The 72,089-nt window shown below is 33.8% G+C and overlaps 2 protein-coding genes across 2 annotated transcripts; both read right to left on the bottom strand.

The window, feature by feature from the left end:
- Positions 1-5,926: 5,926 nt before the first annotated feature.
- On the bottom strand, positions 5,927-30,578 carry LOC131150307 (E3 ubiquitin-protein ligase RFI2-like). Its single transcript, XM_058100944.1, has 6 exons — positions 30,150-30,578; positions 28,906-29,051; positions 18,133-18,194; positions 7,610-7,635; positions 7,257-7,527; positions 5,927-6,828 (listed from the first exon to the last, which is right to left on the bottom strand). Exons 1-6 carry the CDS (start codon positions 30,271-30,273, stop codon positions 6,432-6,434), a joined length of 1,026 nt encoding a protein of 341 aa, XP_057956927.1. The 5' UTR covers positions 30,274-30,578; the 3' UTR covers positions 5,927-6,431.
- A 20,087-nt stretch (positions 30,579-50,665) lies between these two features.
- Positions 50,666-67,570, bottom strand: LOC131151212 (uncharacterized). The gene is made up of 2 exons (XM_058102465.1): positions 67,477-67,570; positions 50,666-51,138 (listed from the first exon to the last, which is right to left on the bottom strand). Exons 1-2 carry the CDS (start codon positions 67,568-67,570, stop codon positions 50,666-50,668), a joined length of 567 nt encoding a protein of 188 aa, XP_057958448.1.
- Positions 67,571-72,089: the final 4,519 nt, after the last annotated feature.

Raw genomic sequence — 72,089 nt, 5'->3', positions numbered from 1 at the left:
CTCCAAAGAACCAACCAAAACACCACAACAAAAGAAATTCCAATATGTTGTAAATAACATACACAGCCGAAGTAGAGAAGAACAGTAGTCTGCAGCGGTGAAGAAGACCCACACTGGCTGCAGACGTGGGCATGAGGAGCTATGAGGCGTTTCCGTCAGTGAAAAAAGGAGAGTGGAGAGGGCTGCTTGTTGTGAAGACTTGAGTTGCTACAAGGGAAAATGGTAAAAAGGAGATGAAGGGGCAGCCGGCTAGCTGCGCGTGAGGCCTTAGTGCTGAATGTTGCTTCCTTGAGAAGCCAACAACCATTAAAAAAAACACTTTCCAACTGTTGGGCCCCACAAGGAGGGAAAACCCAACAAATCTCCCTCTCCCGACTTATGGGGACAACTCCACCAATCCGACCAAAACTCGACACTTCACATGCTTGTCTCTAGTCAATGTTTTTGTCATCATATTCGAACCATTATCATCAGTGTGAATTTTGTCAAGTTCCAACAATTTTTTATCCAATACATCCTGAATCCCATGATATCTAACATCAATATGTTTTGACTTTGAATGGAAGATAAAATTCTTACTCAAATGAATTGCACTTTAGATATCACAATAAATAACATACATTTCTTGTTCCATGCCCAACTCTTTCAAGAATCTCTTCAACCAAAGTAATTCTTTGCAAGCTTCCGTAATGAGTATAAACTTGGCTTCCGTAGTAGATAGAAGAATACATTTCTGTAATTTGGATTGTCAAGTCATAGCTCCCCCTGCAAAAGTCATCAAATAACCCGAAGTGGATTTTCTAGAATCAACATCACCGACCATGTCAGCATCCGTGAATCCATGGAGCGTAGATTTACCATTTCCAAAGCACAAACACACCTTGAAGTGCCTCTAAGGTATCGGAGAATCCATTTTGCCGCTAACCAATGATCATTTCCTAGATTAGAGGAAAACCGACTAACAACTCCAATAGCATAAGTTAAATCCAGTCTTGTGCAAACCATTGCATACATTAAGGAACCAATGGCCGAAGCATAAGTAATTTTCTTCACCTCTTCCTTGTCTTTCTCACTTGTAGGACTTTGTTTTGTACTAAGCTTGAAGTGACTAGCAAGCAACCAACCAACATTTTGCTTTATCCATATTGAACCTCTCAAACACTTTTTCAATGTAACTTTCTTGAGACAACAAAATTTGCCCTTTTTCATGATCACGGACAATCCTCATGCCAAGAATTTGCTTTGTCGGTCCCATGTCTTTCATAGCAAAAGACTTGCTCAATTCCAACTTCAACTTGTCAATCTTGGAGAAGTCTTGTCCTACAATGAGCATATCATCAACATAGAGTAAGAGAATAATATAAGTACCATCCGAAAAATTTTTTACAAACACACAATCATCTGAGGAGGTTTTTGAGTAACCATGATCAATCATGAAAAATTCAAATTTCTTATACCATCACCGTGATGCTTGCTTCAACCCATACAAACTTTTCTTTAATTTGCACACTAAATTCTCTTTCCCTTTTTGTTTGAAGCCTTCTGGTTGTTCCATGTAAATTTCATTTTCCAAGTCACCATGTAAGATTCACATCTAGTTGCTCAACTTCTAAATTCAAGTATGCTGTCATGCCAAGAACAACCCGAATAGATGACATCTTCACAACCGGGGAGAATATTTCATCAAAGTCAATTCCCTTTTTCTAACCAAAGCCTTTTACCACAAGCCTAACCTTGTACCGAAGATTCTTTCCATCATTTTTCAGCCTAAACACCCATTTATTTTTCAAAGTTTCTTTCTAGGAGAAAGTTTAACCAAATCATAAGTGTGATTGTCAACTATGGAATTCATTTCCTCTTGCATAGTCTCCATCCATTCAACTTTATTTTCATGGTTCATGGCTTCTTAATAGCTTTCGGGCTCCCCTTGATCTATTAGAGTAATATAGTCACTTGATGGATATTTAGTTGAAGGTCTTGGCTCTCTTGAAGATCTTCTCAATGGAGCTTGCTCTTGAACTTGTTGCTCCCCCTCATTTTCATCTTCAACATCACTAGGGATTTCATCATTTCCAACATCTTCAAGAGGTGGAAGAACATCTTCTATATTTTCATCACGTGCCAAAGGTGGAGAAGGTGACTCTAAGTCAACAAAATCATTCCCATTAGATTGTGGTTTCTCAACCATGCCAAAATCTTCAATTGTTTGATTTTCAAAAAATACAATATCTCGGCTTCTAACAATTTTCTTGTCAACTGGATCCCACAATCTGTATCCACATTTGTTTGGAATGTGAACAAATGCACAACAACCAAACACTTTTAAGTAATCATAAGTGACATCCTTACCTTTCCAATTTTTTTTGAAAACTTCACCATATAGACGAGTTGAAGGAGACAAATTAATCAATTCCAATGTCGTCCTTATTGCTTCACCCCAAAATGGTTTTGGAAACTTTGCATGAGAGAGCATACATCTCATTCTCTCCAGTATAGTGCAGTTCATCCTTTCTACAATACCATTTTTTTTAGGGGTTTCTTGACGGTATTTTGATGTCTAATTCCTTGGCTATAACAATATATATCAAATGGGCCAATATACTCTCCACCATTATCCGAGTGCACAGATTTCACCTTCTTTCTAGTCTCCTTTTCAACTTTAACCTGAAAATGCTTAAATACATCTAAAACTTGATCTTTAGTCTTCAGAGTATAAGCCCAAACTTTTTTTTGAACAATCATCAATAAAGGTAACAAAATAAAGTGCACCACCATGAGATTTAACTTTCAAAGGACCACATACATCTGAATATATCAAATCTAAAACATTCGATTTTTTTAGTAACAAACTTTGTACGAAAAAGAGCTCTATGTTGCTTACCGGCCAAACAATGAACACAAGCTTTAAGAGAGGTACCTTTCATCCTGGGTAGGAGCTTCTTTTTGAACAAAAAATTGCATTCTTTTTTCACTCATGTGCCCAAGCCGCTTATGCAACAAATCGGTGGAAAAGTGACTCTCAATTGCATTCACAACACCATTACCAATTTTACCTTGGATCATATAAAGTGTACCAGTCTTCTTGCCTTTAGCCACCACCAAATTACCCTTTGTGAGCTTCCATTTTCCATCACCAAAATGGTTGTCAAACCCTTCATCATCAAGTTTTCCAGTAGATATCAAATTTAGTCAAATATCAGGTACATGTCTCACATCTTTGAGCACCAACTTGCATCCCAAATTTGTTTCCAAACAAACATTTCCCATGCCAACAATTTTCGACATACCTTCATTTCCCATCCAGACAATTCCATAATTTCCTTTGGAATAAGAAGTGAAGAAATCTCCCAAAGAAGTGACATGAAATGACGCATTGAAATCAATAACCCAATCAGTCTCTTGACTTATCAAATTAATGCAACTTTCATCACAAACAACCATGAGATCACCATCAGATGCAACTGAAGTTGTGTCTTCATGTTTTTTCTCAAAAATTTTCTCTTTATTTTGCTCCTTGAATTTCAATTTTTAACACTCCCGTTTCATATGCCCCTTTTTATGACAATAGTGGCACTCAATATCTTTTTTCGAAACTGAGTTGGACCAGCCTCTTGATTTATCATTGCAGTGAGAATATCTGCTTTTGCTTCTGTCTTTCCCCCGATTTTCTATCACAAGTGCCTCTGAATGAGAAGAGTCAACTGATTTTCTTCTAATTTCTTCATTCAACAAACTGCTAGTTACTTGGTTCATAGTAACAAATCAATCGGGATCCGAATTACTAATTGTCATAACCAAAGTCTCCCAACTTTCTGGCAAAGAGTTAAGAAGCATTAAGGCTTGCAATTCATCATCAAAAACTATTTTCATAGTAGCAAACTGATTTATAATATTTTTCATCTCATTCAAATGTTCGGTAATAAGACCATCATCTTAATATTTCAAATTTACCAATTTTTGAAAAAAAAAAAAAGCTTTATTTGTAGCCGACTTTCTATCATAAAGACCCTCTAATTTTTTCCACAATTCATGTGCCGAAGTTTTGGTAGAAACATGATGAAAAACACTATCATCAATCCATATCTCACCACTATATTTTTTAATTTATTTCTGAAACTCCTTTCTCTTTCTCTTCTCGCTCCCTGCATATCGCCCACTAAATTTTTTATTATTTTTAAACTCTTTTCTTCCTTTTATGAGAAAATATTCAAAAATCTCATCATAAATTAAATCCACTAAAATATTTTTTTTTTCAAAAAAAATGGTTCTCAATTCAATCACTTTCCACCACTTTCTTCTCAATACTTTCATATTATAAAATTAATCTAAATTATTAGTCTCTACTTTCTTTATCTTTTGTTTATATTTACATACACCAACATTATAGAATCAATTTAAATTTATATTATTAAAAAATATAGGAATATATAAACATTGTTATGTTTTTATTTATACACATTCAAATTATAAAAGTGATTGGAATTACTTTTAAAATATTCAATAACATATATACAATACAATATGATTTTTTTTCACCTACCTTTCACTAAAAGTTTCCAATAACAAAATATTATTTATATATTAATATATATAAAGACATAAATGCATCTAAATTTAATAAGTGTTCCAACTTCTCATATCTTATAAAGTAAAGTATTTAAACTTTACTCAAATTTTACATTTTAAATTCTCATTCAATATTAGTATGGTTTTTATCTATATATATTTTAAAATAATTTACACTGGAATTGACTCGTCACAAGTAAGTTTTTATATCATATATACACATTTATAATATTTTAAAAAATTTATGTACTACATAATTATGCTTTTATCAATGCTTGAGAATTCTATTAAACAAATAATGTAAAATAATGTGCTAAATTCCTATATTATTTTTAATTTTATCAAACTATATATGTAAGTCGAATGCAAAGCTTGAGTCAATTTTACTAGTATAATTTTTTTTTTATTGATAAAAACTGATAAAACAATATGAATTTTTCAAAAAATATTACACTAACACCATGTTTGAAGAGGTCTTAGATTTAAATAAAACGTAATACAAAATTGTATTAAAATTTGCCTAAATTCACTCAAATCCAAAATCTAAAATTTATGTTCTCAAATGCAACATTAAATTGGTTGACATTTTCAATGAATACATTATAATTTTCTAAAGAATTAAAAATAAAAATAAAATGAAATTCAAAATCATATTTATATATTGTTATTAAAATATCAATTTATTTATTTTTTATAGAAAATGTATTATATATATACTATTGTGTGGCGTTAATTAACATGCTTTTGTATTATCACATCTTATATCATTACATAGTTTTAAAAGAAAATATAAATTTTTATCTAAAAACTCAAAACATTCCCAATCACTCGTTGATTTTGGGGAAAAACAAAAAACCAGCAAATTATAAGAAAGAACAAGATACACTAATCGAACCCCCGAAGTCCAATAATTATTGTCCTACCTAAGAATTTACGTAGAACAAATTAAATAAGATTGTGAATCCAACCATTTAGAAGCATTGCACATTAGAAGATTCTCAATTTTTAAATAATTATAAAATTGTCACCTGATTTTAAGTAATTCAAAGTTTATTTAAGAATGTTGTAAAATATCCTTTTATTGGTTTCTTAGTTCTCAATTCAGATCTTTAAAAACAAGAAAGTAGAGTAATAGTTTTGTATTTATCTAAACATTTAAAATGGACAAAAATTTATTCAAATAAAAAAAAATACGTTCCCGAATCACAAGACTCAACTTTCGAAAAAAATTTTGTGACAATATTGAACTCTTAGAAACCCAAATATTTGCTACAAAATATTAAAACGACAAATCAAATGTTTTTATGCGAAATTCCCTAGTTCACGTCCCCAGAAGACATTGCAGCGTGAGAAAACAAAATTTGGAAAGGAGAAATTGCATTCATCAATTGATGTAAACTTTCAAACTATTATTTGGGAATTTGCTGTTAAGCAGCATATATTTTGGCAATCATGAGAACACATCATTTGGAGGCAAACTGATAAACTCAATGAAACTCAAGAATAGTAAACAAAATTAGTTTCCGAGACAGTGCAGACAAAAACAGGCCTCCAGCCCGGACATTATCAAGAACGTCCGGCCTACTGTTTTGGCCTTCGGAATCATTCGGATCATATGCTTCAAAAGGAAGAGGATATGCTGCCTGCATTAATATTGATCACTATAGATAGGTTGTGTTTGGGGTCCTGGATTTGGTTGGGTGTGCAAGGATTTGGACAAAATTCAATAGCAGATTTTGAATTGCATTTTGTTCAAATCCATGCAAGTCCACGACCCAAATTACAAGCAGCTACCAAGCACGAAGTACGGCAAATCCATGGGTATCTCTGTACACTATGCTGCCAAGATCCAACCCTACCACAGCTCATGGGAAAGATGGCCAACCTGACTGTCTAGCTCTGCTGCCCATGGAGAGTTCAGAAGCTGCAATTTCGTTGCTCTGCCACAGATGGCGCTGAATTTCACTGCTATCCCAAGTGCGGTGGGGCGCATTTACTGGAAGTGCTGCTGCTTGTTGGACATTCTGCTCAGACAAGCTTGAAGAAGGAAAAGAATAGAAGCTCTCAACCTGATCGGGAAATACCCTTGGACCATTGGATCCTCTGGTGCGGGACAGCATTGAAGCACGCACTACCGGTGATGGTGAATTGCTCGATGGCTGTTGCCACATAGCTGGTATCCTGTCATGAACAGGAATATTGCTGCCCGGAAAAGGTGAATTGATTGAAGATATAGGAGTGCTTCTGGGTCCAGCACCATACCTATACAACAAGAGGGGCATGGGCAAGGATAATATATTACCAAACTGTTGCAGGAGTAACATTACAGTGGAGGGGAAAAAGCCAGGTATCATAATCTTCTTTGCCTCGAGAGGGAGCATTGAGTAGATTATGCGTCAACATCTTAAATTTTTGGGATACAAAATGGGGGTATGAAGTTTGGTAGTATATTGCTAGTTGCTCCTATCAGTGTTTAGGCAATAGAAAACAATATTAATTATTTATTTTTTTTGGACAGTGAACTACATTAATTAAATTACAATATTCTGTGAGAATATTTCAACCTGGTAATATTAAATGTTTAATTATATGGACGACAGTAAAAATGCTAAAAATGCTGCCATTAGAGAACCTAAGGAAAGATTGTAAATATTCAACTGAACAGATATATAGAATGCGTTCAACCTTACCCCTGGTCAAGGATAACTGGATGAGCAAATGATTCCATGCTTGGAATATGATCAGAACCATCTGTACCAAATCCATGCGTTGCAGTTGGAACTGAAGCATGACTGGGATCTCTAAGGTGGTTACTTATGGCCTGAAAGTGGTGTTCAATGCTGTAATGGTGATGCTCAATGAGATGTAAAATATGAGAAGTGGGATGCCCACTGGGCACAGACCGCCCAGCCCAGTAATGATCATTTGGACCACCGTATGAGATGGCAGGGTCTTCATAATCTGCAAAAGCAGGAAAAAGGGAATCAAAACATATTGCTGCAAGTTTCCAGTTAAATCATCAAAGAAAACAACAATAACTTACAGTCAAGCAATGAAAATCCCCTTTCCCTGCAAGATTAAACACCAAAAGTGAAGACGAGGAAAAGCAGTGGTGAAGCAGCAAACTGATTTACAAAATTGATTGATTGATTAACAACGAATTTTATTAAGATACCACATGGAGGACAAGGCACCCTCAACCACTCAAGGAAACAACACAACAATTTACCAATTTGATTAATCACAGTATATACAGAATTTCAAGATCAGGATAGTGACTTTAATTTCTTGCCCTATTAAATTGTTCCAGAAAGGGGGGGAAAACTACATTGGAGAAAGAGAGAATTCAAAAAGAAAACAAAAGTTCCACATAGACCATATAATCTCTACGCAACCATTGGTAAAAAGATTACAGATCACAAACTTTCCACAAGGACAACAAGAAGTACACAACATCCCAGCAAGTCAGCAAGTCCTCCATTTGTAACTCATAAGAGATCTCCACACCACAACTCAAAAGAAGTATAAACAATTAACTTTAGTAAGAAAAGTTCTGAAGCCATAATTTTTTTTTGCAAAAGCCTCTACCTCCACATTTGTATCCAAGAAGATTATCAGTATTCCAGAGTAAAGATTCCACTCAGCATTTTTCATCTAATGAGATTCTAACTTCAATTAATAAAAAATGTATCCAATCACTGATTCACTCAGCTCACAGAATGTAACAGCACAATAGTACACTATCTGCTATCTCAGTTCCCAGGCACAAATTAGCAATATAAATTGACTCACCGTCCAATTTATCTAGTCAATTATATGGTAATAAGTAGAAGAGATTCATATTTCAACCCGTTCTACGTAATTAGTAATTACGCTGTTGGAAGGTAGGGTAATGATGAATGATTTTATAAAATGGATGCTATTAGCTGTATTGATTAAAAATATCAGCAGTAATTTCAGAACTTGTACTCAATGATTTAATAAAAGGATTGAAGAAGCTTCAACTAGTTTATCTCTAAAAACACAAACTCAGTAAACAAAAAAAAATAGCAACCAGACCAACTAGTTGCAAACTAACGAGAAGCTGATGAATTAACCTTACTGATTTTCATAAAACACTGAAGATGGGAATACTATGCTTGACAAGAGGATGCATGTATAGCAGGAATTTTTTTTGGCTTGTGCTACACGATCCCCAAGAATCTAAGGAGATGCCCATGTCTATGTTTGGTTCAACATGGGAATTTTGCCAAGTATTTCAACGAGACTACTACTAGGATACCCCTCAACCTCTGCACATAACAACATATGACAAATATTCATATTTTTGCCTTACTGTTGAGAAGTGAGAACTCTTGGCTTTTTGAGTCCGATCTCTATTTTGATGCTGACAAACACACGTGTTACTTATGTGTGTAATCTAGGGACTAAACAGGTTATAATTCAACACACACATAAGGGGAAGTGAAATATAGGAGGAACTTCAAGTTTATCATCATTCTGGCGCGTTCTATGAAGTCTTGAAAAGTAAAAAGAAGACGAAGACATTTGTTTATTTCATTTGTAATGCATTTGTTTTTTATTTTGGTCTGTAATAACGCATGTATCTACATGATATGGATTATATGCTCAGATGGCCGTAGATTGACCATAGGGAACTAAATGACCGTAGGGCACCCTTCGATCGATCGACGCCAGATTTTTGGGATTATTTCTCAAAGGCCTTCAACTGACCTTAGGACCCATAATTCTACATGAAAATATCCCCTATTGTCTTAAAATTAATCATCATATGAATAAGGACAATCTTATAAGAAGAAAAAGACCGAAATGCCCAAATTAGCATATTCGGTCGACCGACCAAAAATGTAAAGCAACGCTCTAGTTGACCGAATGGACACACATGGGAAGTCCCAACGCCCTGATCAACCGAACCACCAAGTTCAAAAAGACTTGGTCGACCGAAGTTAATAAACTTCGGTCAACCGAACTCAATCTGGTTGATCGAACCGTGGAGGTTCTAAAATCACCTTAAGAATGGTTGACCGAACACTCAATTCAAATTCATCTTGGTCGACCGAACTTGGCACCACGATCAACCGAGCCACAAAAGTGGTTAACCGAACCTCTCAGGTTGGGGTATTTTTAAATGCTAAAACGGGTTTAAAATTTAATTAAACTTTTCTAATAATACCCAGCGTGTCCCCAATGGTCAAAAATTTCCCTGAGTCTATATATACCCCTTTCATAACTCAAATTAACAACTTTGATTAGCCCATTTTTTCTCTAATTTTTATCCTAATCAAAGTTCCCCTAAAACATGTTTTTATTGCAAAATCTTTTATGGGGTAAATTTTATACTCTCCCAACACTCTTTATTACCTTTTGAAAATCATTTGAAAGAGTGCATTTATTTTGATTGGGCTTTTATTTTATCAAAGTGCATTTGCTCTCACCTAAACTCATATTTTTTGAAAATCATTTTGAGGGTAAATCTTTGAGTTTCTCCCATTTTTTTGGTTGATAAATGCTTTTGGAGAAATGTTTTATAGAATTTAAATCTTTATGTACTTTTCATATACATCTTGTTCATAAATTGAAAATATTATTTTGAGTAGAACACCCTTATTCCCTGAGCATTATTTCATATCATTAAAGTGTGTATTTTTTATGAGCTTAAATGTACACATTTCTGCTTGTATTTAGAAGTACTGTATTATGTACAAAAATAATTTTTATTGTACAGTTGGGTTCAGCCCGTAAATTGAACTAGAGAATCTCAACCCCGTAAATGAGATCGGTTCAGTTCAGCCCGGAAATTGAACTAGGGAGTCTCAACCTCGTAAGTGAGACTAGTTCGACTCAGCATAGTAATTGAGCTGGGGTTTTCCTCGCCCCATAAAGAGAGAATGTAAACGGCTTCTACTCCGCCCAGTTAAGTGAGCAAGTTTAGTGGAATCATTGGGGGGTATGCCCAAGGCGAGAACGTAGGCTGGTTTGGCATAACCTCGATAACAAATCTTGTGTCTCTATCTCCCTATCTCATTAAAATTACTGCACTTTAAATTCAGTATGTGTATACCTATTCATTTACTGTTATATTTAGTTACATGCACACATTTACTTTGAATGAGATACGCATGTATGCATGAACCGATTAACTTAATCCTTTTATATACATGCGTTTAATATTGAATGGGATATGATATGTGGTGAATCGGCGTAAATGTTTAATTTAACCAAAATGTTTTAAAACCCAATTCACCCCCCTCTTGGGATAACACAAATTCTAAAAATTGGTATCAGAGTCCGGTTACAATAAGTTTAACCGCTATTTGCACAAAAATTGCAATGACTCATATTTCGGTGTATCCCTGTCTTGAAGGTCAACCCTTTGTAAATCCTTTACTGCTTTTATTGAAAAGATTTTACCATTTGAAATTTGAAAATGCTTTTGTAAAATCAAATGATTGGAGGATTTGGAAAGTGTTGGCAAAGGTTTTCATATCCCATAGAAAAATGATTTCAAAATGCATTGTTCCCAAATCTGAACATGAATTGAATGTGCATGACATATTTCTTAATGCATATCATCTTGTGTGTCATGCATACTTTTATTGTACCTTAGTCACTAATGCTCATACAAGTTTATATTTCTTCTAAGTACAAAGGTTTTTGGGAACCATGAAGTATATAGAATAACCTAGAGAGAGGTGAACACGACATTCCGAGCTTTATCGACTAAGAGGGAGTAAAACATATTGGTATATCTTTCCTCCTTCTAGTTTATTAAATATTTTATGTTATGATTTGTATGATATATCTTGTGATCAATCTTTTATGAATCATGATGTGTTTTTTTTTAATGCTAGCATGTCATCTTATGAAAAATACTTCAAAGAAATATTATTAATACTCATAAGATTTTTTTTAATTTGTTGAAAATGGGGTTATAGTGCCTTAAATGCTTGCATAGTGTTCTGCACTTAAAATTCAGAACTTTAATATACACTATTGAGAACCCTAAGAAGATCAAGCCAATATGAGAATCTAAATTGATTATATCCAATCTATTTGCTTAATATATACATATAATTATGATTGGTTAATATATGATAATATTGGCTAGTGCATGCTTATATCAAATTATCAGTTCTTAAATTAAATCTCATAAGCATGTTTAAATAAATTCCCTTCAAATGGACAATGACTTTTAATTTGTGAAATGATGCTATATATAAGCTTTAGTATAAATATTTTAAATATAGCATATTGTTTTGTCCATCATTTTGTGTTGGGCTATAGGAAATTAAACTTATACTGTATATCATATTTTCCTCAGCTCAGCATTAAAATGTCAAAGTTCGTCTATTGGAAATCTAATACTTTTAGTTAAGAATTTAATGCTTAAGTTGCATAATTGAGGGGGAGCAGCATTTTTTGAATTCATCCAATATGCATCTTGTTGTATTGTGCTTATCATTTCATATATATTGGATGCTTGATATGAGCTGAACGCAAATATCCATTTGTGCTAAATAATTATATTCTCTGATGAATGGATAATTTTCTTTGAATTGAATGCCACTATCCATTGCTGGTAAAAGTGAATATATTATTAAATGGATATTGTTTGAACTACTAAATACATGCTTATATTGAATGTGTCCTGCATGGCGGATACAGTGATGTGAATTGCATGCTGATAGTGGATATAGGTTCTCGCATGCCTTTAACTGAATGGTATCTGCATGATGCAAATTATCTTACGTCGCTTGCTTGAATCTATCAGGTTTCAGGTAGATGAAAATTTGGAAAAATGTTCGATTTATAGACGAAATGCTGCCGAAATTTCGGTAGAATTTTTCCCATAAATGAAACCATGGATTAGGATAGATAATTTAATGCATGCCCAAACGTTTTTGAAAGGATGAGTGAATCATAATGAAATTATTATTCTCACTCTTTGTTGAAAATGCATGCAAATTCACTATATAGGTAAAGTACATGTCAAATCCAAACCACTATGTAAATAAAAAACATGTACACTTTCTGTCATCCTAGGAGGGACTAATTCACGGACACCGTTTCGTCCAATTCTTTGGCTATGCACTTTCACTTAGGACTCAAATGGTAAATCATCATCATCTTAATTAAACATACCATATTTTGATGATGGTCCATAAACTTGGAAAATTGCATGACTTGGGGGGAGTTTTTTATTTTACGCACACTCATCGTGTTTTGAGGTGTGTCATCCTCTTTGATCCCCTATTGCATTACCCTTGAGTATAGCCTTGATTGGCTATTGTGTATTTAAATTAAAATGCAATATGTCATGTTGTGTGTTAAATGCTTATTATTTGCCGCTTACTGAAATTCTTAGAAAGGATGAAATATGAGGATTGTTCTTAAAAGACTATCATCCTTGAACTTAATACAAGTATGTATGCATGCAAATATATAGGGGGAGCTTAAACCCCACTTTTAAGAAAAATGAACTTAATGCCTATAATCTCTTGCATGCTGAGGAATATTTAGAAGGATGAACATGTGATGAATGTGCTTGAATGAAATTCATCCTTAAGCGTAAATGCACTTACGTGTGCGTGAGACTATACCGGGGAGTTTAAGCCCCATCCTTGAAAAAGGATTTGAATCACTTGACTCATGAACTCATATTTTTCATTGTTTTTCCTTTTTGAGTTCGAAATTTTTTTTTTTTTTTTTGTACCATGAACATCATATCCTATTTCTACTGAATCATTCTTTCATATGGATTGTTCACGGTATGGATGAACACCATGCAAGACCTATTGCTTGATATTTAACGCATGTGTGTTTAAGGACATTTTACTGGTGAGATTCATTTATCCAGTAAAATCTGAACAAGAGTACTTATACTGTTTAAACTCTTAAACTTTCAAAATTTGTTTCAGTATAAGTTGCTAACAGATTCTAAGCATGTATTCAAAATTGATAGGGGGAGCATCTTTTCTTTAAATCTCTATCTTGTTATGCTCACCAAATTTTTCGCTTAGATCTGTGTTAGTTTTTGTGGCATGTGCTTTACTGTAATATTTTATTGAATATCATAAATGAAAATATTATGTTTGCCACTGTTTTTTGCTTTGCCATATGATCCCTTTTTTAAAATTTATTTAATATCTATGGATCGGTGGTTTTTTCTGGTACTTTGTGATTTGTACTTAAATGATAAATCAGAAAAATAACGCTTGTTTGAGTTTAAATTAAAGTTTCTTTTTCAGCAAGCATGAGCCCCCAGTATTTATCAAAAACTTTAAAGGGATATATTTTTATACATATATATATATATATATATATATATATATATATATATTTGCAAGAAATGAACTTACATAGAACATATCATGTTTTCTTGCTTTTGTGCTTGAATGTTTTCATGACTATGTTTGTATTGTATTGAAATTTTATGTCATGAAATTATGTTGTCTATAAATTTTTTTTGGGAGTTGTATAGCTGGTTCATGGATCATATATGAAATGCATATGAACTAATTAGACCGCTTTTATGCTCAAACCTACATTTGCTATCATATGTCGGGTGTGTTGAACTCAAATCTTTTACGGGTCTTATAATATATTTAAATTGCCATGGTTTGTGGACTATCCTGGTCTGATCTTGATTGTCATGTGTCTTTCAATCTCTTATTGACCAGTTATACTATTGTGTGCTTTATTGTCATATTTTTTTTTCAAGAAAATATAAGAATGATTTTCTATGCCCAAATCTTATGCCAAAAAGATGGAGAGTTTCAATAAGAAAAATAAAAATTATTTTAAAAGGAGGGAGTTCTCTTTGCTAAGTTTGTTTTAAATGATCAAATTTTTCTACTTAACTTGGCCCTTTTTGCTAATGCCAAAAGTGAGAGAATATTTTTGAACAAAATGATAATGACCAAAAGGGAAATTGTTAGGGACAGATCATAGGAAAAATTATCTGAGCGTGTGCTTTAATACAAAAATTTAAATGCATGATCTTTGTTGTGTCTTCTTTCATAAATATGCTTGAGCTATTATGTTTATTTTTACATTATGTATATTCTTAGGGGGAGCCTTTTAGGCTGTACCCATTTTGCTCTAATGTGTTTGTCATCATCAAAAAGGGAGAGATTGTTGGCTTTTTGAATACGATCTTTGTTTTGATGCTAACAAACACACGTGTTACATATGTGTGTAATCTAGTGACTGAACAGGTTATAATTTAACACACACATAAGGGAAAGTGGAATATAGGAGGAACTTCAAGTTTATCATCATTCTGGCGCGTTCCATGGAGTCTTGAAGAGCAAAATGAAGACGAAGACATTTGTTTATTTCATTTATAATGCATTTATTTTTTATTCTGATCTGTAATAATACATGCATCTGCATGATATGGATTATATGCTCAGATGACTGTAGATTGACCATAAGGAACCAAAATTATTGTAGGGCACCCTTCGGTAGAGCGAAGACACTTGATTTTTGGGGTTATTTCTCAAAGGCCTTAGACTGACCTTACGACACATAATTCTGCATGAAAATGTCTCATATTGTCTTAAAATTAATCATCATATGAATAAGAACAATCTTATAAGAATAAAAGGACTGAAATGCCCAAATTGGCATGTTCGATCGACTGAACCCTAATACTCAAGGTCCTTCGGTCGACCGAACCTCCCTGGGGTCAACAGTTTGACCCTTCGATCGACTGACCAAAAATGTAAAGCAATGCCCTAGTCGACCAAATGGACACGTGGGAAGTCCCAACGCCTTGGTCGACCGAACCACCAAATGAAAAAGGACTTGGTTGACCGAAGTTCATAAAGTTCAGTCAACTGAACTCAATCTGGCCGACCGAACCGCAGAGGTTCTAAAATTGCCTTTAGAATGGTCGACCGAACACTTAGTTCAAATTCATCCTGGTCGACCGAACTTGGCACCACGATTGACCGAGCCACAAAAGTGGTCGACCGAACCTCTCGATTTGGGGTATTTTTAAAAGCTAAAACGGGTTTAAAACTTAATTGAACTTTTCTAATAATACCCAGCGTGTCCCCAATGGTCAAAAATTTCCCTAAATCTATAGATACCCCTTTCATAACTCAAATTAGCAACTTTGATTAGTCCATTTTTTTCTCTAATTTTTATCCTAATCAAAATTCCCCCAAAAAATGTTTTTATTGCAAAATCTTTTATGAGGTAAATTTAATACTCTCCCAATACTCTTTGTTACCTTTTGAAAATCATTTGAAAGAGTGCATTCATTTTGATTGAGCTTTTATTTTATCAAAGTGCATTTGCTCTCACCTAAACTCATATTTTTTGAAAATCATTTTGAGGGTAAATCTTTGAATTTCTCCTGTTTTTTTGGTTGATAAATACTTTTGGAGAAATGTTTTATAGAATTTAAATTTTTATGTGCTTTTCATATACATCTTGTTCATAGATTGAAAATATTATTTTAAGTAAAACACTCTTACTCCCTGAACATTATTTCATATCATTGGAGTGTGTATTTTTTATGAGTTTAAATGTGTACATTTCTGTTTGTATTTAGAACCACTGTATTATGTACAAAAATTATTTTTATTGTACGGTTGAGTTCAGCTCGTAAATAGAACTGGAGAGTATCAGCCCTGTAAATGAGACCGGTTCGGTTCAGCCCGGAAATTGAACTGGAGAGTCTCAACCCCGTAAGTGAGACTAGTTTGGCTCAGCCTAATAATTAAGCTGGGGTTTTCCTCGCCTCGTAAGGAAAGGATGTAAACGACTTCTACTCTATCCAGTTAACTGAAAAAGTTTACTGGAATCCTTGGAAGGTATGCCCAAGGCGGGGACATAGGCTGGTTTGGCCGAATCTCGATAACAAATCTTGTGTCTCTCTCTCTCTATCTCATTTAAATTACTGCACTTTAAATTCAGTATATGTATGCCTATTTATTTACTATTATATTTAATTGCATGCACACATTTACTTTAAATGAGATACGCATGTATGCATGAACCGATTAGCTTAATCCTTTTACATACATGTGTTTCATATTAAATGAAATATGATATGTGGTGAATCGGCGTAAATGTTTAATTTAGCCAAAATGTTTTAAAACTCTATTCACCCCCACCCCCCTCTTAGGATCACACCAATTCCAACAAGAACATATAAAATATCAAATCTATGCCCTTACAAATTCCACTAGTTGTAAATATTAATTCTCTAAGGCATAATATAATAAATTATCAAAATATTTATTTTAATTCTATAATATTATGTTATTTGTACTATAATATTATACTATCACAATATTATGCGATATTGTAATCGATAATGCTAACATATTTAATATAATAATATTACACTATTATAACATAATAAATATACGATTGCTTTATAATTCAATATTATAAAGATTTATTGCTATAAATATCAAAATAGCAAGAGATAATAACAAATTATAAGGTAAAACTATGCTATTATATTATTTTATAAAATATCTCAAACATAAAATAAAATGATATGAAATATTATAGTATTTTTAGTCTCATATAGCTAAGTATTGAAGGCAAGTTGGTCTCAAAAAATTGGGTGGGCATGGGAATCAAAGATTGCTTAAGATGCGGGCGGGTGCTAGACTTCCATGTTCTGTGGTAATATCATGTTTGAGAGACAAGCTAGATTCCTGCCACAGATTCCCTCGACAAACGAAACTCATAGATGGCAGCACGTGTGGAAACCTCCCTGAATACAACAAACCAAATGGTCCCTTAAGCTCCAGGCAAACTACAAGTGTTTGCTGAGCTACATAGAGTGGTTTTTAATGAATCACTCACTTCAAAAAAAAAAACAAGAACATAAGAAAGTTTCTAGGAGGATTTTTTGTGCTAATTCAGAGCAATTAGAGGACAATAAAAATTCTATTTTTTGTCAAGATCATTATTTCTTTTTGTTAAAATGACATTTATAAAGCAGACGAGGAGAAACAAAACAGTACAAGTTTTAACAAGCTCATTATCGCTTTTGCTAATAGCATCATGAAACCTAAAACCTGAAAGGTGAACAAAAAATCATATCATTTTCCCTTGGGAAAACAGAGTAATTTATGTAAAAGGAAACATAATTATGAGCACTTTCATGCTATCTATTAAAAAGAAAAATTTTTTAAACCCATTAAACAATTCTTATTATAATAATTGTTAAAGTTTGCATTGTTGGCTGACAACCTAATAGCTTAAGGTTTTAGGTGAAGTGGTCGTCTAACATAGTATTAAAGCAAGTTACCAGGAGGTCCTGAGTTGTAGTCTTGTTGTCCGTGTTTATTGTGTGCTGTGTAAAAAATTGTGTTCCCTATCATTAGTGTTACCACGTGCTGTTGGACTGCACGTGTGGGGGAGTTAAAGCTTGATATACATTGTTGAGCCACAACCAAATAGCTTAGACTTTTAGGCAAATTGGTTGTCGAACAATAATATTTTGACAATCATTAATCAGCTTCACAAAATATATTAACCAAAACAGAAAATGGCTCAATAGATCAAACTTACACAAATGACCCAAGAACTTGGAGCAGTACCAAATGAGGGCACCAATGAGGACCAGACAGTTGCTGAAACATCCAGAAACACAAAATAAAGAAATTAGAAAGATAAAGACGGCAGTTATATAGAATAAACATCTTATATTCATCCAAAGAAGTTTAAACTCTAATGTAATGTAACATTTTTTTAAAAAAAGCTACAAAGTGAAGAATTTATGACAAAAAGCCACTATAGTTTTTTGCAAAAACAATTTGCACATACATATGTATATTTGTATATTAATTAATATTATAAATATATATTTATAAATAATGCATTACCTATTACATTAAGTGTTTTTTCACAATTCAATAGGAAAGAAAATAAACTTCATGGCCAAACACTTTTAAGTACTTGGGCTATTAAAGTACTAGAACTTATTTTTTCTCTTACGTTTCTCTTTTCACCTGTAGTTAGCACTGTATTTTTGTTCAAGGATTCTAGCAGTAATTCAATTCAAACATAGCAAAAACAACACTAAATATTAGCTCTTTGGTAATAATGTTAGCCTTGCAGTGATGGTTCAATAGATTTTCAACTCCCAAATGCAAATAGAAAATGCAAACTTAATGATTTTTAGAAGATTTTTTATGATTTTTTTTTCAACTGACTATTTTTAAGAGGAATGATGCACAAAGCTCACCCCCACCCCCCCCCCTCCAAAAAAAAAAGAAAAAGAAAAAAGGAAGACAAACATTTCAAAACATGGCACATTTTCGTTCTAGCACGCTAAATCGATCCTAAGTTTTAATTCAATATTTTTTGCATAAGATATTTCCTTATTACTAAAAACTGGAGAATTATCACATTATAATTCCTTCCTAATTCATTATTTATCTATTTCACATAAGAAAAACTCTTCTAGATTTTGAAACAATAACACATCCTCCCCAAAATATACAAGTGCCATTACATACTTATCACCAATAAGTATACCCTGATGCCGCATTTTAGAGCATGTTCTATTCCACAATCCCACTCCTGTTCCATGAACCGTTCTAGGTAACATTGAGCCAAACACATTACAAACTAAAAAGCAATAAAGTAATTCAAGACAAGCCTAGCCTAACCAAGTTGCTCTGAATCTATGAACAGAAATGAAAATTTATTAATATCTTTTTCGGATGACTTCAAGTTACACATGATAGAAACTATAGTAACAAAATAGAATAATCAAAACTGAAATATTCTAGTTTACTAACCTAAATAATCAGAATCATTTGAATATAATCATATAAATTTTAATTTTAACCAAATAAAATATAAATCACAATCTAAAATATTGCGACAGGCTAAAAAAAAGTTTCAACATGAGGTATTCTCTTCACTATAATGCCCCCGTGTCTATCCATATACATTTTGTGTTATAAAAGAACCAAATGCATTTATCATAAAAAAGAGAAATTTTTAGATTAAACAGATCAAAATTAACAGTCTACCACCAAATTTCAAACTCCAGGATGTATCCAGAGTCATAAAACAATTTGCAATGAAAAATAAAAAAAACTGCATATGGCACAATGAGTCGGCTGATTGTTAAATAAAGCTTCTTATTTTGTTTATTACATATGAAGAGAAGCTTAGGCACAATGGTAAGGTTGTCGCCGTGTGACCTAGAGGTCACGAGTTCGAGGCATGGAAACAGCCTCTTGCAAAAATATAAGGTAAGTTTGCGTACTATAGACCCATTGTGGTCCACCCCTTTCCCGGACCCCGCATACACAAGAGCTTTGTGAACCAGGCTGCTCTTTTTTTATTTTGTTAATTACATATCCTGTTCATCTGTGAATCCTTGCCAATCATGTACTGAAGACAAAGTTATTGCAGTGAAATTATTACTCTTCTAAACAAATCCCAACAAAGTAATGCCAACTATATATACTCTGCAAGTAGATTCATCTATTAATATTAACATGATGTGTTACTACAGTAGCAATTTATATTACCTTTTCAGTACCATAGGATGGAGGTATACAAGTGTACTAATTCATAATATGAGCAAAGGTCATGCATGAGCCAAATTGAACCAGTTGGAGCAACTTGACCAAATTTTATGATATTGAAGTAGGCGTGACCCTAAGCTCAAGTTCATTAGCAATTTAACTAAGCTTTGATTTGCTAAAAGCTTTCCCCAGCTCAACCCCCTCAAAGATAAAATTTCTTATATTGTTGCCTATATATGCATCATTTTAATTTTTTATCTGTAAGATAAAATGACTGAAGTTGATGGATGTCTGCACATGGAAGGGACACAGCAGAGCATTAGTTCATTATCAAGAATGCATTTTCACTCCTCCCTTAACAATAAACAACATTGGAATGCCCTCAAAATTAAATAAAAATTTCAACTGAAATGATCTTGAAGTGAACAAGTGCTTTCAAACAAAAAAGTTCTTACAAATTAAATAAGGAAAATTTACCACATAAGGAAGATCCCACAACTAATATTCCATAAATTTCCAAATAAGCAGTTCCCACCATGTTTTCAGACAACCTTTGATCATTTTAAAAAGCAAGTGTTAACCAGATTGTACCAAGTAGAATGAAATCCAACATATGAACTATGAACATGCTATGTTGTTTAACAGAGGTTATACAGGGCTATCTGGTATCATTTCTATTTTTTGTTGTTTTCATTACAATGTAGTAAGAGAAATAAGTGGCACAACTTTTACTATCTGTTTGTTGGTTTTTAGCTGTTGCAACTTGTTATGGTACTTGAATGTCTGAAATTTGCGTTCGTGTACAAAATCAATGTGTGCATTTATTAAAAAAAAAAAAAGAAGATAAAACTGCCATTTAAAATAAAAATCTCCCTTAATTTTCTAGAACTTTGAGAACAAATTAAAAGGGCAGTCTGGTGTACAAAGCTCCAACATACGCGGGGTCTGGGAAAGGGGCGGACCACGATGGGTCTATAATATGTAACCTTACCTTGAATTTTTGCAAGAGGTTGTTTCCACATGTCAAACCAGTGACCTCCAAGTCACATGGGGAATACTCTACCGTTGCACCAAGCCTCCTCTTCTATTTTGGAAACAAAATCATCTAAAAAATATATATTTCTCCATTTTTCAACGTTCATATTCAACAGGATTGCTCTTGGAGTACTAAAAAATGAGGTTTAGTAAAGTCTCACTATCCTGTTTTGGTCATTCTTTATTTTATTTACTTTTGTGAGGGTTTTTATCCTCATCTAGGTTGGAACTTTTTTCTTAATATATCCTATTTTTCATAAAAAAAAAAAGATAATAATTAAGTAAAATAGTTACAATTAATTTCTATTTTTATTATAATATCATTTCATTTTTATTCTTTTACATTTTTATTATTCTGATCAAACATACTAATTTTTGTTTGATCAAACAACAAAAAAGAACATGCATTTAATTAGGTTTTTTGTTCCAATTTGGGGAATATTACGTTGAAAGTTTTCATTTTATATTTTTACTTTCTATTTTTATTTTTTTTTTTATTTTTTTTTTTGGGTTCTTGTTTTCATAATGTTTGAGAGTGATACTTAACAAATTTGCTGTTTTAGGTTTTCTGTGTTTATGCGATTGGTTGATTGTACCCATGAAGGATGCTCCAAAGTACATACTACAAACTATGGAAGTATGAATCATGAATATATTATTAATTTTTCATTTTTATTTTTTATAGTAAAATAAATTCATTAATAGGAAGAGAATTTACAAGGGAGGAGAAAAGACATCTCCCAAAAGAATATGAAACAAACCAGAAAAACTAAAACACCAAAAAACAGAAATCAATCCAACCAATTCTTCCAATCCCTATTTAAATCCTGAAAGCTAGCTTCACTGAGAATTCCAAACCAGATACACCATAAATAAATCAAGAACTGAACCTTTTCCCACACCAAATACGAATTCAACTTCTTCCCGGAAAAAAAATCCTGAATATTTTATGTCGTTTACAGTTCATTATATCATTTCTTAGTTTAAATTGCATATAAATAAAAAAACAATTAAAAAAAAAAAAAAGCAATGACAAGTAACCACTATAGGGCTTCTATTCCAAAATAACAAGTACAAAACCAAAGTAGCATCCAATAGATATTGTATATGTGTATGTGTATGTATGTCTATTAAAATTTACTAAAAATCATTTAAAACATTTGTATCTAAGCTCTTAGGGTCAAACAAATTATTTTTTGTACTTTTAAACAGTTCTCTTGTGCGAAAAAGGAAAATTTACGAATGTGGTATTTGCTACGAGTTACATAACATACGCTATGAATGATACCCATGTGGCTATGTGCAGGTCACTATTCTTCTAAACCAATGTTTTAAAAGGCGAAGGCGTAAGGCAGAGCGTCAGCCTTAAGGCATCAGGGCATAAGCCTTTTGAGTTTTTATTTTTAGATAAAAATTTGTAATAAATTACATATTTTAAAAAAAAATTAAGAAAATCACAAATATAATGTAAAAAAAATCAAATATAATTTTCAAACTACTTGTTGGCCATCCAAAAAATAGCTAACTTGGATTCATTATGTAAATCATGATAAGAGATAGCTACAACATTACAAAGTTCAAATTATTTTTCAAGATCTAAAATACAACTCAAATGTTTTGGAAAAGTCAAGGTTCAAGAGTTTTTGAAATCAACTCATATTATGACATTCTCTTTATGTAAACATGGAGTTAATATTTTCTAGCCAAATCTTACTTGGAATCACACACCCAAAATGTGTAAGTCTCAAGTAAAAAGGCGCAAAAGGCGTGCCTTTGTACAAATGTGAAGCCTCAGTGTGTTATCCGTTACCCTTTTTAGGATTGGGTATTTTAGATTGAGCCTCAAGGCGTTTTAGGCATGCCTTGCCTTGAGACGTGCCTTGGATAAGCCTTTTAAAACATTGTTGATCTAAACCATGGTAGGTAGGGTTAGAAATTCTCAAATTTTTTACTATCAGTTGTCGATTTATTTTCTATATGTGGAAAGCCACATTACCTAAAAGCTTACACTGCCAACAGCAGATGCTAAGCCTTCACTAGGGATGTAAATAGTTGTGGACTTGAGGAGTAGGTTTGGGGATTCATAAACAGATTTAGGGGATTTGTTGGAAAAATTTTATGACCCAAGGCAGTTCATGGCAGTAGATGGGAGTTGATTTCCCCATCCTGCTGATTACCACCCCACTTTTAATCTAATCCGCCCTGAGTACAATTATGAACAAAATACACATACTCATACGCATATTTAGAAAGACATGCAATGGCTTTGATGTTCAAAACCCACGCAAAAGTTTAACTTGAGGGAAAAGGTATGAATAAAAATGGAAATTCTAACTAAAATGTAGAAAGTAAAATTTGTTCTATATTCAGGATGTATTTGAAGTATCGGGTCAAAATTTAGCGCGATATTCAGAGCCCACTAGGGATTTTACTGATTTTGGGAATTACTTTTGTAGTTGGGACTCCAAATGTTTATTCAGGGCAGGTGGTGGTGAAATAATTATTCAGGGCCGTGATGGTAATGGCCATCCACCCCAGATCCGCCCCATTTACATCTCTAGCCTTAACCTCTCCTGCACATGTAGCTTGGTTGCATACAGTGAGAGACGAGCAACAAGTGACACCCACTATAGGAAATAATGAAATATGATATTTTTAACAATACAATTAATGTGGGCAACAAGAACAGGATCTAGGATATTGTGGTAACTGTGGCTCTAATACCATGTTCAGTCATCACTTGACCTAGATTAACTTTTTTTTGATAGACTGAAAAATCAAGGGAAAGTGAATGTGAGAACAGAAAAGAGACGAGATTGCTAATGCAAACCATCCCTATAAAGGATTTGCTAACAAGCCAGCAGCACTCCTATTCATCAATGGAAGAAATGATGGAGATAAATGATTATATGAAACCCTAATCAACTAATATTACTCATGTTTTCCATGCTAGCATATAGCATCTGTTAAAGCATGAGATACATTGTTGGGTGTTGGCCCACAACACAACAGCTTAAGCTTTTAGGTGAAGTGATAATCTAACATGGTGTCACAGCGGGTTACCAAGACGTTTTAGGTTCTAGTCTCGCTGCCTACATTTATTATGTGGTGTTTAAAAATTATTGTATTCCTTATAATGGGTGTTTATCATTTGTTTATATTCCCACTTGCTATGGGACTGCATGTGCAGGGGGACTGCTAATGCTTGAGATACATTGTTGGGCCACAATCTAACAGCTTAAGGTTTTTGGTAAAGTGGTAATCTAGGTAATCTAACAGCATCAAAAAGTGGTACCAACAACCTCTAATTTGCATTCTTCTCATTTCGAAAAAAGCCAGTGGCATGCAAAGAGAGAGTTAATGGGCATAAGTGATTCCCAGTTCAATAGAAACTTCATCTCACAAAGACAAAGAAACTTAATGGGCAAACATCACTTTGTGTAAGAATTTTGACTCTGAGAATGACGGAGCTTGTAAAAAGCATGGCTTTTCAGCTGAATCCTTGAGGACAAAAACCAAATTTCTTATGTCACGAGTCACAATAAGATAATAAAAATTATTTTAAAAACTAATGAAATTAAAAAAAAAAAAAAAAGTTAGAAACAAGGAAAAAACCAAGGAGAAAGGGTCTAAAACAGGAAATATGCCAACATAGCAAAGGTCTCACATGGAAGGATCTTTTGTCATTTCTGTAGTAACTTTGAGAAGAAAAAAAAAAAGACAAACAAATGCTATTAAAGAGAATTTATTGCCTATAATGGACACTTTAACTGGGAACTTCATAGACAATGATGAATATCTTCTTTACAATGATCAGCATCTAGTTAACTAGCCTAATGCACAAAAGAAAAATGATGAGATATGTCCCCACGTTATAGTGTATTTATAGCTCCCATTCACATAAAATAAGCCCTCGAGATGTCATATCTTCCATTACTCCAGTGATATCCTAATTGCGGAGTTGTGGCTCATATTCAAAAGGGTTGTCCACTTAAAGCCTGTAATAAGTATGGTGCAGTGTTTTCAGCCATGACATAGTGTCATTATTATTATTTGATAAAAAAAGAAAAGAGACATTGTATTATGGGAGAAAGAGAATACGAATGAAAGAGGGCAAGGAGTCCTCAAAAACAGAGAAAGAAAGAAACCCCAAAAAGAAATGCCCACAAACCAAAAACCTAACTCATACTACTGAAGAGAACCTCTTTTCAGTATTTTCCCATCATAGTTAATAAAGCACTGCAAATTTGCAAATTTCCATTGACCCTTCTTAGCTTTACTTTTACCACCATCCCAGTGGACTTGCTTCATTATATTGTTGTATGACGGTCCATGAGTCACATGGGATACACACACACACACACACACACACACACACATTCTTGTAGTCTAAAGAGTATTCATAGAATACATAGAGATTCCATGAAGGCTTGGTGGACATGGGCACACTAGTGAACCATGCAAATCATTATGTTCTTATTTTCTTATTGTTTTTTTCTTTATATTTGCTACATGTGTGTGCATAAACCTAGGACGTGTTTCATAACATTAGTTGCACTCCTTTCCTCGTGATCACAGTTTTAATTCTTTCGGAACATAAAGTCCCTTCCTTGTGTACATATTAAAATCCTACTTTTAAGTACATGTTCAAGAGCTTTTTACTGAAATACATAGTTAATTCCTTCACTTTCTCCAATAAGTAAATGCACTAAAATTGGCTATTTCTATGAGACCTTCAATTAAAAAGAGAAATCAAGGTTGGTTGTTCTCAGGTAGCATGAAAGTCAAACAGATTCGTTTTACGAAATTATCAAATTTAGTTCAAACAGATTCTTCCTTTCCAAATATTGACTTATTTTGATTCAAGCAAAAAATAAATATATAAATAAATTAAATACGTAAAAGAAGGTGCACATATCCTCATTCCACGCATCACAATGATGCAAATTTCCATTTATGTGCTAGGTCCTTTCATAAAGGAGAAGCTACTGCTAGGCCCCAAACCACCAAAAAAGTTAGAAAATCCTTACAATGTATTACTTATTTTAAGAGGTTTATTTAAATACATATCCATTATGAGTATTTGCAGTTCTAGTATACCACTTTTTAAAGAAAATTTGGTATTAGATGAATTTTTTATAAACCCAGCCAACAAAATTATGCTAATGAAGAGTGAAACAACAACAACAAAACCAAGCCTTAGCCCCACTAAGTGGGGTCAGCTATATGAATCTTTTTCCGCCAATTTATGCGATCATGGACCATTTCTTTTGATAGATTCAAGGATATTAAATCCTTACTCACTATCTCCTACCAAGTTATTTTAGGTCTACCCCTACCCCTTCTACTGCCCCCCCACAATAACTAAGTCACTCTTCCTCACAGGTGCACTATGTGGCCTAGGTTGGAAGTCTCCATACTCCATATCATCTGAGTCGTTCCTCCCCTATCTTATCTTCTACAGGAGTTACACCTAACTTACCACGAATATGTTCATTCCTTAATTTATCTTTCAATGTTATACTACTCATCCATCTAAGCATTCTTATCTCGGCAACTTTTACTTTTTGGATATTATGTTTTTTCGTCGCCCAACATTTCGATCCATATAACATAGCTGGTCTTATATCTGTCTTATAAAACTTCCCTTTCAATTTTAAGAGTATTCTACGATCACATAGTACACTTGAAGCACTTCTCCATTTTACCCAACCTACTTTAACTTTATGCATTACATCATCTTCAATTTCTCCTTCAGCTTGCATAATAGATCCAAGGTATCAAAATCTGCAAGTGCTAAGGAAAAGTGAAAGATGTTCCAAAATTCTAAAGTTTGATAGCATCCTAGCAGCCTCCAAGGGTAACTCAACACCCCCTCCCACAAAAAAATAAAAAATAAAAAATAAAATAAAAGTAAGACATTGAAAGATTAAAAAGGGATTGATTGACAGTGAAATGATAGAGAAATTTTTTTTTGTGCAACTGTTCCTAATTGCACTGTTGAAACAAAATATTTTTATTCTTTGTTAAGCCATATCAATAATTATCTTGCTTTGGATGTAAAAATGATATTTAATCAGATGTTATTTATTATGTTATAGGTACAATCAAGTGGAGTCACATTTATCAACACAAATTGCGTGAGATGAGTTGGACTTTTTTGGGGTCCATCGGCAGGCCCACTGTATCTGGTTTGCATGGCAGGGGCAGTTCGTCTACCATCCCAGGCCCTTACTCAGCCCATCTGAAGGCTTGAACCCAAGATCTCCAACATGGATTCCAATGCTCAAACCACTGGGCTGTCACCTAAAGTCTAAATTGTACAAAGTTTTTAACCAAGTATAACCTAGCTTGGGTCAAAATTAAGGATTTGTTTACAGGCTAGGATTCACCTCGTGAAGCTTGAACCTAAGCACAATTTATCATGAATCTTGCCTGCAAATAAATTGGCTGGCTCAGTTTTTCATGATAAAAAAATTGTGCAAAGAACTCTTCATGTATTTGACTTCAACATATAAATGCATTCTACAAGCACAACTTGTAGATACTTGTCAATTCATAAGGCAACATGAAACATATCGCTATATATATGACATGTGAATAGCTAATGGGCAGAATATAAACTTAAAATTTTTTAAATTAGAGATGGAAAATAGCATGTTGTGGTATTTTAAGATTTTCATTTAGATTTCCAGAGAATATTTTTGGAAAGAAGATCATTCTGAAGATTCCCTAAAGCCATAATTGGATAACATTCATTTATTTAGACAATTCAAGATTGACATGTGAATGAATTAAAACTTCTGCCTCAACCTATCTTGCACTTTAAGGCCCTGGAAAAATATCTCTCTGTTACCTCCCACAGTCAGTGACATAGTGACGACTCAAGTAAGGGATGCAACAAATAAATGATAAATAATCTTTTAGATATAAATACATTATTATATCGTTTTTTAACTATAACCATACAAAAAATTGTAAGAGAATATTATAAAATTTAATAATATCACAAAAATTAGATTTTTAATTTAAAAACCAAAATATTTAATTATTTACTCATATTACTTAAGATACCACTAGATAATCATACTGTTCTTTAAGTTGTTGTTTTTATTTATTTATTTATTTATTTTTTATTGTTCAAGCATTGGATACATTTTTTTCTCAAATTCTTTAATATGGATCACATATTAACCCCAATTTCTCTCGAACAGCTCCAACATAGTTGCATACCCAACCATTAGAATTTAAGACTTGAATGGGAGCGATTGCACCCACTCAACACAATGTGGCTTTGCCACAGCTTACAGCACCCCAACCCCTCGCTTTAAGCAGATGTTTCTTATCATGTATGTCTTTTTGGGTGAGGTGGAGAGAGAAAAAATTAACAAAGTACAATATGCAAGGAAGTTTATGGTGCTTCAGCAATATCAAATAAGCCTTTCTCTATAAAACCTAATCTGTTTATCTGAGATGTTATAAATACTTTAAGAAAACTCAGGATAGAATAGCCCAGTAACAAATTAACATGCACCCTCAGCCCTCACTCCTCAATAATTTTTGCAAAAATAAGAAACAAATAAGCAAATAAGGTATTGAATTACACACTATAAGCATTATCAAAATCAAAATAAGGAAGTAGAACAGAAATAAATCTTTATTAAAAGGAAGGACAAGTGCAATTATTAAATAAAAACATAGCCAGAGGAAGCTAGCTGAATTCAATGAGGGAAAAAAAGGAAAAAATAGTTAAAGTTTTTACCATTCTAATAAAATGACGAAGATCATCATCACTCCATGCAGATTCTGCGGAACCACCATCAGCAAAACGCCATTCGCCATTCTCAACATCTCGGCAATTGGGGCATTGCATGGAACCCCTCACATTAAATACAGAACCAATGCAATCTGAAGAAATTCAAAGCTCTATAATTGAGCAAGCACTATAACTAACAAAGATATACAAATTATAAAGTTCACCGAAACCACTAGAATTCATAAATGAACAAACTATGCATGATATCAAAGTACTAACTATAACTCAAATAAATGAACAGAGACCAAGGATGCATGGTCCAAGGACACGGAAAAACCAAATTCTGGTCAATGCAAAATTAAAGCCTTTTACGTCCCTCTCAAAAATGGCAGAACCACACAAGAAAGGAAAAAATAAAGAAACAACAGTCTGACATTATGTGTGTGTGTGTCTAAACATAACAAGATTTTTTTTTTTTGCCCTTTAAAACCACAATGCTAAATTTAGATAATTTTAAAATAGAACATCAAAACAATATCATAGGAACTAATCAAAGTGCTCTTGTATAAGTAAAAATAATATTTTTAAGATATGTATTTAATGACTCTTTTCGAAAAGGAAACACATTCATTGAATGTTAGTTTGATACATAGATTAATTGCATGTTTCTTTAAAAAATATCTTAAATTGATCCATTTAATTTTTTATTCTTCATTCACAATCCCATACATCCCAAGATACACATGCTATTAGTTGACAGTGTGGTATAATATGTTTTTAGTAATTTATTAGGAAACTAAGTAATCAAATTGAATTAAGTAATTAGATATTGAGATAAAATAAGAGATAGCAAAAAAGAAGAAAATTTTGTAATCTATTTTTGTTATGTTTTAAATTACAATTTAAATTTTTTATAACAATGTTTTACAATAGATTGCACAGTACTTAAAAATTAAACATTCAAATATGCACCAGTCTCTCCAAGTATGAAGTAACACCAGCAAAAAAATCACCAGCCGTAGAGTGTCAATGTTCATAGAAGTATAAACTAGTACAACTCACACTCGATCATGTAACTCCACTTTTTTTCTAACACTCGTTTCATCAAACAGTTCATAGACATAACGGGAGGTAGGGGAAGCAAACACCCTAACCATCAAAATTTATAAAACTCAAATATTACTTGCACTTCAAAACACTCTCTAAATCCATCCCGACCAAAAGAACAAAAAGATGGAAGTCTTACTCACCGAGATGGAACCAGTGGCCGCACCGAAGAGTGGCCGTCGATCGGCGACTCTCAACGGTCACCTCCTCCAGGCACACAGAGCACGTAACCGACGAAGAGAAAGCGCCTCCAGCATGTTGCGCCATGAGAAACAGATTCTCGCTCCGATTTCCTACCTCCCAAACAAATCAAAACCCTAGAGACGGATAGATTTCCGATTGGCATTGTCTTTTTCCGTTCTCTAAATGTATATATATGTGGGAATATCAACTTCGAACAGCGCGTAAATCTGCAGAGACGGATTAAAGCTCAAAGAAGGAAACATTCATATATGGAAAGAAGCTGAAATTGAAGAAGGATGAATGTGGCGGGCGGGTATTGTGGCGCGTTCAGGTCCACGGTTACTCTTCGCGGAGAGAGCCCCCCTGTGGACACGTGGCGGTGTCTGGGAGGGTAGTCTTTGCGTTCGATTGGTTTTATGGAGTTGGATAGAACCGGCTGTCCGGGAATAAGTTCTTGCGGCGACGCCGTTTTAATGTGATCAGGGTGCTATGATTATTTACCTTTCTCTTTTTATAAAAATTAATTGTGCCTAATAAAAACTCTCCTTGTGATGCACTTAATATCCTAATTTTTTCACACATAACCGATCTCAAGCTCGGATTAAGGAGGAAGGTTGCGTTAGGTAGCTGATAGTCAGCGTAAAATTTGTCAGATCACTATGATATGAATTATTACCGAATATTTGTTGGGGCGTTCCCTACAAGCGACCCGTTGCACTTGAACCACCCAGGTGTAGCGAAAAGTGAGCGAGGGTGGGCTAGGTCATCGCCCTGAAGCGACGCGCCTTATTGGCGCCCAGGTACAGTGTCAAATATGCAAGGATTCCTACATCATTCTAAACGCGGGCAGGTAAAGACATTAATTTAGGAAACTTGGATTAGATTAGCAACTTGAAATATATGGACACTTACGGATAAAAGTATGGAAATTGTGGATACAATGATTAGAAAAAGAATTAATATAATTTGCCTTCAAGAAATTAAGTGGGTGGGAGAGAAAGCTAAAGAAATCGATAAATAATGATTTAAACTTTGGTACACTGGAAAAGAAAAATATAAGAATAAAGTAGGCATTATTATAGACAAAAACTTAAAAGACAGTGTTGTGGATGTAACTAGAGTAAGGGATAGAATTATAGAAATCAAGATGGTATTAGGACAAGAGATAATAAATATCATTAGTATTTGTGCTCCTCAAGTTGGCTTAGCAGAAAACCTTAAGAGACAATTTTGAGAAGATATGGATAGTATTATATAAAGCATTCCAGAGACTGAGAAAATATTCATAGGAAGAGTTCTGAATGAATATGTTGGAAGAGATAATAAAAATAATGAGACGATACATAGAGGATATGGATATGGAGACAAAAAAAAGTATGGGAAGATGATCTTATACTTTATTATGTCATATGATTTTAGTATAATGAATACTTGTTTTAAGAAAAAAGAAGAACACTTAATAACCTTTAAAAGTGGACAAAATAGAAGTCAAATATATTTTTTTTTAACTATGAGGGTAGATCATTTATCATGCAAGGATTGTAAAGTTATTCCAAGTGAAAGTTTAACCACACAACATAGAGTCTTAGTGTTAGATATATGTATTAAAAAATGGAAGAAAAATGATAAAATAAACCAGTATAGGAGAACTAAATGGTAGAACCTAAAAGGAGAAAATATAATAAAATTTAAAGATAAAATGATCAAAGATGGGGATTGGACCTTAGAGGATGGGATAGATACATATACTCTTTGGAATAGACTAGCTAGTTCTATTAAAAAGATAGCAAAAGAGATTTTAGGTGAATCAAGGGGAAGATTCTTGAATAGCAAAGAGAGTTGGTGGTGGGATAAAGACGTACAAAAATCATAAAGACAAAAAGAATTTGATATAAAACATGGCAAAAATGTAGAAACAGAGATAACTTTGAAAAATAGAATGAGGCAAGAAAAGATGTAAAAAGAGTCATTAGTAAAGCTAAATATAGATCATTTAATAGTTTGTATGATAGATTAGGTACAAAAGAAGGGGAGAGAGATATATTTAAATTGTTATAGTTAGAGAAATGAAGAGTAAGGACTTAGGAAATGTAAAATGTATAAAAAGTGAAAATGATATTGTCTTGGTTAATGACGAAGATATTAAAGAAAGATAGCGAAGTTACTTTAGTAAGTTGTTTAACGAAAACCAAATAGAATGCTTAAATTTAAAATTATCAAATGAGGAAAAGACTAAAAATATAATATTTATTCACAAAATTAGAGTTAACGAAGTTAAGTTTGCACTAATAAAGATAAAAAATTGGAAAGTTATGGGACCAGATAACATCCCAATTGAAGTTTGGAAATGCTTGGGTGATAACGAAATTATATGGTTAACTAATTTATTTAATATAATTGTAAAAACTAAGAAAATGTCAAATGAATAGAAGAAAAACACTTTAATACCTATATACAAAAATAAAGGAGATATTCAAAATTGTAATAACTATCGTGGAATTAAACTTATGAGTCATACAATGAAACTATGGGAAAGGGTAGTTGAACAAAGATTAAAGTTAGAAACAAAGATCTTAGAAAATCAATTTGGTTTTATGCCTGGGAGATCTACCACAAAAGCTATTTATCTTTTAAGAAAATTAATAGAAAAGTTTAGGGAAAAGAAGAGGGACTTGCATATGATATTTATTGACCTTAAGAAAACATATGATAGGATACCTAGGGAAGTTTTGTGGTGAGTTTTAGAAAAAAAAGGTGTATGTTGCAGGTATACCGATATCAGTAAGGATATGTACGATAGAGTAATGATTAGTGTAAGGACTATAGATGGAGAAACTAGAAAATTTCCAATTACCTTAAGTGTACATCAAGGATTTGCGTTGAGTCCTTATCTTTTTGCTTTAGTGATGGACCAATTGACTAAGAGTATTCAAAAGGAGGTTCCATGGTGTATGTTGTTTGCAGATGATATTGTATTAATTGATGAAACTAGGGACAGAGTAGAGGCTGAGTTAGAATTATGGAGAGAAGCTATGGAATCTAAAGGCTTTAGGATAAGTAGAAATAAAACAGAATATATGAAATGTAATTTTAGTAATGAGAGGAGGAATATTGGAGACAAAGTTAAACTTAATAATAAATAAATAAACAGCACTCGTAGATTTCGACATATTGGATCTATTATGCAAGACCCTATGAGCAATAAACAAACACTAGAAAATTGTGAGACACCAGAAATTTATGTGGTTCGGTCTAGATTGATCTATGTCCACAGAGCACACCACAATCCACTATACAATCGGGAAAGAATACAATCTCTTAGACAACTCTCTCCTTTTCACTCTTCCTCACTCCTCTACATTCTCTCCTTCTTCTCTATACATTAACCTTTCAACAACTCTTCTCTATTTATAGATAGTTGGAGTAAATTACAATAAATGAAATTAAGGAATTACAGTAAATCATCTTCAATCAATAGTCGCGGATTACAACTATGTCATAGACGCGTCTCCAGCTTGCAGTTCTACAAATCACAGCTCACATGCGTCTCCTGGCTCCAGTTACGCAACAATCTCCCACTTGGAGACAGAGACGCCTCCTCAACCAGTATCAGTATATGAATAGATGATGTGCTCAAATATGTCTTCAGGCATGAAGACCAACTGAAGTTGAACACAACTTCAGCTTCTCTGTAGTCACCACCTTTGTTAACATATATGTCGGATTCCTACTACCTTGAATTTTTTTCAAGTGTATGTCGTCCTCTATCAGAGATTTGACGAAATGATAACGTAATCCAATGTGTTTGGTTCTAGAATGAAATGCAGAGTTCTTTGGTAGATGTATCGCACTATGACTGTCACTGTACAAAACATTTCTTTTCTGCTTTACTACGAGCTCTGTTAACAAATCTTGAAGCCAAATCATCTCTTTACTTGCTTCTGTCACTGCTACGTACTCAGCTTCTGTAGTGGATAGAACAACAATCTTTTGTATCTGTGACATCCAACTAACAGTTGTTGTGCCAACGGTGAATATATACCCGGTGATACCTCTGTGATGATCAATTTCACTTGCAAAATCAACATCTACAAACCCTTGAATTTTCAAGTCGCTTTTGCCGAAACATAGGCACTTATCAATAGTGTCACGTAGATATCTCAAAATCCACTTCACTGCTTCCCAGTGAGTCTTCCCTGGATTTGACTTATACTTGCTGACAACTCCCACTACTTGGCCAATATCTGGTCTGGTACCAACCATAGCATACATGAGACTTTCAACGACTGAGGTGTATGGTACCTTATTTATGAAATATGTTTCTTCATCTATCTAGGGAGACTGATCCTTAGAGAGATGGAAGTGACCAACCTGTAACACCCCGACCCCGAGGGGCCTGGGATATTAACTTTTTACTACTGATTTACAGCGGAAGCAACATAAACTCAATTTTTATTAAACCAGAGCGCTAATCATCCATATTACAATCATTTATTTCAAAAGAAGAAAAATTACACAAACATAAATATCTAAAACCATACTAATATTTCTAATCAATCTTTATTTTTCTAATCCCCACCCGCATGCTTGCTAAGCTTGATTTCCGACATGTCCTTTAGAGTTATCTGAAATAAAATATAATTGGGGCAAGACAATGCTCAGTAAGTAAATAAGATTATTATTAGTGTGTGGCCAAAATGAGCTTTTAAAGAATTTTGTAAAACAATATTTAATACTATAACTTCAAGACTGCTTTTAGAATAAATATAAATTTAAAAATTTCTGCATAAAACTTTTGTCATCAATTTCAATAGTAAATTTTTATAATCATATACTATAACTGCTAAATTAAACTCTTAACTTTAAAACTGTATAAATATTTAATGACAAAAATACATATACTTTTTCTTATACGTTTTCTTTAGATTGTCATTTAAGCACTAGAATGATCCTTTTCTTGTAAACTTACACTTTTCCTTCAAATCATCAGTAACTTTGTACACGTAATTAACTTTGTATAAACATATATTATAAAATCCACCCTTAGGCCTGTTTGCCGTAAGTCATGTTTACCCCCATGACTGGATTGTGCGGTCCGAAGACTGGACTTAACTGGCTAGCCGACCAAACTAAATCAACGTACGTAAACTTTAAGTGAGATTTTTCTTATTAAGTCCTGGTCCGGAACCAGGTGTGCACTCAGAAAAAATCCACTAACATAAATAACCACTCTGTAAATAGTATGGGTGCACTTCGATCCGTATAAACTTTAAGTTGCGGTACCGAACATCTGTAACTTTGAACTTTCATTGCCATAAGGGGTTTTAAAATCATCTTATTATAATTTATGCAATTTAAAATAATATCGTAAAAATCTCATCTTTACTCATATTTTCATAAAAATGCAACGTAAAAATAAACTCATGCCACACAATTTTTTTGTTAAAAATATATATAATTTTATTTTTGAATAGAAAGAAACGTTGAAAATTTACCCAAGGGGATTAGAACATTTTTTAACCCAAAAATATATGCAAGTATATTAAAGATAGAACTGATATAATTAAATATGCGTAAAAATAAAATTATGAAAATTTTGTGGAACTAATTAACATAATTGAAATTTACTTATAAAATAAACTCGGGAATGAATTTTAAATAAAAAAAAAAACTAACATAATCAAAATTTACTTACCTTCTTCTTTTACCGTATGCTACGAATACAAAAAACTATCTTTAAGAAATGAGATCGGAAAGAGTGGGTGAGTGAGAACTTACTCAAAATTCTCTTTCCACCACAAATTTTTTCACTCACTAATCCTTCTCTTCCTTGAAAAATTGTTGTGAAAAATGAAGGTTGAGAGCTCCCTATTTATAGGAAAATTTTGAGGAAGAAATAAAATTTATAAAAGTGTGAGGAGATTGGTGAAATTATAATTTTTTTAAAATTAAAGAATGGGCAAGGGATAGGCAAGGTATGGGTTGAGTATGGGATGGGGATGGAGGCCATGTGGGAGTGCTTGCCACCATTCCCATTAAATAAATTTTTAATTAACTACTTACCTAATTAATTAATCAATTAGTTAATTAATTATTTTATTATTTTTCTTAATCATTATTTATCATTGTTATTACTTTTAAACTATTTTTAGTATTTATTTATTTTATTATTTATTTTTGAACAAAAATTAAATTTAAATTTTGAAAACTCATGTGAGCCCCACACAATTTCGAGACATGAATGGATCTTACGTAACTCGAATAACTCCTATACGATTTTATGTATCCTACATAGCTTTGAGACTCGTGTAAACCGCCATACGGCTTCGGGACTCATGTGGGTCCCACACAGTCTTGTGGGCCCTGCATAGGATACTTATATTATTATTATTTTATCATATATTTCTACAAATTATATCAGTCAAAACATTATTTTATGTACTTATTTACGTATATAAATAGTGTCTTGTGGCTCCAGGACTCATGTGGACCACACATAGTCTTGTGGGCCCCACATATGATACCTATATTATTATCATCTTATTATGTCTGTCAAAATACTATTTTATGTATATATACTTATTTACGTGTACAAACAGTGTCTATCCTGTTTATCCTATGAAATTCCATTTTGACCAGGCCGACCTCCAGGGAGCGACTGAGTCGCAATGGTCTCTGAGCACTCGCTTAGACAAGGTCTTTCTTAGGCATCAAACATGGAATCAAGGATCCTACAGAAAAACACTTCTGTATTGATATTAACTCAATGATCATTTTTATTATTTTATTATTATTGTGCTTTAATCATGTATATATTTTTGGGTCATCACACAACCAATGGTGTATTTACAGCTTTGGCGTTGCTAAAGTTAAACCTCTAAAAAACACAGCTGATGTACTCTGGCTGAGATAACCGCAACATTCCTTATTACTTATCTCTAGAGATCCGCATCCCAAGAATATGCTTTGCAGGACTCAAGTCTTTCATATCAAACTCCTCTGACAATTACTACTTCAATTTTCTGATCTCTTCTATATTTGATCCTGTGACTAGCATATCATCAACATATAACAATAGGATAATATAGCTAGTATAATACCTCTTGAAGTAGCAACAACCAACAGTGATCGACATTACACTTTTGAAAATTGTTTCTCTGCATATAACTGTCAAATTTCTTGTACCACTACCTAGGAGCTTGTTTGAGACCATACAAACTCTTCTTCAATTTGCATACAAGATTCTTTTTACCTTTAACTAAGAAACCTTCTGGCTATTGCATATAAATTTCGTCATCAAGATCACCGTGAAGAAATGTCGTCTTCACGTCCAACTGCTCAAGATGTAAGCCCTCCGAGACAACAATACTCAAGAAAGATCTGATGGTTGTCAGTTTCACAACTGGTGCAAAAATATCAGTGTCGTCAATTCCTTCCTTTTGTTTGAAACCTTTGACTACTAATCGGGGTTTATACCTCTTGGATCTATCATGCTCTTCTTTGATCCTGTACACCCATTTGTTGTGAAGAGCTTTCTTACCTTTGGGCAACTTAACTAGTTCCCATGTTTTGTTTGAGGTAAGAGACTTCATCTTGGCTTTCATTGTAAGCTCCCACTTGCTCGAATCTCTTGCCTAATGTGCTTCAACATAGCATTCAAATTCTCCTCCATCTGTAAGAAGTAAATGATTCACATACCTCCTATTTGGTACATGCTGCCGAGAAGGTCTCCTAAGCTTTGGTGCTGAAGTAGGAGGTAGTGGTGCAACAATCTGCTCCACAGGTTCCTTTGCCTGATGATTCTCGGTGTTTCGCTGTCATGTCCCTACACCTTCTAGGACATCATCCACATCTACAAAGGTTATTTCATACTCTATATATATTATGTTGTGTGTCTATCTTTGTATATTACCTTTCCATCAAAAATTACATCTTTGCTTCTGATCATTTTTTTGTTTTCATTATCCCAAATGTGTTACCCATATTCATCTCCATCATAACCGACGAAGGTGCATTTCCGGGATTTTGGATCAAGCTTATTCTTTACATGATCATTGATACGTACATATGCAACACAACCAAAAACTATCAAATGAAAAAGTCTTACCTCTTTATCACTCTATACTTCTTCTGGTAGATTATAATCCAATGGTACTGATGGACTCCTGTTAATCAAGTAAGCTCTTGTGTTGACTGCTTCTGCCCAAAACATCTTTAGTAAGTCTGACTACATACGCATGCTTATGGCTTTTTCTATCAATGTCATGTTCATCCACTCGGCTACGCCGTTGTGCTGAGGTGTACCCGACACAGTTCTTTCCATTTTGATACCATGCTCATAACAGAATTTCTTGAACTCGGTGTCATTATACTCACCACCGTTATCGGTTCTCAAGTTCTTGATTTTCATACCAATTTCATTTTCTACCATTGCTTTTCAAATCTTAAAAGCATCAAAAACATCATATTTATATTTCAGGAAGTAAACTCATACCTTCCGAGAATGATCGTCAATGAATGTCACGAAGTAATGCTTCCCACTTGTGGATGAAATGGTCGTTGGTCCCCATACATCTGAATGGACTAACTTAAGTCTCTCCTTCTTTTGGGTACTGGTGTTTATCTGAAAACTGACCCTCTTCTGCTTCCCAAATATGCAATCCTCATATGTGTCAATCTTCACTAACTATAAATCACTCAACTTTCCCTTTGAGTGCACCACCCTCGGTCCCTTCTCACTCAGGTGTCTGAGTCATTGATGCCAAATGTTGCTATCATCATTTCCTGTAACAACTGTAATAGACATGCATGCACTAGGAGTTACATAAAGAGTACCACTTTTCTTACCTCGTGCAATCGTCAATGCACCCTTCAAAATCTTCCATTCATCACCAATGAAAGTTATATTATATCCTTTATCTGCTAGTTGACCAATTGAGATCAAGTTCTTCCTCAGGTCTGAAATATATCTGAAATCTCTCAGCTTCCATACTGATCCGTTTATCTTGATCTTCACTGTCCCCTTGCCGGCTATGTTGCAAGGTTGATCATTGCCATGGTATACTTTATCGAAATCACCCAGTGTATACTCCTCTAGGCAATTTCTACTGCAAGTGACATGGAATGAAGCTCCAGAGTCTAACACCCAAGACTCCTTTTTGCTCTCCAAAAAGCAGATCAATATATCATCATTTTCTGAAACAACATTTGCTTTTGTCTTTGCCTTTATCTCATATTCTTTCTTCGGACCTTTACACTGGTTCTTGTAATGACCTTTTTTTTCCACAGCTTCAACACTCAATATTTTTTTGTGCCCTGGGAACCTGTGTCCTGAGAACCTCTGGGATTTTTGGATTTAGACTGCCAGGGCCTAGATCTGCCACGGTTGTGTGATCGTCCATGCCTGTTTCCTTTGCCTCTACTTTCCATGTTCAAGGCTGAACTCGAAGTGGAACCATGGTTTGACTGCATTCTGATTTCTTCCGTCAAAATCATGCTAACAACCTCATCGTATACTAGCTTTGATTTTCCTGCGGAGCTACTGATTGTAATAACAATACCATTCCAACTTTCGGGCAATTGACTGAGAATTAGTATGACATGAATCTCATTATCAAATATAATCCCAACTGAAGCAAGTTGATATGACAACTCGTTGAAACTATTCAAATGCCTGTTAAAACTTTCACCTGCAGACATGGACATAGTAAATAACTTTTTCATAAGATGTACCTTATTAGCTGCTGATGGCTGCTCGTACATGTTAGAAAGCGTATCCATCAGAGACTTGGTGGTTGATATGTGCTTAATATTAAATGTCACAGACTTTGATAACGTCATTTTGATAGCTCCGAGAGCTTTCCAGTCAAGCAAATCCCACTCGTCCTCGTTCATAGATGTTGGCTTACCCTTTAATGGTACGTGCAACTTCTTCCCAAACAAGTAATCTTTAATCTGCATCTTCTAGAAATCGAAATTGTTGCCGTTAAACATCTCGATCTTTGAGCTCTTTTCATTTGACATCTCGATTTGCTAATCTAGAGATGGAATTAGATCAAATGGATAGCACAATTGGATCAGTAATGGTCGAAAACCTTAGAAATAGTTCAAGTTGTTTGAAAAACAGACCCAAAACGGTTTCAAAAAATCTAGTCAAACTTTCAGTCAAATATGGTCAAACACAGTCAAACTTAACGGAATATACCTCTGACTGACAGAATATTCCCGACGGCATCACTGGCATCGTTAACAGACAGGGTGTGGTGTCCACTACTGACGTGGCACTGATGTGGCACTATGGGGCCCACCTACTGGCAGATTCTGTGTGTCCTACTAGATGATGTGGCAGCATTGACGTGTCAGTTGTTGCGGTTGCCATGTGGCGACTGACGGGGATGTCGAGTGTTGTTTGGTTAGCGGCTGAGTACGGTTTCGGGTAAGGTACGGTTCGGGTCTGGAGCGGGTTACAGGGTGGGGTCGAAGCGGCCGAGTAAGGAAGACGTGTGGAGCGTGTGCGGGCGCGCAGCCAGCAGGTCACCGGCACGTGAAGACATGTACGACTCCAACGATGTGCGTGTGGTGCCGTCTGGGCTCCTTTCGAGTTCTAGTTTGCACCGTTGGCTTCGTCTCAAAAAGAGGAACTCAGCAGTGCTCTCAAAATGCAATTTCGAGACACTGGACAGGACTCTGTTTTCGGTGAATTTTCTCCGATTTGGCGCCTCTGCTCCAAACCAGGCTTTGATACCACTTGTTAGGACCCTGTAAGCAATAAACAAACACTAGAAAATTGAGAGACACCAAAAATTTACGTGGTTCGGTCTAGATCGACCTATGTCCACGGAGCACACCACAATCCACTATACAACTGGAAAAGAATACAATCTCTCAGACAGCTCTCTCCTTTTCTCTCTTCCTCACTCCTCTACACTCTCTCATTCTTCTCTGTACATTAACCTCTCAACAACTCTTCTCTATTTATAGATAGTTGGAGTAAATTACAATAAATGAAATTGATGAATTACAGTAAATCATCTTCAATCAATAGTCGCAGATTACAGCTATGCCGCGGACGCATCTCCAGCTTACAATTCTACAGATCACAGCTCACATGCGTGTAGTGATTCAAAAAAATAAAATAATGATAAATTAATTAAAAATAATAATAAATAAATGAATAAAATTTAATTTAATAAAATTTAAATTAAAACAATTAAGTAAAAAATTAAATTAATTAAATAATAATAATTATTATTTAAATTATATAATATAATATATTATTATAATATATAGCTTTTTAGCTTTAGGAAGTTAACTTTATATATATTCTTATATTACAATATAATATATTATATTATATAATTTAAATAATAATAATACTAATTTAAATAATTTAAATTTTAAAATTAATTTAATTTACTCATTATTATTATTATTAATTTTTTTAATTAATTTTTTATTTTTTATTTTTTTGGGATCACTACAATACGTCTCCTGGCTCCAGCTACACAACAGATGTAATGCATAAAGTTAAAGCAGGTTGGTTAAAATGGAGAAGTGCATCAAGTGTGTTATGTGATCGTAGAATATCCTTAAAATTGAAAGGAAAGTTTTATAGGACAGCTATAAGACCAGCTATGCTATATGAATCGGAAGGTTGGGCAACAAAGAAACATAATATTCAAAAAGTAAAAGTTGCCAAGATGAGAATGCTTAGATAGATGAGTGGTATAATATTGAAAGATAAATTAATGAATGAACATATTCATGGTAAGTTAAGTGTACCTCCTATAAAAGATAAGATAAGGGAGTAACAACTCAGATGGTATAGACACTTGCAACGTAGGTCTTATAGTGCACCTATGAGGAAGAGTGACTTAATTACTGTGAGGAGTAGTAGAAGGGGTAGGGGTAGACCTAAAATAACTTGAGAGGAGATAGTAAAGATTTAATATTCTTGAATCTATCAAGAGAAATGGTCCATGATCGCATAAATTGGCGAAAAATGATTCATATAACCGACCCCACCTAGTGGGACTAAAGTTTGATTTTGTTGTAATTGTGCCTAATAAAAATAATAAAGAAAACTATAAAGATTTATTTGAATTAGAAATATAAAATAATTTAATGAATTACATATATATGTTTAGTAATTACAAAGTAACTTGAAAATGAGGTATTTTGTAAATACGCAATTACCTTGTATATACAATAATAACAAAACCAAACCTTAATCCCACTAAATGAGGTCAGTTATATGAATAATTTTTCGCCAATTTATGCGATCATGGATCATTTCTTTTAATAGATTCAAGGATATTAAATTCTTACTCACTATCTCCTCCCAAGTTATTTTAGGTTTACCTCTACCCCTTCTACTACCCTCAACAGTAATTAAGTCACTTTTTCTCACAGGTGCACTATGTGGCATACGTTGCAGGTATCCATATCATTTGAGTCATCCCTCCCCTATCTTATCTTCTACAGGAGTTATACCTAACTTACCACGAATATGTTCATTCCTTAATTTTTTTTTCAATGTTATACCACTCATCCATCTAAGCATTCTCATCTCGACAACAATTATCTTGAATATATTAACCATTTCTTTATTTTTCAATCGCCTCGAAAGGACAAAAGAAAAATCTGCTTATTTCTTCAACAAATTCTGATCTCTAGTGAACCTCTCAGTAGGACTCAAACTCAGATGAAGTTGTGACCATTTATGAGAGAAAAAAAAAAAAGCGAATTGATCTTGTAGGATTCCCAAGAAATTCATCGTTTTCTTCCGGAAGCAGATGTGGGAAGATTATTGAAGAAAAAAATATGATTGAAAATTGCGTCATTTTTTCTTATTCAATAGTATATGTACGAGTTAAGTATTTTGTTTTTGTTTTTTAAAAAAAGAATAAATTTGAATGTTATCTCGAAGCATTTATTTTTCAAATAAAAAATTTACTTTATCTCTTTCTCAATAACAAAAAAAAATAAATCTCTAAACATAGTAACGTGCCTACAAAGAGTATATTTTTTATTATGTTGCAGAATCACAAAACGAAATTTCAAAAAAAAAAAAAAACACTTGTTAGTTCTATGAAGAGAATTTAAGCAACTAAAGAAGGATACAATAATATCCAAAAAATTGCCCCCAGGGCGTAGCTCAGTTGGCAGGGCGAATTTCGGGGGTGCCTTTCACGAGGTTAGGGATTTCTCCCCCCCCCCCCCGAGTTCGATTCCTATGGCGGGCTCCTGAATTAACCCCTCTGTGGTGTGTGTGGGGCCACCGCTACAGGGCGTGGGATTAGTCACGACCGGTGCAGGTGGACCGTAAAATGGACGTGCATTGACGGTTGTGGACACCCGGCGATACTCAAAAAAAATAAAATAATAATATCCAAAAATTATTTACATAATGATTGGCATCCAAATATTTAAAATAGAAGCTTAACGGGATTGGCATCCAACTCATATAAATAGAATTTCTTATAAACTAGGTGGTGGCTTGTGATATAAACACGAGTTGGATGAATTTAACCACCCAAAATACTAAAATAAGGCCTAACCAGCAGGAGCGGCTCTTCACAATATGGGGCCCTAGGCGAAGATTTAATTAGAGATCCTTAATATTTTTTTAATTTTTATTTTTATTTAAAATTAATTTTATCAAAATAATGATTTAATTAGAAGTCCTTAATATTTTATTTAATTTTTATTTTTATTTAAAATTAATTTCACCAAATAGAATTTCATAAATAATATTAATATTATTATATTAAAAAAAAATTTAGAAACCTCAAAACATTTGGGGCCCTAGGCAAGCACCTTAGTTGCCTAAATGTAGAGTCGGCCCTGCTAACTGAGTTGACTCAAATGGTAAAGATAATTTGTGACATTGGTGATCTTAAAGTCACAGATTCAATTCCCTCTTGAGAGTTTATCTCAGTAAATTACTAAAAATGCGTCAATAAGCGAACGACTTTCATTCCAAAGTTTGGTACCGCACCACAGTGTCTAAAGTGCCATGATGATAGCTGGAGTTCCTGAGATTATAAACAAATATATATATATATATATATATATATATATATATATATACCAAAATAAACAAAATGTACATATTATTAATTCAAAAATACATAAGAATGAATTTAGGAAAATTAAAGTTAAAAAAGTTATAATTAATGCACAAAGTCTTCACACTATAATTGTGTCTGACGAAGACATGATGTACGCAATTGTACTTCTATCATTAAAGATATTGTCGTTTTGGGTTGGCCCGATATTCAAGCGCATAGCAAAAAGTAAATTTTGAAATTTGAAAAAAGAGTTTAGGGTATATGTGAGAAGACATTTCCTTTCAACTATATCATGAAATATCATTGTCTTCTCAAATATTTTCCATGCATTACTTTTTGTGAGCACCACATATAAATTTTATTAATTATCATTTGTTATGTGATGCATAGTAGCATTATTAAAAATAGTAGAATTTTCTAACCTTGTGAGAGAAGTATTTGAACATAAATTAATGATGCAAAGAATATTCAATGAACAATTTAATTGCAAGATTGCGACTCACTTCCTAAAAAAAAAAAAAGTCGTGACGTGTGGTTGCGAGTTGCATGATATTTTTTTTTCAAAATTCCTAGATACACGAGTCAGACATTAATTTTCTCTACTCATATCTTGATAATAATATTAAATTAGAATATGCACTAGACAAAATTTTATGCTAACAAGTGTAACAATTTTATTTTACTAAACATTTTTAACCTCAAATAATTTTTAAGAACCTCTGCATCAAACATTATTTATAAATATTAAGTATATATATGGTTAGTAAATATTAATTTTACTAAACTTTATTTAAATATTAAATATTAATTTTATATATAATTGAGTTTTGAAAGGGTATCACTTCATTGAAAAAATAATAATCTCAAAAAAATTAAATAAATATGACTTAAGTGACAACTTATTGCCAATTATTAATTTAACTAGAACATTTTTATTTACTTAATTAGTCTCTATTTGAAAATTATTATCAAGTTTCTTAGTCCTATGATATGAACTATTCTAGCTATATAAATAATTGGTAACAAATTGTCACTTAAAATATGCTTAATTTTTTGAAACTCGGTAAGATTATATCTATTAATATCGATTAATGTGCTATATTAAGGCATAATTAAAATCTTGACCGTGTTTTTTTTAATGCTTTATTACAAATAAAGTTGTTGAAAATTTAAAATAAAGACTAATTACGCAATTAAGTAATAGAGATACATTATGTGAGTTTGCAATTAATAAAAATGCAACAATAATTGCTCACTCTATAACTGTTATAAAGAGATTTATATAAATGCACTAATAAAATATATTTGTTATATTTTAATTTATATATTAGCTACATATTTTTTATATGTTATGAGTATATTTGTGTGTGTGGGAGTGTATTGTAGCAAAATAAATATTTTATTATTCATATTTTAAATATTAAATTTCAAAATCGTTTTTCATTTTCAATTGGCAAAATCATCAAAAGTCTAACAATGCCACACCACTACTAACTTGATTAATGTATTTTTGATAAAATTTACATCAACAACTTAAAAATAGAGGAGAATAGATTAATTAAGAACACGTCAACATTGAATTATCTAATAATGGACAAAGTAGTTTTTTTTTTCGAAGTTTTGGGAAAGAATGTAAACGACGGTATAGATTGGACCTTCACACAATTGTTCTATGATATAAACCAAGTTTATTGTCATGGAATTGTACATTTAGGGGGCATTTGGTTCACAAAATTTAAAAAAAAAATATTTCATAAAATAATATTTTTGAGAATATTATTATTTCTGAGAATGGAATGCAAGCCTTGTGAGAAAATTTTTGTTTGGTTCGGATTATAAAATATTCATAAATATACATAGGATAGTCATTCAATTGAGAATATTGAAAGACATTCAAAAAGACTACCATTATCTCTAAGAATTTAATAATGTTATTTACTGAAATAGGATCGTTAATTATCATGACCTTCACATCAATTACCTTTGTGCGGAAAATAAAGAAACTACAAACTTACATACCGGAATCAGTCATGATATATGTCAATCGAGAAGAGCACCCGAAGTAATTGTTTCTCTCGCTTCACCTCGATCTCTTTCTGTACTTCACCAGATTTTATGCGAGTAGAGTTGATGAATAGAGAGAGGACAATTTCCTATATTTCTTATCTTTTCATTCCATTACCTTATAGATTTTCTTACTATTCAGCTACTCCCCATAATAGTAGTTATACAGGAAACCTTTCAACTTCTAGCTAATAAATCTCACGACATTTTCAAAGCCTATCTCTTTAGTTAATCCATAACATGACCATTCATTACCCTTATCATAAGTCATTACCTCAATCATATGGGACATATCATTCATGTGGGACATACTCTTACATTCTCCCACTTAGCCCATATGAATGACATTAATATAGATTAACAATGTTAGTGCTGGTGCAACCCCAATAGGGGGGTGAATTAGGTATCTAAAATTTATCGCTTAGGTTAATTGGTTTTATTAATATTGTAATACAACCTAGGGTCATTCTACGCAATCAATAAATAAGCATACACGTGCAGTAAAAGTAAGGTGTGAAAAGTAAACAGTACACGCAATATGTTATCGAGGTTCAGTTAAATTGCCTACGTCCTCGCCTCGGCCACACTAACACAAGGATTACCACTATAATGATCACTTAAACAGGTGGAGCGGCAACTATACAAACTAGGTCAATTCAAGGGGCTGACCTCAACCAACACGCCTTAACAGGATGGCGCACCTAATTTTCCTAATCGGGTCTAAGCCAGTCCGAGACTATTCCACAGGGCTAGTCTCCCTCTTCTGGCTCATGCCTGGAATATAACCAATGTGTATAAAATGTGTACATGGAAATTCGCTTCTAGACAAACAGATATGTGCACCAATACAATTCAATCAATATTGTAAGAACGAATGATATGTAAATATGTCAGTGCTCTAATGTGTGTTAAACACTCAATCAAGTATAGATTTTCAGTTCAGATCTAGAGTATATATCTAAGCAAGATTTGAAACACAATATATGAATAACACAAAATCAGATTAGGGTTTCAAATATGCTAAGCAAGTTGAATCAAACGAACTCAATCAGATATTTCAATATACAAAGCACAATGAAATTGTTTGAAAAACTAACTTTTTGAAAAGGATTTTTGTACACCCAAATATAGGTTTAGGTATCTTGCAATGACAATGCAAGAACCACAACCTTCAAAGTCTTCCCACACAAAATTTATCAAATGAAATTGGTGGAAGAACTTTATGCTAAACTCTCAAAGAAAATCAATTAAACAATAATACAAGTAAGAGTTCTAACTAGTAAGATTAAGCACAATAGAGTTAGAAATACTCACAACACTTGAAAGATCAAGAAATATGGAGTGTATGAGTGTTTTGGAGTAGTATAGGCTAAACTAGGGTTTTGGAAATTGAAAGAATTTTTGCCTTAATCAAAGTGTTAATCCTTACTAATTATGACAAATGAATTGGTATTTATAGGCAATAAGGATTTTTTGACCGTTAGGGACACAATGGGTATTTAAAATTGTTTCAAAAGCCATTAAGAAAATTAACCTAGTTTACACCATTTAAAAATTCTGTAAAAAATATTTTAACCCGCGAGGTTCGGGTGCCCGGCCTGAGGTTCGAGTGCTCGAATAGACACAGTCAAAAATCCAGTTTTTAGTGGCTAGAGTGCTCAAATGGTGAGTCGGTTGGCCGAAATAAAGTCAGCATCATTTGTTCGTTAGTTCAGGTGCCCAGCTCAAAGTTCAGTTAACCGAATTGACTACTTCAGTCACCCAAGCCCAATTTGAACGTAATTATTCGGTCACTTGGGTAGTTGAAAAGCGTTCTGACATAAGTTCGGGTGCCCGGGGAAGATACGCTCAAATCAGGTTTGGGTGACCGAGGAAGATACGCTCAAAAGTGGTTCGAGTGCCCTAATTACCAAGTCAACATATTGACTTGTTCGGTCATCCGAGTCGTTTTACACGGCATAGGTTCGGTCGCCCAAACTCTCTCAACATTTTCATTTAAGTTCATTTTAGCCAAACTTGATTCCCTAGATATGAAGATGATAATGGGGACTTATTAGTGCATATGTCTTGGGACCTATGGTCTTTTCAAGTACGCCCAAAAACCTGGCGTCGGTCGGCCGAACGGTGCCCTATAGTCATTTACTCCCTAAGGTCTTTCTAAGGTCTGTGTAGGTACCTAAAGTCCAACTAGGGTCGATTTGAGCATACCTACCTATCATACATGATGCAAATTATTACAAGTCATAAAAGTGCGCAGTCCATGATTAAATTTACATCCCAAAATAAAGAAAAAGAAATAATAATTACAAAGGCAACACATATTTCTTTATTCATCAGCACGAAAACGGAATGCCATCATCATATGTTGTTTAGTCCGAATATACATGCACAGTGAACCTGCATGCAATCCTTAGTATGACCATTAGTACCAAGAGTATTTGTCATAATCAAAACTAGGTGTGACTTATCAAGTCAACAAACAAGATAACCATAATACGCTCATAACATTAGCTTATTCATACTTTTAGTGAGATTACCATAATATCATAATTAAACAACTCACTAACACGAGTTATGGCTGTAAATATCATTAAAGCAACATCTTCCCTTCCATGTACTACAAATGCTAGCAAATCACTTAATTATAATCCATAATATGAAGTAACCATAATGTCCCTGTAATGTCTTTGTCAAATACCATTCCTATCAACAATAATCCATCTCCATAATTACGTAATTGATGGTAAATAGGAAAAATTGTTCAGAAACACTATTATTGATATCATTATACATACTATAGAACAAAACATAAAGATCCACAATCATGCATCAAAGATTACAACAAAGACCCATGTGATCAGCATGTTCCTTAAATGTCTTTGGTGTCAACCCTTTAGTTAAAGGATCTGCTATCATAAGCTTAGTCCTTATATGTTCTATAAGCATTTTTTGTTTCCGAAGTACCTCATTAACAACCAAATATTTGAGCTTCATGTGCTTAACACCATTAGAATATTTGTCGTTCTTAGAGAAAAAAACTACTGCGGAATTATCACAATAAATTCTCAACGGCTTGGCTATACTATTGACAATTCCAAGTCCTGAGATAAAATTCTGCAATCACAAAACATGAATTGTGGCCTCAAAGCATGGCACAAATTCAGCTTCTATAGTAGATGCTGCTATGATAGTTTGTTTGGCACTTTTCCATGATATTGCTCCTCCAACAAATAGGAACAAATAACTAAAAGTTGACTTTAGACCATCAGCACAACCAGTAAATTCTGAGTCGGAGTAACCACCTCCAACTGATCTGACCTTCTATACACGAGAATACAGTGTCTTGTTCCTTTTAAATATCTCAAAACCTTCTTTGCAGCTTTCCAATGCTCCATTTAGGGATTACTTTGGTATCTCCCGAGCATCCCAACCGCAAAATTAATATCCGGTCTCATACAGGTTTGCACATACATCAAGCTTCCAACAACAGATGCATAAGGAATATTTTCCATTCTTTTCTTTTCTAATGAATTTCGTGAACGGTCCTTGTCATGCCCTGAACCCTGAAATGAGACCCAGGGGTGAATTAAGTAACCTAACCTGTCTCTGTATCAATATAAAACATACATGATACCATATACAAGAGGGTTCGACCCCATGGGGTAACGGATGCCCTATATACGTACATACAATACATGTCCATACTCATCAATATACGCAGCGGAAAACGGTCTTTCTTTACATCAAATTGTACCATATCAGAGTCTATACCATACAAGGTTAAACATACCTACAAATACTATACTTACCACGGGTGTCTACAAAATCCATCAGGACAACTCGGTTACAAAATCCGTACCTATCAGGTACTAATAGTAGCTAAACACACCCCCCGCTTCCAGATGCTGGGATGCTAGTTTTGGCTACCTGAAGGACCTGAAAAACATTTGTATATATTCGAGGTGAGACACCTTTCAGTAAGGGAGAAAACAGGTTATATCAGTGTGTGACATACCAGTGTTATTTTCATACTTCATAACACATACATACGATACAGTTTGAAACACATACGTACAGTTTCAAAACAAGTTCCATACATTTGCATATAATTCCATACAGTTCTAGTATTTCCACAAAATCCATTCCAATTCATACGATACTCAAGTTCCATACATTTCCATATAATTCTTTTCTTTACTTCTAGCTCCATGACTCATAACATTGATTGAATGTTGTCCTTGTTGTTTAAGCCTTACCTCTTCTTGAGTTAACATACTTGCCAATTCATTCACATTCCACTTCTCTTTAATAGTGTTATAGTGAATTTGAAATGACCCATACTAAGAAGGCAAAGAATTCAGAATAAACTGAACAAGGAAACTTTCATCAACATTCATGCCCAGTGATTTCAATCTAGCAGCTAGATTAGCCATTTCAAGGACTTGTTCATTCATTCCTTTGCTACCATCAAACTTCATGGTGGTAAGTTCAACCATTAATCTCCTTGCAAAGGACTTGTCTGCTGAAGGAAACCGATCTTTCATAGCCTTAAGATATTCCTTTGCATTTTCAAGTTGAGGAAGCATTGATTTAATGTTATTTGCAATACACATTCGCATAAACATAATGCTTAATCTGTTCGATCTTTCCCATGACCTAGACAAAGCTTGCTGCTCCAAACTACTTGTTTCAGTAATAGCAGCAGGTTTATCAATTCGCAGAGATAAGTCAAGATCTAAAACACCAAGGAGAAACTGAATCTGTTTGTTCCAATTAGAGAAATTTGTTCCATTGAAGATCGAAATAGAAGAAGCTAGCAAATGAAGTGAAACAGGAATAGACACTATGATAAAGTGATCACAACATTCATGCTTTGAGTAAAAACACTTTCATTAGTAATATTGTGTTCAATCTTTGGATTAACTAATGCAATATACTAACATTCACATCTAATGGTGATTTTCACCCACTTAGGCATAATTGATAACCCTTTAAAGTTTGATTGGTCTATCACCTTTGGGCATCCATTCCAATCTCGCTACCATTCTATCAATTACATTGATTAATTTTATGATTACTTGAAAGTTGGTGCATCTTTGGGCCAACCGTAATAATCAAATAACCATTATGTAATATTTTTCGCAAAAACATAATTCAATTCAATGTTTATGACCTTTCTCAATGAGATCACTTTGGTGACAGCATGCTGACCATAATGTAAACATTGATTGAAAACAGACCAAGCAAAATATTACCCATAAACAATGATTCAGCAGCCCATGCATGCTTAAATATAATTATTCACCCAACTCAAAATGTGTAACGACCAAAAAATAAAATAAAATATTGATTATTAATTAATTAATTAATTAATTATTATTAAGAAAATTAATTAAATTAAGAAATCTGAGAGGGTTATGTGTGTATATATATATATATATGCTTAAATGCATATATGAGGATAAGTGATATATATATATATATATATATATATATATATATATATATATGTATATATATAAATATATAAACCAATGTTTCCTGAAGCTTGAAGGTTTTTTTTCTTTCCTGTGAATAGAACAGAGACTCCCCCAGCTGCATCCACTCTCTCTCTCTCACTCCTCCATCCACTTCACTCTCTCTCCTTAATTTCTCGGTAAATATTTGGCCGATTAAAAATCGAAAAATACCACTGGGCTCCATTCTTCGGTACCAACAATTCTACCGGAGTAGATTTGTTGTAGGAGCGACGTAGGCATATCTCCTAGGGTAAGGCAAATTCTCACTCTTACCCAATTTTTCTTAAATCTCAAGTCAAATTAATAATCAGGAACCACCACAGGATTCTTGGAACAACTCTCTACAAATCTAGCGAAGTGGAATTTTGGTTTGAGGTTCTGGGGCATAGCTCCAAAATCAGGGTAAGGTTGTATTTTTGGGTTTTAATGATTATTCGAGGGAAATAGGTTAAAGAATATTATTAAGAAGTGTTACGGGATTGAAATGATTGGTTTGGAATTTATGGATACAAAAGCTTTTACACGGATGCCGTAGGAGCAATGTAAGGTCCCTACGGGTTTATTTTCGAGGGTCAAGTAAGGGGGAATAAAATTATATCAGTATCTTATTAAGGTGAACTGGTTATTTACGAGTATATGAAACCTCGTATTTATCTATATGATTTTCAGAATAGTCTGAGTACTGGAAAATGGTGATTTTGTTTAAGGTTTATATTTGGAATAATTGCATACGATATTAAAATTGTGTGGCATAAGAACAATTTTTCCTTATAAATTGCATATGAATTACTGTGGTATTTGGGCTTGCATATGGGGATGTTTGTAATGATTATGATATGATGAATGAATTGTTATGTTTGACTCTTATGTGGAAATGTATTAGTCTGTTGGATTACTGTATGGAAATGTATTGATGTGTTAGATTCTTGTGTAGAAATGTATTGATATGTTGAATTCTTGTGTGAAAATGCATTGATGCGTATGTGTGAATTGCCTGGTGTGGTTATTCGTATACATCACAATATAACGTTGGCATGAGGAGGTTGTTATATTGCCTAAATATAAATCATGATATGACGTTGGCAGGCCTAGAAGTTCATCATATTGTCATTTATAAGGGGTAGGACATTGGCAGGCCTGAGAAACTTGTTCTACTGATGTACGATAGGTAGGTCGTGAGGATTGGATACTAGTGAATAGTGGTGCCTGTGTGAGTCACGTGTCGCGGAAGCCGAAGTGGTGCCTGTGTGGGCCACATTATATCCTGTGTGGATGATGGCGCCTATGTGAGCCATGTTATATACCTTGTGTGGATAGTGGTGCTTGTGTGGGCCACGTGTAGATAAGAAGTATGTAGGTGTCTATATGTGCCCTGTGTGGGCCACATTATATCCTGTGTGGGCCACATTATATTCTGTGTGGATGGTGGCACCTATGTGAGCCATGTTATATACCTTGTGTGGATAGTGGTGCCTGTGTGGGCCACGTGTAGATAAGAAGTATGTAGGTGTCTGTATGTGCCATGTAGTATATGTACGCAATTGATCTATGTGTGCCACATATTGAGAACATTGGAAGACGAAGTATGAGATGCATGATTCCTGTGTGGATGTGTTGTGCGCATGTGAATTTAATCTTCAGTCGCCTGACAGCTTTGACTCCCCTTCAGTATTTTGATCATAAATTTTTTTATACAACTTCAAATTAGATTTCTTAGTATCAAAAGAAAGCTAAGAGAAAATCTCATAACTTTCATGTTGAATACTTTTTAATATAAGGAGTGTTTAATAGAGAAAAATGCACATCAATGCAGATATAGAAAAAAATAACATAATTTGGAAATTCCTCTTTTGGATGCTAAATGGGGGCGGAGGACGCTAATTCGTAAGTTTAGTGCCGTACTAGGGGGTCCAAAGGGCTTGTTGGTGGCTGAAGTTCCTATGTAATAATAATAATAATAATAATAAAACAATAATATTATAGCAGTAGCAATAGAGTAGTAAATTAAGAGTAAAATTATAAGTTAACCCTTATATGATTAATTAACAGAAATTTAATTAAGGAAAATCTGTTTTAGTGCTTAATTACGCTATTAATCAACGCATTAAGCGTGACTTGTATGTGTCAGTGAAGTGATTATAGCTTGTTATTATGGTTTCAAGTGCAAAGTTAACATAAAATAATCCAAAAATAAAATATAATTTATGTGCCCTAACTTAATGAGTCAATCACTAATCCACAGAGTGGAAGAGTCTTTGTTTAATTCCTACCATTCAATTCATAGACACCATTAAATTGTTTAGATGACAACTTTAATTAAATAAATTAATAAGTACAAGTCTTTAATTGTTCTAAATACTATAATAGATTTAGTAAATTTAATAAGCACAAGATTAATTTATCATTTCACTCAATAATAAATATAATAATAATAATAATAATAGGAGATAGTTGTTGTCTTGAACCTCCGGCCACTAGGCTTGTTCATGGGTCAATTGGGCCTAAAATTTATCCGTTTGATTCTATGTTGAATTGTTGAGGATGCGGTTTAAACCGATTTAATTTTGGCCTGTTTGATTATTGAGCAAGTTGAGTTAGATGGCCATTTAACTTGTTTAAAGGCATAGTAGAAGAGAAAATAAAAGATGGAGGAGATAATATGCGTCAGTTTTGTCAAACATGATAACATATGTTGCATTAAAAACATTACTTATGGTAGTATATTTTAAGTTAAACATATTAAATTAGTTGATTTCTTACCAAAATAATAATAATAATAATGTAATAATACGATGTAACATAATAAGTACTTCATAATTTTTAATTTTACATTGCTAACACAATATAACTAAGGCTTTGAAAATAGTCGATAAAAGAAATATTATATTTATCAACCACATTAACTCATAAAATGCAAAATATGGCTCTTCTAAAAGACCCAAAACATCATATCTACAAACATTATTAGAATAAGTAGAATCAAAACCAAAAATATAAAAATTAAAATAAATGTGTTAATTCAACAATCTATTATGCATTCTTTCATGAGTCCTGAATAGATATAGGTGCTTATTACTATTACTAGAATCCAATACTTTCCTAAATTGCTTAACATTTCATCATAAATCATATATACATACATATGCATTTTAGTAATTAGTTTAAACAATTTTATCAGAATTTAGCACATTATTACATTGTCTGTTCAACAGAATTGGGAAATATTGATAAATTTATATGAAAAACATAATATTTATAAAAACTGTATGTAGTTCATAAAAATTTAAAGATGTTATGGACATGTGCATATGATATAAATTTACTTTTGGCGGACCAATTCAAGTGTAAAATAAATTTATGAAAATAGAATACAGAAATGAACCATACTAATATTGCTTGAGAATTTAAGGGTTTGTTTGATATCATTATTGTTTTCTGTTTTTTATTTCTGTTTCTCCATGGTGAAAAAATATATTTGAAAAATGTATTTGTTGTCGTTGTTAGCTTTTTGTTTTTGTTACTAGTTTTCAGTTGTTTGTCAAAAAAATTGAAAACCAGATCTTATGATATTAAGTTGTTTTGGCAACCTGTTGTCAAAAATTTTAATATCCAGAATAGTTTTTTTGAATTAAATTATTCATTTTAGACACTTTTAAATTAAAATAAAAATTAAATGATCATATAAATTTAAAATAATTAAAATAAAAATACATATAAATTTTAGAAAATAATAATAAATTCAATTACAAAATAGTTTTACTATTTTTCAATTCTCATTTCTAATAAAATTTTTATTGTAAGTAAAATTTTAAAGTAGAACAATTAAGTGAAATAATTATAATAAATTTTATTTTTCTTATAGTAATTTTTTTAAAGTGTACTGTTTGTAATTTTATTATTTTAATCATGTTTTTATAATATTTTGATTTTAAGATGAAAATGAGAATTTTTTTAATGAAATTTTTAATTTGTATTAATTTTATAAATGTTAATCAAATAAGTTACTGATTTCTAGTTTTTAGTTTCTGTTTTTGGTTTTTTATTTTTGTTTCTAATCTTCGTTTCTCCAATTTTTGACAATGATACCAAACAGCCCCTAAAATGTAAAGTTTGAGTAAAGTTTAAATACTTTATTTTATAAGATATGAGAATTTGAACACTTGTGAATTCCGGTGTTATCCCAAGAGGCGGGGTGAATTAGGTATTTTAAAAAATTAAGTCTTTCACATTCTAATTTTGAAAACTATCAATTACAAATTTGCAAGCTACTTACAACTACCTTGATATTTTTCAATTAATCAACCTTATGAGTGATTTTATTAATCAACCTAATTTACCGCTCGCAAACCACCAGTATCTTTTGTATGCGTTTAGTGTTTGAATAGGTTGTCATTTCAACACAAACATAAGATACCGCAAAATAGAAACCAGTAGGGACATAAAACTCACACTCTCCTGGCGAATTCCATTGAAAATAAAGAGCAAGAGAAGAAGACATTTTGATTTTAATTTGTATTGCATTTAATTTTTATATCTTTGGTCTGTAATATTGCATGCGTCAGCATGATATGTTTTGAATGCTCAGAAATGCCGTAGATTGACCATAGGGACCGAATGACCTTAGGTCGGTCGACCGACGGCAGGTTTTTGGGCATACTTGAAAAGACCTTAGGTCCCAAGACATATGCACTAAAAAGTCTCCAACATCACTTCTTATATTTAGGAAATTAAATTGGCTAAAAAATGAACTTAATTGAAAATATTGAGAGGGTTTGGTCAAGCCGTGTAAAACGGCTTGGGCGACCGAACAAGTCAACATATTCGGGCGCCTGAACCACTTTTGAGCGTATCTCTCTCGGGCACCCGAACTTGTGTCAGATTCCCTTTCAACAATCCATACGCTCAAACGATTATGTTCAAAATAGGCTTGGGTGACCGAATTGGTCAGTTCGGTTAATCGAACTTTGAGTTGGGCACCTGAACCGCGCGCCAAATGTTTCTGACTTTTGTTCAGCCTACCGAACCTAGACTCGGCGTACCGAACTCCTTAAAATGGCTTTTTTAGTTGAGTCTATTCGGGCGATCGAACTAAAGTTCAGCCATCCAAAACTTCTCGGGTTGGATATTTTTTAAGGGCTTAAACATCATTAATTTTTAATTAATCTTTTCTAAAATACCGAGAATGTCCCCAACGATCATAATTTTTATAAAATCTATAAATACCCCCCCATTACTCCAGATTAGCAACTTTGATTAACTTTAAAAATCTCTCAAATTATTTCTTAATCAAAGTTCCCCTAAACTATTTTTTCATTGCAAAACTCTTTTATTTGGGGCAAAAATCTTTGTACTCTCCCAACTCTCTTTCTTTCATTCATTGAATATTTTCTACAAGAGAGCATTTTGTTTGGGTAATTTATTTTTGATTGTGTTGATTGCAAAAACATCTTTTAAGCATAAATCCTAATTTCTTCAATACTTTTAATTGCCAATCTTTGTTGGAGAAATATTTAATTTATTTTGATATTTTAAGTTTTCATGGCTTATTCACTTCACATCAAAGAGCATATATACATTATTTTTGCAAAAATTATTTTAGAGCAAAACCCTAGGTTCTTCTACTTTGTATTAAAATATGTTTTTGGGGGAATGTTGTTGTTAGGGTTCAAATGTGTTTGAAAGGCACCCTTACTCTACTGAGCATAACTCATATCATATTAAAGTGCATGTATTGAGCTTTATTGTGTACATTTTTACTTGTATTTTTCAGAAGCATGTTCATGTAGAAAAATTGTTTTAATATACTGGTTGGATTCAACCTGTTAATTGAATTGGGGAGTCTCAACCCCGTAAAAGAGACAAGTTTGGTTCAGCCCGGAATTGAATTGGGGAGTCTCAGCCCCGTAAGTGAGACTAGTTCGACTCAACCTAGTAATTGAGCTGAGATTTTCCTCGCCCCGTAAGGAGAGGATGTAAACGACTTCTACTCCGCTCGATTAAGTGAGCAGGTTTAGTGGAATCCTTAGGGGGTATGCCCAAGGTGGGGACGTAGACATATTTGCCGAACCTCGTTAACAAATCTGTGTGTCATTCTCTCTCTATCTTATTTAAATTCCCGAACTTAAATTTCAGTATGTGTATGTTTGTACACATTTTGTTATAACCATCTTGCATGCACACAAAACTAATTTAAATGAGATATGCAGCACATGTGTATGTATGCACACACTGATAACTTAGTTGTTGTACATATACGTTTTCAATATTAAATAGGATATAAAGTTCAGCCACCTGAAACTTCTCGAGTTGGAAATTTTTTAAGGGCTTAAACGTCATTAATTTTTAATTAATCTTTTTCAAAATACCGAGCGTGTCCCCAACGGTCATAATTTTTAGAAAATCTATAAATACCCCCTCATTACTCCAGATTAGCAACTTTGATTAACTTTAAAAACCTCTTAAATTATTTCTTAATCAAAGTTCCCCAAAACTATTTTTTCGTTGCAAAACTCTTTTATTTAGCGCAAAAATCCTTGTACTCTCCCAACTCTCTTTCTTTCATTCATTGAATATTTTCTACAAGAGAGCATTTTATTTGGGTAATTTATTTTTGATTGTGTTGATTGCAAAAATATCTTTTAAGCATAAATCCTAATTTCTTCAATACTTTTTATTGCTAATCTTTGTTGGATAAATATTTAATTTATTTTGATCTTTGAAGTTTTCATGGCTTATTCACTTCACATCAAAGAGCATATATACATTGTTTTTGCAAAAATTATTTTAGAGCAAAACCTTAGGTTCTTCTACTTTGTATTGAAATATGTTTTTGAGAGAATGTTGTTGTTAGGGTTCAAATGTATTTGAAAGGCACCCTTACTCTGCTAAGCATAACTCATATCATATTAGAGTGCATGTATTGAGCTTTATTGTATACATTTCTGCTTGTATTTTTCAGAAGCATATTCATGTAGAAAAATGGTTTAATGTACTAGTTGGGTTCAGCCCGTTAATTGAACTAGGGAGTCTCAGCCCCGTAAATGAGACCGGTTCGGTTCAGCCCAGAATTGAACTAGGGACTTTCAGCCCCGTAAGTGATACTAGTTCGGCTCAGCCTAGTAATTGAGCTAGGGTTTTTCTCATCCCGTAAGGAGAGGATGTAAACGGCTTCTGCTCCGCCAGGTTAAGTGAGTAGGTTTAGTGGAATCTTTGGGGGGTATGCCCAAGGCAGGGACGTAAGCGTATTAGTCGAACCTCATTAACAAATCTGTGTGTCATTCTCTCTCTATCTTATTTAAATTCCCGCACTTAAATTTTAGTATGTGTATGCATATACACGTTTTGTTATAACCAACTTGCATGCACACAAAACTAATTTAAATGAGATGTGCAGCACACGTGTATATATGCACACACTGATAACTTAATTGTTGTACGTACACATTTTCAATATTGAATGAGATATGAACTGTGGTGAATCGGCGTAATTGTTTAATTAGCGAAAAATGTTTTAAAACCCAATTCACCCTCCGTCTTGGAATCACACAAATTCTAACAGATCGTTATATGAGTAATGTGATGCTTCCAAAATTTATTTTTTTAATTAATATCTTCCAAAAATAATTTCTTAAAAATAAAAACTTTAGAGATCTTAGGGTTTGATTTCAACTCGCTTTATGCAAGAATAACAAATAAGATCTTTAGAAAAATAGTTTTGAATAATATGCAGATCTAAGTTCTTGCTATCAAATAACTTGTAAGATTAAATCCTTGAATAAAAAAAAAATATGACCTTGAATATCACAAAGATTTAAACAATATTTTAGAAAATTATTCCTCAAAAATATGTATTTAGAAGCTCTTAGAATTTGTAATCAGATAGTTTTTGCAATAACCAAATACCAAATCTTTGAATGAAAATATAGTTTTGAAATCTCAAAGATTTTAGTTTGAGAAAAACTTTTCTCAAGTATTTTATTCAATCAATGAATATAAGATACACAACAATATTTTTGCTCCCAAGAAAATATTAAATATAATGAATGTAGAAACCCAAACCGAGAAAATAAAAGGAAATAAATATAAAAGAGGGAAATAAAGGAAAACAAAAGAAAAAGAAGGAGGTTGGTGTGGCGGGGCCCAAACCGTCGCCAGTTTCTAAAGGGTGAGAAAACCGTCGCTGGTTTCAACCAACTGGGAGAGTCAGCTGCCAAACCGGCGCCGATTTTCTGAAGCTCAAGTGCGGGTCTATTTACTTAAGAGTTAAGTTATGTGTTTTATTTCATAACTTTCAACTCTCTCTCTCTCTCTCTCTCTCTCTCTCTCTCTCTATAAAATTAGGCTTTTGATTCTCTCTCTCTCTCTCTAGCCTCGAGAACTCTCCGCTAGTGCTCCTCGGTTCTCTCTCCCTTCTCCCGGTTCATAGGATTTCGTTGTTCAGCCGGTTCAGGAAGCTAGGGTTTCAGGTTTTCATTCGTTTCGGGTCGTTTTTAGGAAAACAGGTAAGGGGATTATATTATGTCAGCTATTTTTGAGATGTGGACCGATTAAAATGCAGTATATGTTTATATGCAACTGATTATGGCTTTTATTTTCTAATCCAACTGTTCAAACTGAGGTTTTCGAGCCTAGGGTTTGGTTAATAAATATTATTTTTGAAATTAACCGATCAAATTTAAATACGAGATTACTGGATTAAAGTACTAGATTTGCTGAATATTTTGATCGATTGAAATTGTTCATTTCAAATTATTATAGGTGTTTTATAAATGATCAAAGTAAGTAGGGTTTATTATCTCTGTTTTCTTATATACGTATATATTCTAATTAAATAAAATTTGTGGAGATAATTAAACTCGTATTTTTATCTAAGCCGATATTTAGTATGATAAGACGTGTTTCAGTTGATGAAATAATTATGATTTATCATATGAAAATTTGTATTACATGAGAATGGTTTAAATGGCATATATGAACAGAAGTTTTTCAATGGTATTATACAATATGTTGTGACGGCTATATGTCGAGATTGATATAACGGTCGGGGGCCAGAAGTGATATAACGGCTGGGGGCCGGGTTTTTATAGAATAACGTGTTTATTAAGAAATGAGATATAATATAGTTTTATTATGTAAATTGCCATATATGATTCTAGAACCCTGTGGATATGCGATTTGTGATATTGTGATCACGGTACCGTAGCTATATATGGGGAGTGAGTGCAATCACATGGGCATGGAAGTGTGATGTAAAAATTTGATTCGAGACCTGGGTCGCAGTACTATTCTGAGGTTTTGCCGGGGAGCCCCATCCGAGGCAAATCTGGATGACCATAGGTAGGCACAATCGTACTTACTATGTTAATTTTGACTCAATTGTGGAACCGCTGGCTATGAGTTTGAGTCCAGCCTTCGAGCCGCACAACCTGTCATGGGGGGAAGCATGTTGTATGAGTATATAATAGCCTGACGACGCTACTTTGGCAGTACAGGTTGTGCCTTTTATGCATATATAGGCAAATTTACTATAAATGGGCTATATTGAGCAGACAGTTTATCATTCGGAAATTATGTATTTTCTAATATACAGTGTAGTACAGTTTTTAAAATGCCATTATCATATACAGTTAAATGATGAAATTTTATATTCACACGAGAACTCATGCTAACTACACACTGATTATAATATAGCTCGTCTTACTGAGAAGTGTCTCACCCCATTATAGCCTGTCGGTGTTGCTACTAACAGTTCAACATCTAATAACTGTATCTCAACATCAGCCAATTTAACATACCCTGCAAACGTAAAAGAGTGGGGGGCACCTGTATCAAATAAAACAATAGCTTGATATGATAAAGCAGTAAAGGTACCTGTCACAACGTTGTTTGCGGCCTCCGCGTCTCCCAACGTCAAAGCATAAACCCTCACCGGGGCTACATTCCTTTGTTGGCCTCTACTAGGCGCTTGATAACCTCCTCGGTGCAGTATAGGAACAGGTGCGATACCAGATGGTGTAGGGAAATCTTATACTAAATGTCCCGGTACATCGCAGCGATAACAAACACCTCTCCCTACTCGACACTCTCCCAAGTGTCTCTTTCCACACGTCTAAAAAACTAAGTAGACCTGCATATCTTGAGTCTCACGACCTCTCATCTCCTGTCTCTTTCCTCTGCCATAATTACCTCTCCTCCACTAGCTCTGACTAGATCCCTATTAATAGCTTGAAGGAGTAGACCTCCTCTTCTATCCCTGTTCCTCTGTACCCATCCGCTTACTGGTCTCAGCCATATTTGCTCTATCTACCAACTTGACAAAGTCTTGCACTTTCAACACTGCTACCCACTTATAAATTTCTCGCCTCAGACCTCTTTTAGACTGTCTTTGTAACAGCCCAGAAAATACTGATATTTAAATATTAAAGAGAGAGGAAAATGGAAACAGGAATAGAAGGAGGCAATAGACTTCATCGACGAATACCGGGTTTTGTCAATAAGTGCATAAGAAAATTCGTCGACGAATACAGGGTTTCGTTGATGAGAAAATACCGAGAGATGGATATGGGTTGCTCTGAATTTCGTCGATGAATACAGGGTTTCGTCAACGAATTTAATGAAGGACTTGTCGACAAGGTGACGTGTCTCATCGACGAATCTGGTAGTATAAATAGTGGAAAACCAGGATTTTTATTCACTTTCAGCGTCCCTTTCTCTCTCTGTACGACCCTCTCTCACTTCTCTCTTCGTTTTCGGGCCTGTTTCTCGCCGGATCGAAGATCTGAGGCTACCACGACGCTCCTGGCGAAATTTTTTGCAAATCTGTCGGAGCTGATCGTTGGAAAAGTTAGGTTGGATTTCGTCCCAATCTCAGGCTAAGGCATTTTATTCAGTATTTATCTTTCCCTCAGTTATAAGAAATGTTGTAGGGTAAGAAAATACTGATGTTTTGTTCTGGGGGATTGTGTTTTTAGGATGTTGAACTAAAACCCTGCGGGTATAGAGCTAGAATTTTACAGGGGTTTTTCAAAGTTAAGATAAGGAAAATATGCTATGCTAGGAGTTTTCATAATGCTATTAGAGATTTCATGAACACATATTTATACCAGTTTAATATATAGTATTTATAGAATATGAATTTAAATGCTTGTGTGGCCTGAGTAGATTTTCATGTGATGAAGGAATTTACATAACTTTTATAAAGTATCATACTATACTGAATACACAGATATAGACAGTATATACAGTTTATATAGTTTTTCCAGTATATGAGATTACACAGAATATATAGATATAAATTTATATACACAGAGTGTATATAGAGAAATTTACATGCATATACAGTTTTTATATGAATAGTTTCATGAAACAGACATATATATACATATACATGTATACAATTTTATTCAGATCAATATTATATCACAGTTTTATACAGAACAGTATATACAGAGTTATGGTATGTCATGTTTCCTATTACCATAACATACAGAGTATACAGTCAGAGTATATAGACAGAGTATACAGATAGAAATACAGAGATAGCATCAAGATGCTACAGATATAGTATACAGAAATTATAGTATTTACATTACAGAAAGATAGCATTATGGTAATTTTGGAATCATGAAGAAAACAGTAAAAGAGAGTATATATGTATATATGTAAATAGTATTAGATCCCTGTGAAAAGATTACAGACAGATACAGTATAGATTTAGAATACAGAGCACGGTACCGTTGCTAGATACAGATAGAGTGCAACCACATATCTCTGATAGTGTGTGGGTACCATCAGCCATGCTTAGAGAGTATGCAGCTCCCCAGTTCACTAGGTGGAGGGGGCCAGTTTAACGAGGTAGTAGCCAATCCCAAGCTTAGGAGCGGATGCAGTTTGGTCGGGCTGAGGTAGTGTAGAGTATATTGACTTATCTGGAGGGCCGACCAGATGAAATCCTGCCTATGGGCTGCACAACAATGTCATGAGGGGTCAAATCATGACGTACAGAGTCCCAGGGATAAAACACAGTTATGTATATGTATACAGTTTTACAGTATATAATAAGTATAGTATGATATTATCAGTATGAAAAGTAGAAAAATACAGACGATACGGTATGTTTTAAATTGAGAAAGAAAGACATGCTTTACAGATTATTTGTTGTATTATAGTTCAGTTATTATTTAAAAGTTAAAAGTATCCTTGACTTAGTTGTTACACACTAGTAATAGCATATTTCCACTTACTGAGCGTCGACTCACCCCATTACTCTTAACATTTTTCAAGTGAGCCAGCTAGGCGAGCAGATCAGACTCGCGGATAGAGAGTAGTTTGATTACCCTGGTTATAGGGTGAGTTTTTGACAGAGTTGTGTATATTTTTGAGTAGATGATGCCGGGGGGTGTATTTTTGTATGGCTATGGTCTTTATGTACTGGATTCTGGTATTGTATAGTATATATATGTGAATGGTTATATAATATGTGTTCCCGCTACTTAGGTATGGATGTAGATACACACACGCACACATATATATATATATATATATATATATAATGGCAAGAATTTTGAGGTTGTTATAGTCTTGCCTTCTTTGCCTCATCAGGTATGATGTACGAGACGATGTGGGACAATTCTATAAACCTCTCCGTGTACTGCTGGACTGACTATTATCCCCGTAATGCCCCAAACCCTTAAACCCAAGTCCGGCGCGTTATACTTGATAAAATCCTTGATAAATCATGATCCATAACATACGCAGTGGAAAACATAAACAAAATCTCCATACAACATTATACCAGAGTTTACTAATTTCTATCTATAATCCAAAGTATCCATCCAACACCTGCATTTCCACATATACATACATCTCCAAAAGCATTTCAATATTTTCACAACAATTCCGCTCTCAACAGGCTTAAAACATAAAAACTTAAAACATAAATATTTACATTCCCCCAAAGTATATAAAAATATACCCTTTCTCTTTATACAATCCTTAGAAGGCTAAAAACCCTCGAGCTTTCTAAGCCTAACCTCGAGGATGTCCTAAAAAAGAAATAATCATATTCGGGTGAGATACATCTCAGTAAGGGAAGAAACAATATATTAAAATAGCGTGTGGCCAACATAAGGAAAAAAGATATCATTTTTATTTCATTTACAAATCATCATATAACATTGAAATCGTTTTCTGAACCTAAACAATCACACACAAATATTTAACCCACGAGATTACCCAAGGATATGGGTAATTACCCACCCATACAAGTAGCACCCCTCTGCTCTGATACTTAGGTAACCCTAAGGTCACAATTAAAACCTGCCAAAGCACTCACCTTACTCAGTAAGCCCTCAAGTGTAAGATTAATCTCGTACCCACACAGTTCAATAATAGTTTACCGGTAAAGGCCCTAAGGATAGGGAAATCTACCTGCCCATACAAGTAGATTCCCTCTGCCCTAATACGTTATGCGGCTACTGCCACATCTGTAGCTACTAGTGCACTCGCCTTACTCAGCAAGCCCTCAGGCGAAAGGTATGCCTCACCGACTCATAACATATTCTACGTACGTACATATTTCCAATATCATAATACACCATTCTTTCTATCTTTATTCAATCATTCACATTCTTTCATGTTCATAACTTAACATTTCATTATGTTTCACTTTAAGTGACTCTTTCCCATTTGTATCATTCACATTTCACATTTCATATTTCATTTTATTGCATTGTCATTCATTGTTATTTCATTTCATAACATTTTCATTTCATTCATTCGTACTACAGCTGCTCTTTAGCCATTATTTGTCAGTCCACATAGAAATGTGCTAGAATCTGCTATAGTTAGTTCACATAGAAATGCGCTAGAATATGCTAACACGACTGTCTTTCAGCTGTCCTACGTTTACATGGTTGCATTTAACATACATAGGCAACATTGTCTATATCATATTTTATTCTCATTGTTTTACTTACTTAACCTGCATCTCATACATTTAACATATAATTTGCACAGATTCTCATGCCACACAATTTAATAGTAAAATTCATACATATTTCTTATAAAATAAGCCAACCCACATTTAACATTTATATGCTCAAAATATATTTCATTTCTTATTTAATTCATTAGAAAATTTTTTTCACTTTCATTTGTTCACTTTCACATATACATAACTATATCGACAACTCTAGGCTTAGAAAACAAAAATTTCATGGCTGACTTTTTAATAATTCACACCAAAACATACATATAATATAACATAAATTAATGCCTTTAATTTTATAAAATATGATTTAATATATAATTTCCCCTTACCTGAATTCTCGAACTACACCGACAAGGACTCCAAAAAAATACCTGCGACGCTCACCTAGACCCTAAATCAAAATTTCTAGTTTCATGTAATTATTCCTAATTAAAATACTATTTAAATATTTTTTAGGGTCATAATTTTTAAATTAACAATTATACCCGCAAATTTAACAAATTTGCCAAATTTTCCAAATCTCACTCTCGCTTTGGAGTGGGGCCTAGAAAATCTCAATTAGAAAATTACCTATGCCAAAATGATGACAACGATGACTTGGACCCCGTGGTGGTGTCTGATCGTCGATTTAACAGCATATTTACAGAGAAATTGAGAAAATGGGAAAAAATTACCTTTCCCTAGGAGCAGTGCCTAAGTCGTTCCCATGAAAAATCTGCTCCAGTAGAAATGTCGGCAGCGGAACCAAAAATCCAATGGCACCTTTCGTTTCCCTATCCGCCGCAAACTCATCGAGAAATTGAGAGAATGAGAGAGACGGAGACGGAGCGGCCGCAAGAGAATTCAGAGAATGGGGGGGGCCTTTTGGAGATCAAAATATCAATCTAGATGCTTCTGGCATCCAGATTTCAGTTGCATATATGATAAAATATATTATATTATAGTATAATATTATAACATTATACCTTATTATATAAACATATATATATATATATATAAATATCTTATACTTAATTTAATTAATTCAATTAAATAAAGTTTAATTAATTCATTAATTCAATTAAATAATATTTAATTAATTAGTTAATTAATAATTAATCTAATTTCATTTATTATTATTATTATTATTATTATTTTGTTTTCATACTATTCCCTTTATCTGTTCATTTATTATTTTATTTATTATTATTATTATTATTATTATTATTTTATTTCAATCATTTTAATTTTTCAGGTCTTTACAATCCCTACTTCAGATTCAGGAACTCCTCCACTTTAACCTCCCTGATAGTGGTCAAAAAATATCTGTCGAAAAACAAATCTTTAAACCGACACCAAGTCATAGTTATAGGCACCGCCCTTTGTTCCTCCAATAATTTCACGACAGTCCACCATCTTTTAGCTTCTCCTGACAGTTTATAAGTAGCAAATAAAACCCTTCCCTCCTCCGTGCACTGCAGCACTGCCAAAACTTTCTTTATTTCCTACATCTAATTTTCGGCGACTGTAAGATCAACTCCTCCTGAAAATGTCGGAGGGTTCATGTTGGTAAATTTCTCTATTGTGCACCCATGGCCTGCAGATGGACCTCCCTGTTCTCTGGAGCTTCGTGCAATCTCAACCATGACCTGCTAAGTCACACTGCGTAATACTGCATCTGAATCAGCTCCACCTGCCCCTGAGAGCCCTGCATCCTCACTACCACTGACATGAGCACTGCCACTTCCCGGGTCCATCTTGAAAAGACAATAAACATAACTTAGGGACCTCATCCTCATAATTTACATATCTAACAAAAACTTATATTATCCCTCTATCTTGACATTCTTATCTTAATTCAAGATCTAGTCCTACACTTCAGAAACACAACCCGGTAATAGTTTACTATGACTTTCTTGAAATCGTCACCCCATGAAACACACATAAACCACCATAGAAGTCCTACCTCTAAACTGTAGAACAAAACCTCAAATCCTTTTTCCTATACTCTGGTATTGTTTCTGCTACACTCTAAAGTCTACAGAACCTAGTAACCTAGGCTCTGATACCAAATTGTAACGACCTCCCTATTTTATCATATATATTACGTAATAACATATATAATGATTCTGCTAAACTGTCACAGTCGTAATCAACCTGGACCCATGGGTACCAGAGATATGCCTGTCATAAAACCCTGATACCTAAGCAATGGAAAACATTAAATCATATACATGCCATAAACACCATAAACCATACAAGAGTTATATCAAATCTGTTATATACATACAGTCATCCACAAAAAGACCAAAAAGTACTCCTAGGGTCTTAACCCAAAAATCCATTTGACCCTAACTCATCCACTTACCCTACAGACAGGGTAGCTCAAACCACTTCTACTGCTGTGGGGCTCTATCCACCCTCCTACCTGGATTTCCTAAAATATTTGTAATGTTGGGGTGTGACATCTCTCAGTAAGGGAGATAAACTAATATCAGTGTGTAGCAACATGAGTACTTTTTGATATACATATAAACAATACATAATTCATAACTAGTATAAACAATTGTATCATATTTGAATAAAACATGATTTATTGTAACATAGCATAACATACTAAATTTATGTACTGAGAAATCATATTATAAAATCATTTCATACTTGAATTATTACCCAAGATAGATGGTTAGCTATTGTCATGTCTTACCCACCACATGACAGGGTTGTGCGGCCCGAAGGCGGGACCTAGCAATGATTGGCCGACCATGCTAAGTCAAACATAAGTCTGTAAGTACGATGAGCCTATTCCACCTGTCCCGAACTACCAAGGGAATTATGACACCCCCATAAAGCCACATTGAATGCCATCTCCCACACTCTACATAAGATGTGTGGTAGCACTAACGTAAATGTAAACGTAACATACAATTACAGTACCGTACTTCGTGAAACTTAACTAAGCTATCCGGGTTTTGATAACATATAATACATTTCATATTAAAACATAGCTATTTCGTAATTCAGAGTAATATCAGACATAAACATATTTCATGATTTCTTACATATCATACGTAATCACAACATTAATGCCGACATAATTCATAACGTAAAAATCACGACATTTATGTCGGCATATTTCATAACATAAAAATCACAACATTTACGTTGGCATATTTCATAACATAAGAATCATGACATTTATGCCAACATAATTCATAACATAAAAATCACGGCATTTACGCCGACATAATTCATAACATAAAAATCACGGCATTTATGCCGACATAATTCATAAAATAAAAATCACGACATTTATGCCGACATATTTCATGTCGTAATAAACATACATTCTTGCACTATTTAACATAATCTTAAAAAAAAAAAAAAAACATAATTCCTGTACTATTTTTTAAGGTTTTCCTAAAAACTGCTATAACATGCATTTCTTGGAAAACTCATAATATTTCAATATAGCAAAATTTTCAAAGAAATATTATACTCATGTCACACAAATATACATAGTCTTATAAACTCATAATTTATTCTAAAATCATATTTCCATATAAAATGTGTTAAAATTATTTCCCTGTACAACAACAGTATTTCCCAAATATAGTTCTATATCATACATATTTTCCTAAAAATAAATGCTGTTTAATTCATAATAATTTCATAAAAATACTTAATTAATTAATCCCCTTACCTGACTTGCTGAAAAACCCACAAAATATTCCAACCGTACACCCATGTGTTCCCCAACACCCTGAAATTGCATTTTCCCCAACAAAACTTTAGTATTATTCTACCTAAAGTATTTTCCTCAGTCTAGAAATACTAAATACCCTATAAAACTCAAAATACCCAACTTACCCAAATTTTGGGATGGTGCCCAAGTTGGTCTAACCAACGAACTACTTTAGCAGATTTGAAGAGAATCTTTCCAAGAGTAGCGTGGCAACTTCCGATCGTTGAATCAGTGAAGGATGAAGCCAGAAACTTAGACAGAAGGAGGGGCACACATGCTCGCAGCATATCCTCCAAAATTTGTATTGTCCTCTTTGTCTGTCCATCTGTCTGAGGATGAAAAGCTGTGCTGAACGACAACTGAGAACCCATGGCCCCTTGCAGACTCTTCCAAAAATGAGATGTAAACCGTGGGTCTCTATCTGAAACTATGGACACTGGGACGCTGTGGAGTCTAACTATCTCCTAGATGTATAACTCAGCCAATCTGTCCATGGAGTAGCTAACTCTGATCAGCAAAAAGTGGGCAGTCTTCGTCAATCGATCCACCACTACCCAAATAGCGTCCTGTCCATGCAATGCTGGCGGTAATCCTGAGATGAAATCCATCGCTATATGCTCTCACTTCCACTCAGGAATGTGGAGTGGCTGTAACGATCCTGCCGGTCTCTGATGCTCAGCTTTCACTTGCTGGCACATCAAACACTGACTCACAAACTGAGCTATCTCCCTCTTCATGTTGCTCCACCAGAAGGACTCTCGGAGATCCCTGTACATTTTAGTGCTACCTGGATGTACAGTATATAGGGATCGATGTGCTTCCTCCAGAATGACTTTCTTGATCTCAAGATCGGCAGGAACACATAACCTGGTATGGAACCTCAGGGCTCCATCATCTGAAATGCTGAACTCTGGTTCCTGACCATCCTGTACCTTTCCCATAAGTTCTACTAGTTCTGCATCATTCCTCTGAGCTGCTTTAATCCTCTCCTGTAGAGTCGGCTGCAAAACTAAGTCAGCAATGAACGCCTGGTGATCGCCCTCTACCAGCTCCACACCGAGCCTCTCCAGATCCATCTGAATCGTATGCTGAATCTCCACTGCAAATACAGATGATTCCACTGATTTCCGACTCAAAGCATCAGTAACCACATTAGCCTTTCCCGGGTGGTAGCTAATAGTGCAGTCGTAATACTTTATTAGCTCCAACCATCTCCTCTGCCTCATATTAAATTCCTTCTGCGTGAAGAAATACTTTAAACTCTTATGGTCAGTAAATATCTCATACCTACCCCCATATAGATAGTGCCTCCAAATCTTCAGCGCGTAAACAACCGCCGCCAAATCCAGATCGTGGGTAGGGTAGTTCTTCTCATATTCTTTCAACTGTCGTGAGACATAGGCTATCACTCTCCCCCGCTGCATCAACACGCATCCGAGCCCTTTATGGGACGCATCACTGTAAATTACGAACCCCTCTTCTCCTGAAGGAATCGTCAACACAGGCGCAGTGATGAGTCACTGCTTCAACTCCTGGAAGCTCTGTTCACATTCATCAGACCACTCAAACTTCGCTTCTTTCCTGGTCAATCTGGTCAACGGGCCTAACAATCGAGAAAAGCCCTCAACAAACCTGCGGTAGTACCTAGCCAATCCTAGGAAACTCCTGATCTCATGCACATTATTTGGTTGTACCTAATCAACTACCGCCTCAATTTTACTCGGATCAACAGAAATACCACCCTTGGATATAACGTGTCCAAGGAAGGTAACTTGTTCCAGCCAAAACTCACACTTCTTGAGCTTCGCATATAGCTTCTTCTCTTGCAATACCTGCAACACTATACTCATATGCTCCTCATGCTCCTCTGGACTCTTCGAATACACCAGTGTGACGCCCCGACCCGCCAAGTGGGGCCCGAGTGCCACGTGTTCTAATCACCTGTATCTGATACCATAATTAACATACATGCAGCGGCACATGAATAAATAACCTCAAATAAATACCAGAGTTCTATATAACAACCAAAAACCAACACTACAACATCCAAATATCTGTATCCACAACCAGCATTTAAAATGTAATTCCGTACAAATATATCTATACATATATTAGTATCTCACAATACCCCAAAAAGAAACTATCACAAACAATCCCAGCCTAGGCCTTCAAACCCGGTCTCCAGAAGAACCTGAAAAATTGTTAATCCACTAGGGTGAGACACTTCTCAGTAAGGGTGGAATAAATTATAACAGTGTGTGACAAATGAGTTTTAATATTTATAACTCAAAATAAACTGCTTCTTATATAACATCAATAACAACTGAGAAAATGTACCATTAATAACATTCCCGACATCTAATATCACACACACATTCAATATGCACAAGTACATAATTTTTATGCAAGCGAAAGTCCCCAAGGATAGGGAAGATTACCTGCCCATACAAGTAGCTTCCCTCTGCTCTGGTACTAAAAACTACCTATCAGAGCACTCACCTTACTCAGTAAGCCCTTAGGTGAAGTATTAC

Source organism: Malania oleifera, chromosome 3 (genome assembly GCF_029873635.1).
Source record: "Malania oleifera isolate guangnan ecotype guangnan chromosome 3, ASM2987363v1, whole genome shotgun sequence".
NCBI classification, from domain to species: domain Eukaryota; kingdom Viridiplantae; phylum Streptophyta; class Magnoliopsida; order Santalales; family Ximeniaceae; genus Malania; species Malania oleifera.
This window is presented reverse-complemented; position numbering and strand designations above follow the sequence as displayed.

Coding starts and splice junctions, on each gene's coding strand:
- LOC131150307 (XM_058100944.1), bottom strand. CDS start 30,273: ATGGCGCAACATGCTGGAGGCGCTTTCTCTTCGTCGGTTACGTGCTCT. Junction 18,195..28,905: donor TTCGTCATTTTATTAGAATG/GTAAAAACTTTA, acceptor TGGATGTTTCAG/CAACTGTCTGGTCCTCATTG. Junction 7,528..7,609: donor GGGATTTTCATTGCTTGACT/GTAAGTTATTGT, acceptor CTGCTTTTGCAG/ATTATGAAGACCCTGCCATC.
- LOC131151212 (XM_058102465.1), bottom strand. CDS start 67,570: ATGGACCCGGGAAGTGGCAGTGCTCATGTCAGTGGTAGTGAGGATGCA. Junction 51,139..67,476: donor TTCAGATGCAGTATTACGCA/GTGTGACTTAGC, acceptor TTCATTTGCTAG/CTTCTTCTATTTCGATCTTC.